The 69010-nt window shown below is 61.8% G+C and overlaps 1 protein-coding gene across 3 annotated transcripts; it reads right to left on the bottom strand.

Moving 5' to 3' along the window:
• Positions 1-8508: 8508 nt before the first annotated feature.
• LPCAT1 (lysophosphatidylcholine acyltransferase 1) lies at positions 8509-49668 on the bottom strand. Of its 3 annotated transcripts, none has more exons than XM_045999615.1 (14): positions 49463-49668; positions 34836-34978; positions 29564-29778; positions 25509-25621; positions 24434-24494; positions 24124-24182; positions 22098-22132; positions 20833-20887; positions 18372-18454; positions 15312-15437; positions 14612-14765; positions 13492-13590; positions 11808-11946; positions 8509-10423 (listed from the first exon to the last, which is right to left on the bottom strand). In XM_045999615.1, exons 1-14 carry the CDS (start codon positions 49607-49609, stop codon positions 10239-10241), a joined length of 1614 nt encoding a protein of 537 aa, XP_045855571.1. In that variant the 5' UTR covers positions 49610-49668; the 3' UTR covers positions 8509-10238. The 3 variants fall into 3 exon arrangements, with proteins under 3 accessions (XP_045855571.1, XP_045855572.1, XP_045855573.1); XM_045999616.1 differs by lacking the exon at positions 8509-10423 and adding an exon at positions 10430-11343; XM_045999617.1 differs by lacking the exons at positions 8509-10423; positions 11808-11946; positions 13492-13590 and adding an exon at positions 13597-13785.
• Positions 49669-69010: the final 19342 nt, after the last annotated feature.

Raw genomic sequence — 69010 nt, 5'->3', positions numbered from 1 at the left:
TGGGGCAGAAGACGAGGGAGAGAGAAACTCTCAAGGAGGCTCCATGTCCAGCACAGAGCCTGAGGCAGGCTCGGTCTCACAACCTTGAGATCATGATCTGAGCTGAAATCAAGAGTCAGATGCTTAGCCAACTGAGCCACCCAGGTGCCCCGATGTGTCCTCTTTTTAAAAACAGCTTTGTTGAGCTAAAAATTACATACAACAGACACATTTCAAGTTACCGTTTGATAAGTTATTTGTGTGGCTGTGGAAGCATGAGCGCACGTGGGATGATGAACGTATTCATCCTTCCCAAACTGCCCCCCTGCCCCTGGCGATCCATCTTTACGCCACCCCATCCCCAGGCAGCCACCGATGTGCTAGCTATAGATGAGTTCATTTTTCTTAGAATCTTACACACATGGGACTATATAGTAGGTGCTGTTTCTTTGTATCCGTTCTCTTCCACTCAGCGTCTTCGAGGTGACCCTGCATCATGGTGTGAATCGGGCATGAGCTCCTTTGATGGCTGAGTAGTATGCCGCCGTACACTTAGAACGCTGTCCATCTGTCCTTCACCTGTTGATGGACACCAGGCTATTCCAAATGCAACTACTATGAACATTTGTGGACAGCTCTTTGTATGGACACAAGCTTCCATTTCTCTCGGGTAAGTACTTATTGTGGAATGGCCGAGTCATCCGGTAGATGGTGTGTAACTGTTTTTAAAAGCTGCCGGGCTGTTTGGCAAAGCAGTTATATCATTTTACACTTCTGTGAACAGCGTATGGAAGTTTCAGTTGCGACACCTAGGATGGTCAGTGTTTTTGATTTTAGCCATTCTGATAGCTGCATATTAGCGTCTCATGTCACTTCTTCAGTGGAGGTGGTGTGTTAGCAATCTCCCCGAGTGTGGCGGCCACCAACGTTCTTGTCCGTGTCTGTTCAGGTATTTTGCACTTTGGATTGTTACGTTATTCCGGAGTTCTGAGAGTTCTGGACGTGTTGTGAGTCCTTGATCAGACGGTGCTTTGCACGTACTTTCCCCATCTTGGATTGTGTTTTCATTCTCTTTGTAGTCTTTCAAAGAAGCAGTCATTAGTTTCGATGAACCCTAAGTCACCATTTTTTTTTCTTTTTGGATCTTGCTCTTTAGTGCTGTAGTTGAGAAATCTTTACCTAACCTAAGATCACAACAATTTTTACCGAGTTTTCCTTTAAAATGTTTGAAATTTCCGGCTGTACATTGATGTACCTGACCCACTTTAAATTAACATGGCCTGAGATAGGGACCAAAGTTCATCGTTTTACAGGTGGCCATCCAGCTGGGAGACATATTTTTTCCACGAATTTGCTTTTGCACCTTTGTTGAAAAACCAGTTGGCTTATATGTGTGGGTTTATTTTTGGGCTGTTTCCTTGATCTATTCCTCTATTTTGATGTTGGTTCCACTTTTGCTATGGATAAATTGTATGCCCCCCCCCAAATGCCCTAACCGTGGGGTGACTTTGTTGGAGGTGGGGTCTCTAGGAGGCAAAGCTAAATGAGCTCATCAGGGCGGGGCCCTCATCCAGCAGGACTGTGGCCTCACAGGAAGGGGATGATCCCTCTCCCTGCCTGCCCTGTGATGACACGGCCAGACAGCAGCCCTCTGCAGGTAGGAGGAAAGCTCTCCCCGGGGCTGAATGGCACAACACCTTGGCCTGGGATGTTCCAGCCTCCAGAGCCGTGAGAAAATAAATTGCTTTGTTTTGACCCACGCAGTCGTGGTGATTCTGTCATGGCAGCCGAGCTGACTGGTACACACTCTCTTCGTCACTAGGGTTTTGTAATGCGTGTTTAAGTCAGGTAATGCACGTCGCCTAACTTTGTTGTTTTGCAAAGTTGTTTTGACTTTTCTAGGTTTATCTGAATTTTAGAACCAACTTTCCAGTGTCTATAAAAAGCCTGCTGGGGCTGCTATGGGTGGCGGCTGTCATCGCTTTGTGACCTTCATTCTTTTCAAATTTGGGCCTTTAGTGCTATAAATTCCCTTCTAAGGTCTACATTAGTTCAATTTCCTAAGGCTTGGTATGTTTCGTTTATATTCAGTTCAAAGTATTTCCTAATTTCCCTTTCGATTTCTTTTTTGAACTATTATGTATATATAATATCAATTAGTTTCCAGATATTTGAGGATTTTCTGTATATTTTACTCTTTTCTGAGTGTATGTCTTGTATTGGTACCTAGCTGGCTTGCTTTCTTCATTGGAGAACACACTCTCGGTGGCCTGTGGGACCTTGTACATTTATTGTGGCTCCTTTTGTACCCCAGCATATGGTGGATCTTGGCAGGTGTTTCCCAGGCATTTGGAAAGAATGGGTATTCTGCTGCCACTGGGTGCTACGTCAACATCAAACCGGTCAAGTCAGTTGTAGTTTGCAGGTCGTCTGCACCCTTACACACTTTGGCGTGTACCTTCGGTGTAACCGTGTGCGGTTGTGGTTGGGAGACAGGTGCTGAGCTCTCCAGCTGTGATTGTGTGGACCAGCCCACGTGCCCTGTGGCAGCGTGTGGCTCTGCTGCATTGATTGTGAAGCTCTGTTAGGGGCGCTCACGCGTAGGGCCGTTCCGTCTTCCCGGGGCGCTGACTCCTAACAACCTCCACTCTGAAACGGACGCTGCTGTTGGAGCCGCCACGCCACTCCTCCTTCAAGTCCAGCTGGCATCCGTCCTTTCCCCCGTGGCCCCTTAGTTCAAGGGTGTTTCTTATGGGCATTGTGTTAGGTCTTGCTTTTATACCCGATCCGGCGTTTTTCTGCTGTTGCTGGGGCAGAGGAGGTGTTTAGAGCATTTACATTTAATGTGAATGTTGCTATGGTGGGGTTTCAATCTACCATCTGCCGTTTGTTTTCTGTCTTCCCAGTGTGTTCTCTGTCCCCATTTCTCCTGCCACCATTTGGATGGAGGCGTGTTGTACGGTTCAGCTTCCCCTCTTCGGCGGGGTCACTCGCTGCATCTCTGTTGTGTTCCTGACGTGCTCACTTCCGTGCTTGTGGCACGCGTCCTGCACTCACCCAGTCCGCGCTCAAGTGACTCGATGCCACCGGCCACATCCTGGGACGTCTTCTGTTTCCCCTCCTCCCGTTGCGATGTATTGTCATTTGCTTCTGCGTGCCATGAACCCTAGAATATGGAATCAAATTTGCTTTAGACCCTCAGTCATCTTTTTAAAAGAATTACATAACAGGAACCTAAATGCAATTCCCATTTCTGGTCCTCATCCTCTGTGCAGGTCAGGTTTCAAGATGGTGCCATGTTCCTTCTGCTTTGAGTATTTATTTTAATAAGTTAGGGTCTGCCAGTCATGAACTCTTTCAGCTTTTGCAAATCTAAAAACATCTTTATTTCTGTTTTGAGGGACATTTTTGCTGACTAAAGAATTGCGGGCTGGCGGTCTTCTGATTCTTTCCTACTTTAAGCGTGTCGCTCCACTGTCTTAACGAAGTGTGTTGTCTCTAACGAGGTATCTTCTCTTTTGCACATCTTTGCTCCTTTGTATGAAACGTGTCTTTCTCTCTGGGCTGCTGACTTCCTCTTTTGCCTTTGTCTTCAGCATTTGATTAGGATGTGTCTGGTAGACTTGCCGCCATGGTGCCTGTGCTTGGAGCTCATGGAGCACATCGGATCCGGGGGTTTATGGTTTATATCAAATTTAGGAAGTTATTTCTTTGAATATTTTTTCTTTGCCCTTTTCCTTTGGGGACCCCATCAGGCAGCTGAGGTCCCACCGGTCACTGATGCAAAGTTCAATGTTTTTCTTTTCTCTATTCCATTTTGAATAGTTGGCACGGCTTCATCTTCAAGATCACCTGCCATGTCTTCTGCCGCGTCAAACCCACCCTTAAGCCCAACCCGTGCTTTTGCAACCCTAACACTGTAGTTTTCATCTCTAGAATTCAGACTTGTGTCTTTTAAAAGATACTTTCCACTTCTCTACTGAGCACCTTGCACACCGGCCCCGCTGGCAGGTGATGGAGTTGAGTTGTAGACTACGCTGTCCGCGCTGGCCTGCGGACGGCCTCGCCCCGGTCCTGGCGGGGCTGGCTCCGCCGAGTAGACAGACAGCTTTCTGCTTTCTTGCATCCTGGCAACGTCTGATTGGATGCCAGATATTGTGCATTTTGCCCTGTGGGGTGCTGAATAATGTGACATTCCTGAGAATATTCTGGAACTTTGTGTGGGGCTACAGGTAAATTACTTGTACACCATCTGGTCATTCTTCCAGGTCTTGCTTTTAAGCTTTGCTTGGTTGGATCGGAGCAGTGTTTTGGCCAGGGTGAGGATTCCTCACTGCTGAGGCAAATCCCATCGGTGTTTTCCACCTCATGGCCTGTTCCGGGAGGGAGGGTCAACCCAGTCTCGGTTTCTCCCGCCTGACTAGAAGCAAAATTGTGGACCCACTAACTTCCACTAAGTTTGAAAGAATTAATCAGAACCTAACCAGCTCTGGCTGGGAGGGAGGAGCTTCCGCGCTGTTCCTGGGTGGACACCGGGTCCTGGTCCGGTCCGGTGGGCCGCGGCACTCAGCCCCACTCCTGCAATGCGGGCAGAATTCACGTTGTGCAGCTTCATTTTGGTGAGGACACAGATTTCAGTATTTTGAAGTTTACAGAAATGTCCTCTCTAGCCGAGGGTGCAGTCTGTTTTGTCAACTGCTTTGTGTGCCCTGGAGAGAGCAATTAAGTCAATTTGGTAAATGGGGTTGTTCAAATTTTCTACATAATTATGTTTCTCCCCCTGCTGCTTCTATCGATTACCGAGAGAGCTGGGTTAGGATCCCCACCTGTATTTGCCGATTTGTTTATCTCTCCTTTTAATTCTGTCCGCGCTGGCTAAATACATTGAGCGGGGTCATTAGGTACACGTACATGTACCTTTGGGACGTGGTGTCTTCTGGCTGAACGGGACCCTGGGTGGTCGTGCAGGGGAATCCCCTCGTCTCCGTGTTCACTTGGTGGCTGTGGACAGCCGTCTCAGCCCGCTGACCTTACGGTCCTGTTGGCCTGGTCTGGGTCGCCCCCATTTACAACACTTTCTGTGTGCCTTTAAATCACACGGAGTGAGTTGTCTAAAGAGAACTGGACTGCCGGCTGGTTGAGGGGTTTTTAGGCTCCATCCGAGGTAATTACTAGTATGGTTGGACTGAAATTTACCACATGCTGCTTGTTTCTGTGTTGTCTGTCCTTTGTTCCTTTTTCTCAGTTTCCTGCCTAGTTTGGATAAATTATTATTTAAAAATATCCTGTTTCCTTTCTCCCACTGGCTTCTTAGTTGTCTGTCTTTCTTTCCTTTGGGGACTTACAGCATCCCTGTACCGTGCTCTGTCTGCACACCCTCATGACCCTCATGCGCGGCCAATTTCCACGTGGGCACCATTCTCGTCTTTGCTCCGGGATAATCTTTCCTTTTCCTCTGGCTGCTTGTAGGGCGGCTCTGTAGAAGCGGCTCTCGGAGTTTGTGTTTTTAAAATAATGCGCGTTGGTGTATTTTTCTTACTGTCATTTTGCTTGTGGCTTGCTGAGTTTCTTGGATGTCTGAGTATAGATCTGGAAACATTCTGGCCATTATTTTGTCAAGTCACTTTTTTTTGCCCTGACTTGAGTTTTCCGGGACTCAGTCACATGTGGGAGAACACTGAAGGTCTCTCTCGGTCGGCTCTCCGGCTGCTTCACCGGGAACACACACACCACGGGGCATTGTCCCCGAGCGTCTGATCTCTGGAACCCGGTCCGGGGCGTGACAAAGGGCTGGAGGGCAGCCGCCCGTTCTCCCAGCCAGCGCAGCTTACAGACGGTGCCCAGAGCGGGGCTGGCAGGGGGCTGGGCTGTAGCGCCCGTCCACGGCCCAGGAACTCGGCAGCCGGAGGCCGTCGTACCCGCTTCTCCCTTGCCAGAGGCAGGTCCGGGATGGAGTCCCCCGCGCGGCGCTGTCCCCAGGGCTGGGGACGCTGCTGCCAGAGCCTCCCTGGCTGAAGGGGGGTGCATCCTCGTTTTAATAGGCTTATCCTGGAGACGGAGCTGCCTTCCCCGCCCCGCATCTCTGCCAGCGCCATCTGCGGACTCAGTGAGGACCTTCTTTCCCCGCCGCCCATCCGCGTGACACCGCCTCGGGCCGTGCTTCGCTGGAGGACGCCAGCACGGGAACCCGCCGCTCTGCCCGCGCTCCCCGCCCGCCCCTGGCAGCTGGCCGCGCCGCGGGAGGAAGGACCCAGGAGGCTGCTGCCCGGGACGGCACCAGGAACGTGGGGCGTGTCCTAAGCGGTGGTGCCCATGACAGGCGGCTGAGCTCTGGGCTGTGGACGGACCCGGGGGCTGTCCACAGCGCAGCACACGCCTGTGACACAGGCAGGGACGGCCCGTCTGACAGCCGGTCGTTACGGGGGGCGGCGGGGGCTGCTTTGTCCTGAGGACCTTCCTCGGCTTCCTGGCAGTCCCTCCTCCGCGGGACGGAGCTCCGGCTGCCGTGTGGGTCAGTCTGGCGGGTGAACCCGCAGCAGGGCCGAGGGGCTTCACTTCCGGGGAGATGCGGCCCCGCACACGGGGCACTGCCCCCTCCCTGTGCTGCCCGCCTGGCGGAGTCGCCGGGGAGGCCCTGCTTTCAGGCCGGCGCGCGGCCGCCCTTCGAGAAGTGAGCAGCGCGTCTCCCTGCTGTCCCCGCGCCTGGCAGCTCGCGGGCCTCACCAGGCGCCCTCTTGGCAATTCTGGGCTGTTTCGCTTTAAGATCGTGGTTCCCAGGGACGGACCCCTGGGCCCTACCCCCTGCTCTGAAGCTCAGATGGTCACAGCTGTTTGGGGCTGCCCCTGCCGCGGACCCTCCAAGACGTGGGGCGTTGACAGGTGCAGGACATGCTCTCTCCGGAGCCCCGAGGGTCCTCTGGGCACTTTCATGGCTAAGATCGTGGCTAATAAAGGCTCCGCATTCTCCGGAGGGAAAGCCCTCCACCAGGTGGAGAAACTTCACCTTCCGAGGAACTGGCTGCCGCCGAGGACGCGTGCTGTGGGGCGGGGAAGGAGGTGGTAAGCAGTGGTCCCAACCCTGTACGCGGGTACAAGGCCAGGCTGGTGCCAACCACGGGGACGACTTCCCGGCCTGCTGTGTGTGTGCGAGCGCGTGTGCGTGTGCACGAGAGCGCACTGGCGGCCGACCGTTCACCCACCTTCCCCGTGGTGGCCTCTGCTGTACTTTGTCAGGAACGTTAGTAGTGTGGCTGGTAAATCCCGTGACTGTCTCCAACCGGGAAGCACCGGAGGGCTGCGGGACGGCAGCACAGCGCTGCCCAAGGGCAGCCGTGAGGACTGTGCGATGGTACATTTTTGGGGAGAAGGTGAAAGCGGCCGCGTGTGCAGTGTGCGTTCCATCGCGTCAGGAGAAGCACCCACTGGACGTCGGTCGCACGCCGTCGGGGGGCGGGGACCCAGGGGAGGACGGGCAGTGCCACCCCGCATTCAAAGCGCGGCTCCGCGAGCCAAGGGCTGGGGTCAGACGCGCTCCTGCCGGTGGCCCCCAGGGCCCAGGCTGGACCAGCGTGGTCGGGTGGGTCCCCCGCTGGGGCCTGGCAGTGGGGAGGCAGCGGTGCCTCCTCTGCTTCTGGTCTCTGAAGGGGTCCCCAGGAGCGCCGTCCTCCCGCGTGCACGCATCCCGCCCAAGCCTGTGCCCACGGGGGGTGTGGCACCCGAGCTGCGCAGAAGTTGCTGGGGGCGCGCACAGGCCACGTCGCTGCTGGGCACTGTGCCTGGAGCCCACGGCGGCCGCTCCCGTCCCCAGTGGGGAGCGGGTCCAGCCCAGAACGTCCCTGCCATCGTGGGGGCGATGCCCCTTTATACGAAACAGGGCAAGTCCGAGCACAGAGAAGTGCAGCCCGCGGAGTCCCAGCAGAACGCGTGCCTGGGCGCCTCCTCGGACTGTCCGGGCAGAGCGTTGCGGTCCCCGGTCCACGTGCTGCTGAGCGGGACCGGCACGTCGCAGTGGAGCCAGCGGCTCCCTGACCCCCGTTCCCTTTAGTTTCGGAGGCCCTAACGCTTCGGCCCTACTTCCTCTAGTTCTCAGCCCTTCACTGCCTGGAGCAGAAAAACAAATGCGAGACCCCGTCTTGTTCTGACGTCACAACGCGTGTTTACGGCCTTCGCTACAGGGATTCCGGAGATCAACCCAGCGCCGCGGCAAACAGCCACGCGCGTCCGTGCCTTCCAGTGCTGGCCACCGGCCCGACGGGGCTGCACTGCTCCGGGCCTGCCTCTGGATCCAGGAAGACTTTCCCACCTTTTCCAAACACGCTGGGTGAGTTGCCAGAAGCCCCACCTTGACTGGTTCTCTGCCACCGCCCAGGTCTACTGTTGTCTTTCCTTTCATTTTGATCTAATCAAATTTTCCCACTCCGCAGGGAGCCCAGCGTGGGCTTGAGCTCATGACCCTGTGATCAAGACTGCCCAGGCGCCCTGCTGTTGTCTCGCGAGTAAAAAGCCACACGCGTAAGAAAAGACGTCAGGCGGGTGCAACTACATTTTATTCATTCCACGGAAAATCCGAGGGACCCCAGTCCTCCCGGGGCCTCTTCCGTCCGCACCTCCCACAAAAGGGACGGACTCCCATGCTGCGCACACGCACGGTCCGGGACGCCGCGGACGCCCAGCGGCGGCAGGGAAGGGGATCGGGAGGAACAAACGCCTGTCCTGGGTCTGCTCTCAGAGACTCTTCCTGAGCGCTCGGCGGCCCCTCATTCAACAAGCCCTTCATGTGCAGACCCGGGGTGCGGGGGCCCCGTGGGGGTCCCTACCCGCAGAGTATCTTCGTTTGTTTGCCTCCTTCATGGGTCCCTCGGACGTTCCTCTTCCAAGAATGAGTTTCTGTGCGTCCTGCAGCTACAAGCTGGCGACCGTGCGCCGGGGAGGCTGCGTGTGCGGGCTGGGAGCGCGCGCCCGCACGCCCGGGAACCCGCGAGCGTTTTTTCTGGTAGCCCTGGTGGTCACATTCTACGGAGACACCCAAGTACAACCTCCAGTTCATTTAGAAATTCGGAAGGACTTTTTCCCCCAAGCAAACCCAGAGGCTTTGCTTCAGACCCTGCTAGAGGCTGTGGTCCCGTGTGCTTGAGGAGTGGGCGTCTGGCGGGAGCCGTAGTCTGGGCTGGGCCGGTTGAGAGACCCCCCCCTCCCCCGCCCCTGTGTGCGGAGACCCTTCTCCTCGCCCTGACTCAGGCCCCAGCGCCTTCTGGATGCCCGGCGGGGGCCGCGGGGTGGGACACGGTTGGGACGCAGGAGGCGCGCCGCGGGTGGGCGGCCAAGCAGGTGTCCGCACCGAGTCCCCTGCCGGGACCCGCCTCCCACCAGGACCTGCCGGTTGCCCCAGAGGGGGCCGGGGGACCGCGACCTCCTGCGACGCCCCCATCCCACTGGCCCTCCGTGCTTCGGCAGGAGCCGGGCCGCAGGGAAGTGGACGACTTTATGTTGAACAAACACGGAGCTGGTGACGTCTATAAAAAAGGGGATTTGAAAGGGATTAAAGAAGCAGAAAAGGCGTCCGGGCTGGGGCGTGCGGCGGAGCCAGACGCTGGAATGTGCCTGGTCGAGAGAGACCACAGAGAGATTTAAGTCAAAGCCCCAGACAGCCTCGGGTTCTATCAAAAAAGGGCCCATAAATAAATATCCTCTGGTCCTCAAAGGAAAAATGAAGTAGAAAACAATTTTTTCTTTTTTTTTTTTAAAAATGCTGAATGCTTCCCGAAGTATGTAAATGAAGTTTAGAAAATACTCGTGAGTTCTCACAAATATAGAAACGCTTAAAAACCCGACAGGGCCCGGCCACGCTGTGGCCACACAGGCAGAGGATTTGTGCTGGAATCAAGGTGCACGTGGCACGTCCCGGTCTCGCGCGTCGCGTGTGCGCGTGGAGGCCCGTCCACCTGCGCGAGCCGCCGGGCGTAGACTCCAACGGGGATGTCAGCAAAGACCATGGTGGCCAGTGACCCAGGACAGTGCAGGGGACTCGGGCACAGCTGGTGCCGCGGGAGGGACAGCGCCCCGGGGCCCACACAGCCCTGTCCCTCCGCGGCCATCCACAGTGACCAGGGTCAGAACGACCCCGGGCGTCGCGGAACTCAGGCCGAGGCCAGCACACACACAGCACACGCGGGAGAGCGCCCGGCCACGTCACGGCGAGCAGGCTCACGGCCGGGCGGTGACGGGACGCACAGGGCCACGTCTCTCCGGAACCTTCTGTCCTAGTCCAGTTTCTCACGGCAAGGTTTCCTTCCAAAGTCCGCGTTTTCGGGGCTGAAGTCCGCACAGAAGCCGTTGGGGCTGGGAGCGAGCGGCGTCTGTGCGCTGCCGTCCGGACGTGCCTGTGTGGGCTGGAGATGCTCCTCCGCGAAGTTGGGGAACGTGTCTGCGAAACGGCAGAAATCCGCTGGGAAAAGACGGGCCCAGGTGAGCTGGGGGCAGACACCCGGAATCAGGGCTCCCGTCCCTGGCCTGCAGCTGCCCCAGTTCACCCTTCCGTCGGGGCCGGAACCCACGCCCTCGGAGGGAGGGGAGGCAGACGAGAGGGGAGTGGACAGGAGAGGAAGGAGGGGAAGAGGGACAGGGAGGGGAGGAGGGTCGTCCTGTTTTCCAGGCTGCTCATCAGAGAGCGGCCTGCTCAGGGCTCTCGGCTATGCTCTTTTGGGGGAAAATCTCCAGAAAGCAGGATGTGGAACCCCGCAGTGTGCTCTGGGGCCTGTGTGCTCGTCAGAGGATCTGGTTGGGGACAGGACAAAGTGTCCATGTGAGGACCTGATCTCGGCACAGCAAGAGCTGTCGAGGGACACGGCCATGCTCCGGAGAGACCCGACACGCACCCGGAAGACGGGGCCACTGTCCGCGCCGGTCACAGGGCTGAGCAAGTCTGAGGCCGTGCCTCTCCCAACAGCCCTGGGACCCAGTCCTGGGGTGGACGGTGCCCTCCAAGAGCACGGGGACACTCACAGGCCAGGGTGTGGGACTACGGACCCCAGGGAAAACCACCCGTCCTCCTCTGGGGGACACAGAAGGACTTACTGGGAACGTCTGCAGCTGGTCAGCACTCACGTGAGCAGCCCCTCCCTGGCCCAGCACCTGAGCGCACCGGGACGCACGGTCCACTCCTCGTGCAGGTGGACACACACACACACACACACACGCTCTAAATCAACACACACCAGTGTCTGACATTTGGTTGCAATTTTAAAAACACGTCCAAACAAGACATGAACCGTGACCTTTCCTGAGCAAATGTCTCCTCTTTTTCGGCGAGAATACATTCATTTCCAAACGTGCGCACTGGCGGGCCCGCCGAGCCTTTCCCTCAGCCTACAAGTGGGTTTCAGGTCTGAGTCCCCGAGGACCTTAGCTGTCCCAATTTGCATGGCTAAAAGTGATGAGCCCCCCCGCCCCCCAGCCCACGAGGACACGCCAGCAACGGTCAGCCCTGAGGGGCAGGGTCTTGCTGGGGGACCGATACCATGGACCCCTGTGGGCTGTCACGGCCCGGCCTCAGCCCACACCGCCTGCAGCCCCCGGGGATGGCCTGGATCTGGGGCTTGAGCGTGGGCTTTGGCTCTGGCTCTATCCATCCTCTGTACAACTCAGATTCCAGACCCCCCAACCTGCCCCTGCCAGGCCTGGGGACGACCCTCCTTCTGGGAGCTCCATGTTGCACAGGACAGCACGGCCCTGGTGAGCGCGCACGGGCGTCGCTCCTGCTGTGTCCCCAGGCCGCACCTCCACACCCCTGCACGATGGGCCCCTCCTCCCTCTGCCGCTGGGCCGCTCACCAAACGTGATCCGGCCCGTCCCCTCCTGGTCCACGGCCCGGAAGAGGTTGGTCACGCTGAGCTCTGCCACCCCCAGGGCCGTCTTGAGGATGCTGGACAGGGCGTGCTCATCGATGTCGCCGTCCCGCGACCCGTACATCTGCCGGCAGAGGCCAGAGTCACCCCATAACGCCCCAACCATGCAGGCACCCGCTTCCGCTCACGGGGTTCCCAGCGCTCGTGTAGGCCCAACCCCACGGGCTGGGAAGAGCCAGGACTCCACTGACACACGGATCCCCACGGGGCACCCCCATGGGGCATGGAGCTCCGAGCGCATGCCCCGCGCTCCCGCTGGAGGGCCCCAGGCAGCGGTGTGTGTTTCCCGGGGTCAGGGACGGAGCCCACACCCTGGGCTCGCTGGCACATGTGGGCACTCGTGGGCTTTTGCTCAATGACACGAATGAGCCACCACTTTCCTTGGCCTTCAGGAGGTGGCTGGCCCACGGACCCAGCGAAGAAAGACCGAGAGCAAGGCCCTGAAGGGCTGGTGTGTGCTGTGAGCCTCAGTGTGGGTCCTGCAGGGTGAGCCTGTCCCCCCCGTCAGGTGGGCCCAGCCACGCAGGCTTGCGGGGGGGTCACCCTCTCCCCGGCACCCCCTCCTTCTGCAGCCCGGTAAGCCTGCCCCTCCAGCGGGAGCTTCGGCAGACGCCGCCCGGAAGATGGTCTGCTCCGAGTTGGGAGAAACGGGTGGAGCCTGGCCACTGTTCCCAGACCAGACTCTACAAGCCGATAGCAGAGAAGCAGCCGGGTGGGGCCCGTCAGAAGGGGCTGCTCTGGAGGCAGGAGCCGCAGGGAGGCCATAAGCCAGGCGCAGGCCCAGGGCCCTCAGAGTCAGCCTGCTCCGGCCGGAGGAGGCAGGTCAGGTCTTCCTAGACAGGAGCCACCGAATATCAGTGTTGCCCAGTGAGTTCTCACGGTGTGAGGCACAGAAGACGCTGCGCACCAAGGGGGTTTCCCAGCGATGCTCTGGGGAGGGTCTGCTGGGGTCTTGGATTCTCCAAGCAGTGAGAGAGATAAGCAGCCGCTTGACTTATACATCAGATTCTCATGAATCTGGCTATTGGGAATCGCACCTGTAAGAGCTACCCATTCGGAGACCCCGACAGAACTGTGTTTCTGGGTGAGTAAAGCCAGCCCGGCACTATCCAGCCGACGGTGTCCTGGTGAACCAGGAGAATCTGTAGGCGAGCGGGAACCCCCATATGAGTGTCTCCTAGACTCCCACACCCCTGCAGCAGGGGTGAATGGCTGGGCTCTGGACAGGCAGCTCCTTCGCACCCGAAGTCAGTGGGCTGATGAAGAGGTCGCGCAGGGGGACCTGAGAGGTGGGGGCCTGTGCCGGAGGGCTCTGTCACGGCACTGGGCGTGGGCACCCGCCAGTCCTGTCCAGGCCTGCTGGAACCCACGAAGACCAGACCCCGTGCCCTTCTTAAGAGTGTGGGGTACAGACCGCAGGTAGAAATGTTTTTGGGGAGGCTTGGGGGGCAATTGTACAAACAACGGCACATACGAGCTTCCGTGAAAACGGCGGTCAGGCCCACGAAGTCCAGCCACGCAGGAAGGGCTGTGAGAATGTCGCACTGGCCTGATGTGACCTGCGCCTCAGTGTCCCTACGAGCTAAACTCCCGTCAACGCCACACTTGCCTTGAATGCCAGCTGGATGGTGTCCAGAGTCCGGGCAGGTCGGCAGACGACAGACAGAGCAACCACGTACTCCCGAGGGTCCATACTGCCTTCTCCGCTCTGGGGACGAGATGTGCCCTCAGGGGAGAGCCGGGCCCCTCCCGCGGGTCGGGGAGCCGGGCTTTAACACTGACGCCGGATCTTATCTGCCTCCACCGAACGAGTAGTTTTGGAAGAACGTTCATCACCCACTGCCTTTCGCGAGGGGGGCACACCACACGCCCTCTTTAGGCCACGGTGGTCAAGTTTCAGAGCCTGCGGGTCCGGCGCGCGAAGCTTAAGAAAGTTCACGCCACACGATGGCCGTCACTTGCTAAGGTGTTCACTCGAGGAAAACACCCCCACACAGGAAGCGGCACACTCGTGCTGAGGACCTAGTGGCCTGTAGCAAGCAGCGAGCCTGCAGGACGACGGCGGGCCCTCAGCCGCGACGTGGGGAACACCCAGCGCCTGGCCCACTGGGCACTCACTGAGAGCCACGCAGCAGGTCCTCAGTGACCTGGGGTCACCATGGGACAGGCTGCTGCTTCCAACAAGCGGGCCGTTGCCCGGAGTGGGACGAGCCAGGGCCGGCATGGGGGCAGAGGGAGGCTCCTGGCGCACTGTCTCCCTCCCACAGGCCCTGAAAGGCCACCCATGTCCAGGGCTGTACTGGCGAACACGGACCCCCGGTCCAGACACGACGGGTGACTGGATGGAGCGCTGCATGGGGACAGTCCTCGTGCACCGTGGGGAAGGCCGAGGGTGACCCTGTGTGCCACTCGTCGGGAGAGAGGCCCCCCATCCAGAAATTCTGGATTTCTGGAGGAGGGGACGTGGTTTGATATTTTTAGGCTTTTTAGAGATCCCACTTAAAACCCCAAACTACAGGTTTATCCGCAAATGTTAATGTAAGTGACAAACTTCTTGTGCGTTTCAAACCACGGGAGAAAACACCCAACCGACAGGGTGCGCTGGTCGGGGCTAGGAGGGGCCGTTCCCCCTCGACTTCCAAATCCCCAGGCAACGCTTCGAACTAAAACGATACGTGTCGGAAAGCCGGAAGTTTTGCCACGAGACCCCTCCCAGGGCTGCGGCCCACCTCATCAAACAGGGAGAACATGTCCTCCAGCGTGTCCGAGACCGGGACGCCCAGGTACTCCGCGAACTCGGGGAGGCCCATCCGTCCTCCACTCTGCGTCCTGGCGCTTTCGGAGTATCTATCCAGATCTTTCTCAAGCGTTTCCGGCTTTAACCTACACACAAAAAAGGAAAAGATTTTTTGCATTAAAATTACAGAACACCGAAAAACAGGACGTTTACTGTAACAAGACTCAACCAAACGTTAAAATTACTTCTACAATGGGCAGCGGGGTCATTTTCAACAGCAGGTGTTCTAATAGTTTGAAGGCACAGCACGGATCCCGCCTCCGCGTCCCCGCGGGAGGGACGGATGCCTCTCGGGCAGGTGGGTGGGACCGTCCACGGGGAGCCCCGTGCTGAGCCCTGAGGGTTCGGAGACACCTCGAGGAGGCCTGAGGCTGGCACTGGGAAAGCGCCCGCACACCCCGAGCACAAGCACTCCTGTCTGCTTGAAGGCCCCGCCGGCCCTCGGCGCCCCCCGGCTTGGTCACCAACAACGGCAGGGGATGGAGGGCCTGCTAGAAGTTTCCGGAAGCCTCCTGTCTTAGAAAAAGCCCCTCAGCAGGGTTCCTCAGCTCTCCCCGCTCCTGAGCGAGCCCTGCATTGCTGCCGGATGAGCCGGCGCGCGCGAGGGCGGAGGAAGAAGAGGCCGCACTCACCCCAGGCGCCTCACCAGCCTGGCGAACTCGAGAAGGCAGGTGTCTGCGGGGAGCCGGAGCCGTCCTTCCGCCAGGGCCAGCTGGCAGTCCTCGAACGTGTAGTCGGTTACGGAGATGCCCAGCGCCCTGCGGAGAGAGGAGGGCGGCCCAGGGTGACCACAGGACAGTGAGCACGTCGACAGACCGGGGCCCCCCACTTCCCTGGCCCCGCCCCTCGGGGCTCCCGACCAGGTCCGTGCCGCAGTGGCGCCCGCCCCACGTGCCCACCAAGACCCCTGCGCCCGAGGCGCACTGCGGCTGGTGCGTGAGGACGTGCAGCTGGGGTCGGCCACCCCTCCCTCTGGGGCCCACGAGGCTTGTCTGCAAGTCACGCTTTTGCTGAGGTGTCTGTGCGCGAATTTGGTGTCTCTGCAAAACTTGTCTTAGTTAAACAAGAAGAAAACACTGTTAGGAACCCAGGTGGTGTCCGGGGCGGACGTGCAGACTGTGGGAAGAGCTTCCCGAGAGCACGCGAGGCCCGGAAAGCTCGGCTCCGGAGAGTGGACGGAGCCAGCTGGCATCAGAATGAAACCGACTTTTGCAACTTTGAAAAACTAGACTAAAGCATGTCTGCCGAGCCGGTGAACCGTTCTCGAGCCTGGGCTGGGGGCTTGCCACGCAGCCGTGCAGAGCACTCTGTCCCCTCGGATCCTGCGGACACAGCAAGGCCGTCTCCAGCCACTCCGGCAGAGCAAGCCCTAGGAGACGGCAGAAGCCGTCGCGACAGCCTGTGTTCCGTGAGGCAAAGCTGGGAAGGCCTAGTGGGAGGGACACCCTGAAAACCTCCCCTGGGGCTGGACGTGTGGAGGAGGACAGACTTCATCTCCCCACGCCATCCACAGACAGGAAAAGCCATCTCCCGGTCCACTCCTGCATGTCCCTCCCCAAGAGGGCACATCTGGGTGGAGCCTGTGCAGGACAGAAGGACTGTAAGGAACCTGCGGCCGGGGGCGGGGTGGGGGCGTGGCAGGGGCCCAGGCAGCGGCTCCAGCCCGGGCACCTGCCCTGGAGCCCTGCGGGACCAGAGTTGTCACGCACGCCCACAGAAGCACCCCGCCCCTCAGACGCCGGCGACGGGAGCACGGGGCAGTGAGTACTCTGAATGCCGACACGCACAGAAAGACAGCGTTTCAAGTTCACATCTGCCACTAAGCAGGAGCGCTCACTAGTGGACCCCAAAGTCCACTTATGTAGCGCCTGGGGTGCCCCAAGAGGTTAGCCATCGCTGCGGTTTCCACCCTGCTAGGAAGCAAGCGTGCAGCGGGGGCTTCGAGGGCACCACGCCACCGGCTATCTCATTCGGAAGCGCGACTCGTCTTGCAGGTGATGGGGTCACCTTCATCAGGGCTGGCGGTGCCCCCAAGTCAGAGCTCAGCCCTTCTAAAGAACGGCATCAGATTTCAGGAAAAACGACCTTCTTCTACGACAGGAAACACAGTGGTAGAACGTTTGCCAAGTATTTAAGACGAAGCGCCATCCCCCGTAACTGAATGGGCTTTTAATCGTCGCCATGCTCCAATGACACAGTGCCACTGTGGCTGGGAGACAGGCTTTGAAGTCCTTCCACGGCTGGTCCAGTCCCACTCGGCAAACCGAGGTATCACCGTGTGGGGACAGAAGCCAGGAGGACCAGGAGCGCCTCGGGTCATCCTGTGAGGGTGGGGGGAGGTGCGCTCGGGGGCTGCCAGCGACGCTCAGCGGGTCCCAGGCTGTTCTCGGTGGGTCTAAGGGTCAGGAAGGCAACAACCCACTTCCATGTTTCTGGGTTCTCCTGTGGCTGTGGGGGCAGGGCACTGCCCCGTGGCCAATGTGCCCTTTTCCATTCGATGTGGGGTGCTTCCCTGCCCCAAGTAGAGTGTCTGTGACGTAATTACTGTTAAACGTTATTAGCTAATTTATCTGAGGAACTAAAGAAGTTTACCCCCAACCCATCAAGCCTTCGACTCTATGGCGCCGATATCCTTGTCGAGGGTTGAACACCGTGGCTTCCCCCGAACTGAGAGTCAAGGGCATCCTGATGGCCGACCACTCCACACATATCCCGGTGTGGGGTTCTGAGAGCGTCCCACAGGCCTGTGTCCCCAGCGCCGGCCTTCCCGAGGGGTGTGCGGACGGAGTCTGCCTACCCCGCGGAGCTCTAACTCCGCACACTGAGCCTGCGACTAGGCCTCGCATGGCAGCCCAGGACATGGGAGCGCGCGGGTTCTAATGCGCACACGGTGGGGGCAGGGGGTTTACCTCCCGCATCGGTCACAACTGCTCAGCCACGGCGCTGCGAAAACCCCTCCAGAGCCCCGTGAACCGGCCACGGAGGGAGCCTGCCGCCGTGGAAAACCCCTCCAGACCATCACGAACCTGCCACGGAGGATGCCCGCGGAGCCGCTGAGACCCCCTCCCAGCACCGTGGTGGCCCAACGCAAAGACAGTCCAGCTAGAGGCCCCTGCCGCCTGGGAGCAGGAGAGAGAGACACGGCGGGCGAGGCTGCGCAGGCGCAGGCTGACGTCCCCTCATCCAAGACAACCGGGGGCAGTGCGGACTCAGGAAGCCAGAGACTTCCCAACGGCTCACTTGTGGAGCGAGCGGGCCTCATCTCAGGAGATGCGGCGTCTAGTTCCCGCGCTGCATGTGGTGAGCTGGAGGGGGGCCCCGCAAACACACCGGCGCACACGAAGCCGGGAAGGAGAGCCCGCGGGCCGCCTGCCTCCCTGGGGCGCACACACCCGTCAGCGTGGCGGCTGGTTCCAACCGACGCAGGTGAAACTGCCCAAGTTTAGCCACGAAGACGCAGACCCGGTGCGCGAGGCAGCACGGACCGGGGAGCCCGGCGGCCGAGCACAGCCTCTGGCCCGCGTGCGGTCAGCACTTACTTGCTTCCGCCGAGACCCACTCTCCGGGGGCTACTGAGTGTGTCTGGGCAGGCTAAGGAGGAACAGGCCAGTGAACAGCTCCCTAACCCTCCCAGGGCTCCCAGGGGACGCCGCGGACGCGGGCTCTGACCCGGCGGGAAGGGGTGCACTCACTCGGCCATGACGCGCCGCACGTTGCTGGCGAACAGTGCGGGGTCCTTCTTCTCCTCCTCCGACGGGCTGTACACAGGCAGGAACTGAGCAGAGAAGGCTGCGTTACTCCGATGCGCATCACGAGCCCGCCGCCGCGCAATTACAGTCCGACGCAAGGAAGGTCTGTCAAAGCAGCTTCCGTGAGAACCACCCTCAAAGCGGTCACAGTGCATGGGCGCACGCACGCGTCCACGTCCACGCACGTCCACGTGCAAACACGACCACGACGCCGTGGGGGCGCCTGGCCCCTGGGACAGAAGCTCGTGTGTGCGCACTCAGTTCTAAAGTCACACGGAAGCTCCCTTCGCACGCTAAAGAACTACGTGTATGCTCCCCTTTCCAGAAGTCTCTGCTTGTGCTGGGGGTAACACAACACACTGCGTCCACGTGGAAGAGAGATGGTGAGACCTGGCGTCCCCTGCCTCTTGAGAGGCTCACAGACGGCCCCAGGAACGTGCGCCTTGCGCGAGTGACCCTTACTCCGCACGGTCAGTTGTCCCGCTCCGCGCCGACTCTGCTGGGCGGAGACGAGACATCCTCGGCGCCTCGTCCTTCCTGCAGACATTCAGTCATCCCCCAACACACGCTCTACAGACATCTAACCCTGCGGGCGCGTCCCAAAGCCTCGTCGGCTCTTGCCACGCGGTTTCAGGCGTTCACCCCCTTCACCCGCTCACAGGCCCCTGTGAGCACAGCACGAGGGGAGACGCTTAGCGCAAGTTCAAAAATTCAGAGCTGCCTTTAAACTCTGAAAACTGTGGAGACGCCTGGGTGGCTCAGTCGTTAAGCGTCTGCCTTTGGCTCAGGTCAAGGTCCCAGGGTCCCGGGATCGAGCCCCGCACCGGGCTCCCTGCTCAGCAGACAGCCTGCTTCTCCCTCTGCTGCTCACCCCGCTTGTGCTCTCTGTCTCACAAATAAGTACATAAAATCTTTAGGAAAAACAAAGAGCTCTGAAAACTGCAAACGAGGCCTGAAATAGAGAAGCACACACGGGAGGCCAGGAAGCAACCACACGTACCATCCTGGCGGATGGCCAGCCCCCCTTGGACTCGGGCCAGGGACCTTTCTGCTCAGTGTGTTGTAATTAAGTAGCTTCTGCTATACTGAAAAACCTGGAAGCTGGCTGAAATCCAGGCTCACTGGTAAATCCAGGGCAACGCTGCAACTTTTATCAGGAGGTAGCAAATCGCCTCATTAAACCCTTTCCGCTGCACTGGGACTCCCCTGCCGGGGGCAGGGTAGCCACTGATTCCCCTTTTAAGAAAAGAAACTCTAGGGGCGCCTGGGTGGCTCAGTGGGTTAAGCCGCTGCCTTCGGCTCAGGTCGTGATCTCAGGGTCCTGGGATCGAGTCCCGCATCGGGCTCTCTGCTCAGCAGGGAGCCTGCTTCCTTCTTTCTCTCTCTCTGCCTGCCTCTCTGCCTACTTGTGATCTCTGTCAAATAAATAAAATAAAATCTTTAAAAAAAGAAAAGAAGAGAAGAAAAGAAACTCTACTCCTCACCCACTTGGATAAAACAGAGAGGCTGCACGAATGTGGTACTGAATGGAGCTGGGAGAAGGGGTGTCGTGACCTGGGGACCTCCTGGGCTGAACGCCGCAGGCAGGCTGTGGGTTTTCCGCGGATCAAACAGAGAACGACAAGATGACAGAGTTGTATGGTCTCTGTGACCCAGCGGTAAGAGTATCAAGTAAAAACGCCACAGACATAAGTCACTGCACGTGTGCCAATGATAAACACCGCCAAGCTCCGTTAACCATGATAAAAGGAGGGTCTAACTTCCTTGGCGATTTTTAAGAAGCCGATTCTTGCAAAATCCTGCAGGAGACATGACCTGGCCGGTGAAAAGGCCCAGGGAGGTGTGTCTGAGGAGCAAAGAGAAGCGGGAAGACCTAGGAGCAGGCCCGACGACGTGCAATACCGGACCTGCGCAGACAGCGGCGTGACGCTGCCGAAGTCGTGTCTGTGCAGACACCGACAGCCTTATCTCTAGAGATGCCAACGTGACGCTAAACCTGCAGACGCTGGCGAAAGCTCACGTCCGCACAGGGAACACACCTCGCATTGTCTTCGAGCAACGCAACACTATCCGCGGGGATAACGCAACACTGTATCCGTGGGGAAGGGCTGAGTAACACTGTATCCGTTCGGACCACATGCCATGTCCCCTGCAGACACCAGCTACCCTGGATCCCCCAGAGCAACGGTGGAGCAGTGTATCACCGGCTTGGTCTCCGACGCGCTCTGCGCAGACCGCACCGGAGGCTGCCTCGCGCTGGCCGTGCGCAGACGGTGACCTCACACCACGTGACAGTCCAGCTACAGATGCCCCAACGCGACACCGCATCGTGCTGCATCTGGACTCTGATGCTGGACCTTCGCGAGCCCGCGCGTAAGGCTGTCGAACGCGTGTCTGTACCGACCTCGATTTCCACGCGATTGTGAAACTGACAGAGGGTGAGCCACAGGGTCTCCAACCTTGAAAATGAACAAACAGATTCACAGCTTCAGTTAAAAGTTCTCAACGTCTTTTAACTAAAGGACTTAATTCTGGGGCGAACTCTGCCGATGCCCGGCCCCTGCACGGCAGCTACCTTGTTCGGGGCAGGCTGTGCCCCCCTCAGGCCAAGGCCAAGCCTCATAAGGCTGTGATGAGGACGGGGCTACTCTTCTCAAATGGGGTTCCTCACTGTCCCCGCCAAATCCACCCACTCCTGCGGCTGTCCTTTGCCCTGCAGGCACCCATTCCCCACGTGTGTCCTCCAGCTCAGGAACCCTCGTCTACGTGACACTCTCCTGGACCTGGCTGTCCCCAGGCCACGCAGACTCAACAGGTCCCAAGTCGTGCCATCTGCCAGGTCGGCCCCGAGCTCCGGACCTCAGAACCGGCATCACCACCCTGTTCTCTAGAAGTTGGAAACGGGGAGCCATCTGGAGCCTCTCGTCCTTGGGCATGGCTCCTCTCCACAGCGGGCAACTGTGCCCTGAACTCTCTCTCTATACACCCCACCTCTGCCCATCACAGCCAGCCCCAAGCCTGGCCACCAGGGCCCAAAAGAGCCCCTTCACGCCTTTCCCCAGATGCCCCCTGCTGCTCACCATCCACGCTCCACACTCTGGCCTCTGCGACACTAACACTCCGGCCGCCCACGCGGCCTCTCAGGGCACCCCCGCCCCCACCCCAGCATCCGTTCCAGACGCCCCACCCTGGGGGCCTCGGGAGGGCTCTGCCTGGCCCCACCACTCACGTTTCTGCTGTGCCAGGCCAAATACTGGTACCACGGAGGCCTGCTGTCCTAGAACCCCGTGCCCCACCGCGCAGCCGTTCAAGAGAAGGGCCGTCCCTGCCGCTCCCCTTCAGTTTTTCCGAGGAGCTGCAGCACGCGGGTGGGATGGTGGCCACTGAGCCAGCAGGCACGCGTGGGAAGGAGAGAGCGCTCACGGTCACCTTCCCCTGGAGTGGGAGGCCATTAACTTAAGTCCTGGAATCCAGGAGTGTGCGAACAGGCCAGGTTCGCACACACAGTTTTCGCAGCAGGCAGAATCTAACTGCCACCATCAAGCACCAGCGGTCCCGTGTTCAGAGGTTCCACAGTTGCAAAGTAACCAGAACGCAGGGCAGCGACCCGAGTGGGCCTGTGCTTTCCCGCAGGACAGGACACACAAGACAGCACGGAATCTGACTTACGCGCCGGGTCCTTGCCACGTCCACGTGATGGTGTCCTAGGGGCAAGGAAGGAGGAAACACATCACAGCGGCAAATCAGGGCCCTGGAGTCCCGATGTGGGCCCTGCCTTCTGTGCTGCGCCCGCCGTCTGTCCTGGCCCTCGACCCGGCCCATCTCTGACCCCGGAGGGGCCGGTACCCTTCTTCTTCCCAAGTCCGCTATGGAACAGGGGAGCAGGTGGGTGCCCACTGCCTCCCGGCCACCCAGACACACTCCTTCCTCCCACAGCTCCAAGGTCAGCAGCGCTGACGTCCGCCTGAGCGGCCGCCCCAGTCCCACTCTCCAGCCTCCCTGTGTCTGAGGTGCAAACATCAGTTTCCAGCCCGGGACCCTGCTCCGGGCGAGCAGTCCCAGTGACCACTGCCCGCCATCACCGTCACCCACTGCATGAGGCTCATTCCAACCCACACGCCCGCGGACCCCAAGGCCCGGCCTCCACTTGGGGCCAGAGACACCCAGCAGAGGAGCCCAGGCCTGGGGGGGAGCAGAAGAAACCACCGCGAGGCACTGAGTGCGCCCAAACGGCCCCCACCTCAGTCTCAGCCGCATCAGACACCCAGCTGGGGACGTCGGAGGACACGCACCCTGTTTCTACCCTGACTCCGGTCCCCCAAGTGAGCTTCTTTCTTCGGAAGTCCTGACCCCCCTGCCGGCTTCCCATGGGCTCCTGAAAAGCCGCCTGCCGCGGGGGATGCCCCGGCCCCCACCCTGCCCGTGGCCGCTGCTCCTCCGCACGGGTCCATGCGCCAAGCTGTGCGCGGAGCCCCTTCCTGAAACTGGGCAGCTGAGGTCCACGACAGACCGACGAGCTGAGGGTGCACAGTGGCCATGCTGCTTCTCTGACGACTAAGCTGAAAGTTTCTGGAAGAACCCAGTAAAGGCAATTTGCTGAAAGTAAGCCCATGAAACAGGCTTAAAAAAAACAGAAAATCTAGAATTCCACCCGCCGGTGGTTCTCTTGTCAGACACTGGAGAACGAGCGCGGCTCTTCTGAGTTCCAGGGACGCGCCGTCCGAAGCCTCCTATCTGTCAGTTCGTGTGGCGACGGGTTCCGACCCCCATTACTGACTGACTGCTCTCCCCTTGGAGAACCTCTTTTGTGCCATCGGCACCTGGAGGCACGGGGTCTGGTGTGCAAATCTGGGCGCTCCGGGTCGGGACCGGCCCCTCATGCCCGCGGGCATCACCCGTGAGCATGCCGCCGTCTAGACTAGCAATTTCAGGCCCTACGGTGCTGCGGCTGCTGAGTCTTTTTGTTGTCCTAGAGACACGCTGTGACGGGGAGAAAGCTCGGTGCACTGAGCAAACCCATCTCGGTGTCCTCGGTCAACAGTCCAGGGCAGCCAGCACCCAGGCAGGGCCCGGGGACACGAGCCTTGGCGGTGAGAGCCCGACGCCCGTGCGGGTGCAAGACACGCACCGGGAGGGGCCGTGGTCAGCTAGACGCACCGGGCACCGAGCAGCACCCTCAGGTGCTCGGGACCTGCGCCTGGAGTGTGGCCGACTGAGCTGGACACGTACACGGCCACAGGGCCCCCGGGGGCGGGGACAGCTGCGGCTGCTTTAACAGGTGTGGAAGCGGGTTCCACAGCGAGGCTCAGGCCACAACCGTGGAGGCTTCATCCGGCCTCCCTGCCTCCCCCGAGCCGGGGCCCCGTCGAGATCACCAGGCGCTCTGGGGCCCAGACGCCCCCTCCTGCGCTTTGCTTGCACAGAACAGGTGAAGCCTCCCCACGGACTCAGACACGGCAGCAGAGGCTCGTTCGGTACAGACTCACTCACTCCCTATCCTCCCGCCGCCTCCAGCCTCAGGGTGTCGACTCGCTTAATGTCACAGTTTCCCAGGTGACCGGGGAGCAAAGACTGCCGAGGACGCGGGGTACGGCTCACGTCAACTCGGCAGGACCCATCGGCAGGGAGGACGGGCCACCGCTTCGTGACCCGTGACAAGAGGCAACTCACTGTAGTTCCAGGAAAACACACTCACCAGTTTGTTTGGGTACCGCAGGACCACGGGCTGCACGGGGACCCCCGGGATGAAGGCGCCTGCAGGGAAAAGGGATGTCGTCTTACTTTGGCGGCCGGGGTCCTCTCCTTGCACGCCTCCCGCCGGCCCGGAGAAAACAAGCTTTTCCGCTACCCCTTCTTGCTGGATGGTCATCGGGTGCCCAGAAGGTTTCCTCGACAGGGGTGTGGGCCGAGTCACGTCAGGGAAAACCACAGGCTCACCGGGACCCAGGAGGGTCTCCCCCACTCGCTCAAGGAGGAAAAACAGGGAATTTAAAAAAATTATATACCGGGCTTGAAGGTAATGAGGCAGGTCCTGTTGGTACATGTTCCTTCTGGAAAAATCATTATCTTGGAATGAAAAGAAAAAAAGTCAGCTTTAAAGGAACATAATCTGGAAATAGTCTGTTTTCTGCACCGCGGACACGTTGAGATATTTTCGTCATTCTCAGCGCGGTTTAGGCACATGACGGAAGCAGGCCTGGCCGTGCTCCCCGGGCAGGAATTCTCTACAACAAACCTGGGGGCCGGCACCCACCTCCCAAGCGCGTGCCCGGGGCTGATCAAGGCCGCCGTGAGGCCCAGCTGCCGCCGCTCGGACACACCACCAGCATGCAGCGGGGTCCCCCCAGGGCAAAGCGGGACAAAGACACATAGAGGGGGGCTCAGCGGACAGCTCTGGGCTGAAGGCATCGGGACCAGGGCCAGAGCCGAGGCACAGCTGGGCCAGCAACCAGAAGTGCCGCAGATCCAGTGGTTAAACACGTCCCCGCTGGGACTCCTGAATTCCTCTGCTTCCTGCTGACCTCCAGCCACACGACAGCAGCTCAACTCTCCCCTCGGCACGGGCACTACAGCCCACGTGGCTGCTTCCGGACGTGGGGCGGCAGCCAAGCATCCTGGACATCACGACCCCCAGGGGGCTGCCCGCAGGCGAGGGTGCCTGGCAGCCAGGCCTTCCATTCTCCAAGCACCCAGGACCGAGACAGCCCCGGGGCGCTCTAGCTGCCGAGGCTCGGCTCGAAGAAATACAGCTGACGTCAGCCGAGGCTGTCCTGATGCTCCCTCGGGAGCTGAGCTCACACGGACATGCCCGGCCTGGGGTTCTCAGGGCCAAACAGCCACGCCTTATGGACTGGCGCGCACCAGAGGCCGTGCCTGCCGTGGGTCCAGGGATCGCCAAGTGGTCATTTTAGGAAAGACGCTGTGGGCATGTAAGACGCACGCGAGACCTGCCTCGTTCGCCCCATTCCACAATTTCAGGACCGACAGCATCTGACTCAGCACGATCGCGAACTCACGCACTCGTCAAACACAAACGAAGCAAAATGAACCCGGCCCCCAGCTCGAGGTTCACCGCGTTACCTGTGGCCACTTGCCATTGGACTGCGCGCGCCTCCTGATCTCCTCCACGGTCTTCCTGCGGGAGTCCTGGTCGGACCGAGACACGAACACCGGCCGGATGTACTTTATCAGAGCTGCCGGGGGGAGAGGCACTGGTGTGGGGACGCACGGCTTCTGCCGCGCTCAGAGGGGTACGGGGGGCTGCCCACGGCACGCGGCAGAGGCGAGCCCCCCGGGACACCCCAAGGGCAGCAGTGTCCCTGAGGGTGGGCGGCAGGTCATGCCCGATCATGGGGGATCAGGGAAATCACCACAGCTCCCTCACGTGACGGCGCGACGTCCACACCTGCAAGGTGGAAAGTAGCGCCACTGTGTCTACTGCGGCCTGGAAAGCAGGAGAAAGCGAGGGCAGCAAGGCTGACCCCCGCTCTGCGTGGACAGAGGAGGGAGCTGGGGGGAGGTCACAGCTCCAGCGTCGGAAGGGCCCAAGGCGCATGGCTCAAATCCCACCAGCCCGTCACGGGCAGAGCTGTCTCCCTCAAAGACATGGGCTGACGCGCTGACCCCGGGCACTGAGGACTGGGACTTCTCTGGAAATCAGGCACCCGCAGATGGAGTTAAGATGCCACGGTGTCAGAGCAGGGTGAGCCCGGACTCACGCCCAGTGTCCTCGCATGGAGGAGGAGACACGGATGTGGACGTGGAAGGCCATGGGGCGGCAGAGCCCAAGGCCGGAGCGGCGTGACCACAGCCACGGGACGCCGAGGATGATGGGGAGCCGCCAGCAGCGACAAAGGCCGGACAAGGCCTCCTCCCAGAAGCCGTCCTGCTCACATCCTGACTTGGGACTTCGGCCCCCAGGACCGTGAGAAAATCAACATCTGCTGTCTCTGGGCGCCGTGTGCAGCCGTCTGTTGGGGGCGCCCCAGGACACCCCCACGGCGGCGGTCCTGACCGACTCAGCACTGCTGGGGTGGACCGGACCTGACGGCAGCGCCGGGTTCTCGGGCCCGAGGCTCTGAAGGGGGGGAGACGCTGCTTAGAAGAGAAACCCCAAACCGACACGACAGCCGTCCTTAGCGTCCTCTCCTGGGAAGGACAAGTGGGCGGCCGCGGTGGCCGGGCACCCCGTGGCAGTGAGACGCGTCCTCGCTGGGCCCAACATCGGCTTCGGACTTCTGAGCGTTCTAACTACTCGCCTGTGTTGGGCCTCTTCTTCCTGGGGGGTCTTCCCAAAGGCAAAGACCTTTTAAAATTCATTTAAAAAAAAAAAAAAAAAAAAAAAGAACATTCTATCTGGTCATGTCCTCGGGACTCAAAATCTAGGCTGCACATGGGTCCCGGAGAGGTTTTCTTCCGGCTTCTGGAATCTTCTGGAAGCTTCTGTCGTTCTCGCTGATTCCTGCGGACGGTGCTGGGAGCGGCACGCGGGCAAGGGGCCGAGGGGACCCCACAGGACGGGACAGCGGGGAGGCTGCCCAGCTTCCTCCTGTCTGCGCCTGCTCCGCGCTGTCTTCCGGGGAGGGGGAGGGGCAGGCAGGCCGGTGTCACTGAAGAGGCTGGGGCGTCACGAGTGCCCCTGCCTGGTGACGTGAAGAGGTTGTCTCTTCATGGTGCGCGGATGCGCCGGAAGCTCAAGGCAGAGGTGGGGAGAGGCGCTCTGCGCTCCGAGGATGACGGGGTTTCATCCTCTGACCAGTATCTCAGGCTCCCCTTCCTTCTGGGGACCCCCAGGTGAATCCCCACACTGGAGACCTCGTAACTGAACCGCTTGCTTCTGAGGACAGACGGGAAACGTGGCTGCCTGTCGGGTGAGCCCCACGCAGTGTTGGCGACAAGGGCCTGGGGCGCTGTCCTGCCTGAAGACCGTGAGACACGGTCACCTCGGACGCCGCCCGGGTCTGTGAACGCCCGAGGGCCCAGAGAAAGACACTGGAAGTAAACCGACAGCATAAAAATGAGAAAAACCCTTGGGCTGATCGCTCTAGCTGGTTTTCACCGATCTGAAGGGGCAACATTTTGAATAGTTTTAACATTCATCCCTTCACCAAAGTTGTGGGCTGTCAAAGGATCCAGAAGCATCGAGCTTTAAAGAACAAGGATGAGAAGAACCAGGAGGACGGGCCACTGGGCTGCATGGGGGTGGGAGGCTGGGGGGTGAGGCAGGGGCTCGTTCCGGGCCCCCCGGTGGGAGGAGCCTCAGCTACAGTCCTGGGGCACGTCCCGGCGTATTTACCTTCAAGACCCGGAAACAGGGAACGCGACTTGGGATGTGTCGCACGTGACTTCTAACGGAAACCGGCAACAAACGGGTCCGGCCCTCCTGCCCTTTTCTATGTCATCCCCGGCGTGACCGGGGATGCACGGTGAGGGACCCCGCACACGGAGGACACGCTGGTGGCCCTCCCGAGGTTCGGTCCACCATGGGGGGTGCAGAGCTCAGCTCTGACCTCGCAGCCCCCGGCACACGCAGCCCGTGCAGTTGGCTTTGGAACCCTGACCTTGCGATGCGGAGGGCAAAGTGCAGCCATGAGTCTCCATGACACTAACTCAGGACGTGAGCCGTCCCCGAAGGCAAGGCTTCAAGAAGGGTTTGTGTGATTTGTACGTGAAGGAGGGGGAGATGACATGCCCCCCAGATCCCAGAACTTCCCCCGGAATGCTGACATTCCACAGCCTGAAGCTTAAGACCGAAAAGAAGGAATCGCAACAAAATTACAGAACTGAAGTGGCTTCCCGCACGCTTGGTCGGGCCACACTGCCTCATACTCAGGAGCCAGGGACGCCCTCTCAGCGCTTCCCAGAAAGAACCTAAAAAGTACACCGTGTTCTCTGGCAACCAGCGCCTGAACACCACCACGAGCAGGGAACTCAGAGAGTCCCGAGGAGGCGGTCAGAGTGTGGACCCTGTGCCCCTGGCGCTGCGGCTCCAAGTAGCACGCGCCTCCCACCGGATCCGAATCCTCGGCGGACGCACCCGTGGTCTGAACGGTGAGAGGCAGGCAGAGGAGAGGGATGGCCGTGTGGCCTCCCCTCCCCCAGGAGCAGCCTAGAGGAACCAGGGCTGGGTGGCAAGTCCAGGAACAGAAGCCAGGGGGCTGGGAACCAGGAGCAGGTGAGCCAGCCCTGCCGGCACCTGGACAGCTCCGGCGTGAGCCTGGCCGGGAGGAGGCAGGTGCTCTCATCTGTAAAGTGATTCCCCGCATTCCCTCAAGTTCCCAGGAATGGTGCAGCGCACCCCAAAACGATGTGCCCACATCCTAAGCCCTAGGACCGGTGCCTGAAACCTTATTCGGGAAAGCAGTCTTTGCAGATGTAATTAGTTATGTACCTGAGGTTACCCAAAGACAAGTGTCCTTGCGAGGGACGCACAGGGACATGTGCAGGGGAGGCCTGGGAGGAGGGAGGCAGGGGCAGGGGGTCTCTGCCACAGCCCCAGGGCTACCTGGGGGCCAGGAGCGGGACGAGGCAGGAAGGACCGTCCCTGAAAGCCTCTGGAGGAGTGAGGCTTTGGACACCTTGACCTTGACTTCTGGCTCTAGGACTGTGAGTGTAAGTTTCTCCTCTGATGTCAGGGACGGGGTGCTCTCTCACGTGGCTGAGGGACACCTGCACACCTGGGCTTTCGGTCCCTATAACCAGCGCCTGGGGACGGACACTTGTAGGACCATGGGATACGGGCCCTGCACTTGCCACGGGCCAAACCTGAGCAGGCACTTGGACACGTGACGTTCAGGACATGTGTGTGTGCGCGCGTGAGTGTGAACCAACCGAAACCCACAAGAACTGACGTTACAGGGAAGCCGCAGCAGAGGGACAGGAAGAGACGCACCGGCAAGGACCTGTCTCACGTGGTGCGACTGCTGACTGGCAGGGTGGGGTCCGCCCACTCCCGGGAGGGGGGGATGGGGACACGGCACTGGCTTCCAGCAGGATCGGGGGGTCTCACTCACTCCCGGGGGGGTCCGCAATCATTCCCAGCAGGAAGGGGGGGTCTCACGCACTCCCAGCAGGATGGGGGTCTCGTCTCTTCCAGCAGTTGGGGGTCTCATGCACTCCCGGGGGGGCTCACTCACTTCCCCATAGCGGGATGTCTCTGCTCTCTGCCTTCATCACGATGGACGACATCGTCAGGGTGACGGCGATGGCATCGAAGTAGGAGGAGTGTGGCGCCAGCGTGAGGATGGCGGCCTCCGACGGAGAGGCCTGCCGACCCTTCGTGACCACCCAGTGGAAGCCTCCGGAAAACCACATGGTGCGCATGATGGCCTTGAGCAGGAAGTCCACAGCCCTGCAAGAGACGGCGCTGCGGTCACGCCAGGCCAGAGCTGGGGGCCGGGGCACCGCGCTCAGCTCGCCAGCGCAAGGCTGACCGTGGGGACGCGGACGCTGGGAGCTCGGTGCCGACCTCTGGCGGGTCAGCCAGGGCGCTCCAGGCCCCTCCAAACCCCCAAGAGCGGCTACTGCGGTGTCCAGAGGAGAGAAGACAAGAGACGCAGGGCTTCCCTCCCCTCTACTAGACGGGCCGCGGGATGACGTTTCATCAATTTGTCCAAGAAAACGGAAGTGCCGCCTGCGGCACAACACAGCACGCGAGGACGACGCTGAGTCCCGAACTGGGCAGCGGACCAAGGACACGGCGCGCGGGAGCCACTGGGCCGTAAGCGCTGGAAGGTGGTTCATCACGAAACAAACCCACTCAACTACCGAGAACGCAGTTAAAATCGGGAGTGACGCAGGGGCTGAGACCCAGCCACTCCTGTGCCCGCCCCGGAGGGTCCTGAGTTCTAGGAACCGATGACCCGATGCCCCGTTGCTAAAGCAGGCCTCTCCCGGGTGAAACTCGATGGACGGTAAATGTGGAAAATTAAATAACCACCCGCCCGGATGAAGCCAACAGCTTCCTACTTGTTTCCACGCAGACGAGGGTGCAGACCCGTCCTGTGGTGCTGCCCAGGGATGGGGCCCACAGCGCCCACAGGCGCCCGCCAGCGGCCCCGGCAGTCCAGGGAGAAGGGGGGGCTGCCGTGTCACGCAAGCAACTGGACTGCCTGACAGAAACATGAGCCCGAAACCTCACTGGATCGACCCCCAAGGGGCTCAGCACCGTCTCAAGAGAATTCCGGAAGAGGAGGCCCAACGGCGCTGAGCGGGGCCGAGCCCAGAGGAGCCCTGAGCCCCTCGTGGAGCCCCGCGGAAGGCCCCCGCGTGCATGGCGAGCGGCTGCCGTGTGGCATTCGCCGAGATGCCGGGCCGGGCTCCGATGTCGTCTCCGGACCCGGGTGTGACCACAGCTGCACACTTCTTACACGCTCACACACGCTCGTCTGCACACACGCTACCTCGCACAGCACACGTTCCGGTAAAAGCCACGAGGTGGTCACCGGTGCACAGGAGAAACGAGGCCGGGGGAGGCTGCCGTGGGACCGAGAGCCGCCCGGGGGAGTCAGAGTCAGGGGCACATGGAAGGGGCCACTCGGAAGTGTGGAGCAAGTCCTGATGTGCCCGTGAGAGGTGCCCTCCCCAGGTCAAAGGCCAAACCGCGCGACACAGAAATGGGAGCAGAGGGTGGGCACAGGACACCTCCGGACTCTCTCAGGGTCTCGAGGAGTCCCAGCCCCGGTGAGGCCGCGCAGCCTGCAGAGACGTGGACACGGGCCTCGGAGCCACGCCGCGTGGATTGCAGCCCGCCTGACGCCTCCCACCTGCGGCCAAGGTGGCCAGGGACAAGCCCGAGGGGCTCACGGAGCGATTCCCGGGAGCGGTGATGCAGGAGACAATCCACACGCACCGGCAGGGACTGCCAGCCCTTGCTGCCTCCCCTGCTCGTCGCCCGGGGGGCACCCTGGGACCCGAGATGCCAGCACGACCAGCCACGCGGCAGAGAAGAGACTCTGGTGTGAGGACATGAGGTGGCAGGCACCAGAAGGGAGGCTGCGCGTCCACGCTCTCCTCAGGCTGTTCTGGAACCTGGGCCCGGGCGCCGTGAGAAGCGGCAGAGAACGAGAATGCGCTCTGGGCAACCCAGTATCTCAGTGCGCCCAAGAGCCTGTTCCCTGGGAGGCCGGAAGTCTCCGGAACATGCCGGAGAAAAAGGACAGCAGCGCAGCCAGGAAGAGAACCGTTTCTTACGGTTGAAGACAGACACACCTCCAACACCATGTCAGGGAGCAGAACGAACTCAAGACGACAGACTCCTACAATTTCCTTTGAAAACTTTTCAAATTCCTGGGGGCAGAGAGAAGAGTCCCAAACTCACAGCGAGTAACAAGCTCTGTGGGCATCACAGCCGACGCTGCTGGCAGCTTTGGGACTGCGGCCGTAAGATCTGGAACCCGCGGTTCTCTGCCCGGACGCGCTCCCCATCAGCATTGAGGGGAGAACGAAGACACATTCAGAGATGCACCTGAGTTTCTCCTGCTTGTCCTCTTTCTGGGACAAAATCTACACTCCAGGTAATCTTGGGAGGGAAAAACGAGAAAAAAAGAAAGAATAACCCCAAACCAGGCCCAGGAGATAGATCATGCCCAAATGGCGTGCCAGAAAGCACGGCACCCGGCAGAGGTGTCACCGGGGAGCCGGGGGCTCCGGGACGCTCTGGGAGGGCAGCGTGACCCCAGCAAGCTGGCAAGACCACGAGGGGTCAGAGTGGGAGGTGAGGCTCAGGGCTCACTATTCTGTACTAATACATTTGCAAAACACGAGTCTGACTGTAGCTGGAAATAAGGTTAAATGAGGTCACGATGGGAAGGGGCTGGTTTCCTGGCAGGAGGGAGACCGGAGCCAGGGGAGGCCCGTGGGGGGGCACCGTCTGCCGGCACACGGATTCCCGACCGCCAGCCTCTGGAACCTTCTGTCGTTTAGGCCCCCAGCCTGTGGCACGTGGTTCCAGTGGCCGGAGCTACGACACCCTCTAAGCACGTGAGCTGGCCAAGGGGCAGCACCAGGGGACGCTGCCGGCCGCCGGTCAGGTTTGCAAGACGCTCTGGTGTTTACACGGCTTTGTTGTTTGAGAGTAACTTTGAGTAAATGTGTTTGTGGAATCGTGTCGTTCTTCCTTTCACCGAGAACCCGAGGCTTTTATTTTAAGACGTCTGAATGGTGCGGACACCGTCAGCACAAATCCGCCCCCACGGGACACCGACCCCGTCGGCCCGGCCCCGCCCTGCACGGAACCGCGCCTCCCGGCGACTACACGAGGGCTCTTCCGTCCCAGCCTGCCGATGCCGAGACCTGGCGCTCCGAGGCCCCCTTCCTCCCACCTCACTGGTGCCCAGATCAGGCACACCCTGCTCTCCTTGAAGGGCCTCTGTGCTGACCGTCCTTTGTTGACCCAGTGCAGGGCAGCGCGTGCAGTTCCTAAGGGCGTATGGCTCGCGCCCCACGAGCAGCATGTGGTCTACGATCCGTGTGCACACACGCGTGTCCCTCACAGACACAGATGCGCGCACACAACGCACGATTGTGTGCATGTATGCAGACACACCTACGCCCACACGCACATGCTCAACACGTGCAGACACTCGTGTGCACACACGTTCACGCACGCACACACGCCCGCACACACACGAGCAGAGCACTGTGCAGTCCCCTCACACGCAGACACCCAGAGCTCTCACGAACCCTCAGACGTGTCTATGTCTTGCCGCTCAGGCACACGCTACAGGCACATGCGGCGCCTGGGGAGCCGGGCCGTGGGCGCCAGTTGGCGGCCGCGTATCATCCATCGAGCCCAGCGGAGCTGCGTGGAGCCGGCCCAGGGGCAACGGAGTCCAGCCCGGAGTCCGCACTTGGGAAGGAGAATCCGCCGGGGGCGCCCGAACAGGCCAGAAGGAGCCCTGGAAGCCGGTGACGTTCCCAGCGCCCAGGAGGGCCACAGCAGACAGGCCCCCCCCAACTCACTGTCTCCTCCCTGGACCCACACTCACTCCTGCCCCCCTCACCCCTACACTCACTCCCGCGCTCCCTTCCCCCCTCACTCAGGACCCACGTCCTAGCACCCCCGGGCCAGGTGCCACGCTGGGGCCAGCATGGGACGCACCACGGCCCACCTTCCACTCTCCCAGGGAGGAAGACCATGTTCACGGGACTCTGACGATGGTCCAGCGCGTGAACACAGGGAGGGGTGCACGCGAAGACGCCACGCGCGGGCTCCCCGGTCACGGCCATGCACAGTCCTCATAGGCTCGTGCTCACGGGCAAACCCATGACTCGAAATCCCATCCTTGCTGCGCCTCTGATGGTCACATGCGCCCACGGCAGGTGCATGTCCGCAGAACCGACCTCGAGGGCAAGTGCGGGTCCCACCTGCCTCTCTGGGGCACCGTGTTCCTGCCGGCCAGACGCTTCCCACGGCGAGGAGGACTGAGCCCCTGTGCTGAGCCCGTGAAGGGCCAGGAGCGAGCGTTTTGGGCTCTGTGGGCCACACAGAGTCTGCACCCGGGAGGGGCTGCGGGTGAGGCTCAGCGGAAGCAAAACTCTGTGTGGAAACCGGGCAGCGGCCAGGGGTAGCCTGGGGAGAGGGGACCCCTGTGCTAGGCTGCCGTTTCTGCTTCTGCGTCAACTGTCTGAGGACCCCGAGGGGTGACGAGAGGTGCGGACAGCGGGCGGCACTCTGGGTTTTCAATAGGAACGACTTCTGAGATGCCGCAGATACTCAGCAGGGGCCTTGCCTCCTGGTGCTTTCTTTGCCGACGGGAGACGCTGCTTTCACTCTGAGGTAAGCTTCTGAGGTCCAGCTGCGTCTCCAGCTACGGTGTTCAGAACGTGGGCGCCCGGTGACCTGGTCAGCTGAGCGTCACACGCAGGGTTCTGGCTCAGGTCACGGTCTCAGGATCCGGGACGGAGCCCCGTACCCAGCTCTGCGCTCAGCGGGGAGCCTGCCTGGGGTTCCTCTTCTCGCTCTGTCCCTCCCTGTTTGTGCGCACAGTCTCCTCGAATAAGCCGTAAAAAAGATGCACTCGGAACACGTCCACCTACGGATGGCCTTCTGCTACTCAACATGTAGCCACAAGGGAACTTCTAGGTCTATGGGGGGGACAAGGGGGCCACCCGATGCCGCAGAGACCGGACTAGCACACGGGACACAGGTTGGCTGACACGCAGCTTTGGGGGCTGGGGACGTGGGAACACGGTGGGGAGCTTCGGTGCTGAGGGCTCGCCAGCAGTGGCCACGTAGCCTGCGGGACCCTGGAGGACCCCTCAGAGCGGGATGGGGCAGCAGGTGCCGGCGAACGGGACCGGCCACCCCCAGGGAGGACGGAGGCCCGCGGCTGGCGGCGTCCCGGACGGGAGAAGCTGTGGGAGGAGGGAGGGGCACGTCCCAGTGCCTGTACATGAGTGACTCACTTGCGCCAGGCGGCCGGGGGCTGCTCGGGGTCCCCGTCCGCGGACCAGAGCGACGCGAAGAACGTGAAGGGCCACGCAAGCAGCATCATGGCCACGACGAGCAGCAGCCGGACGGGGAAGAGCGTCAGCGTCATGAGCACGACCTGCAAAGACAGGGGCGAGGTCACTCCAGAGTCTCTCGCCACGGAGCGAGTCCTCCGCATCCGCGAGGGAAGCCAGGCCCAGATCCACGCGGAAGGGCTGCGCCTGCCCCGGCCCAGGGCGCTGCCCTCGCTCAACGGTGGGGCACGTGGGCAGGGCGTCCTGCCGAGGGTCTCTGGCTGCGGCGCCGCGCCCCTCCCCACGTCAGCCTCAGGGCCCTAGGGTGGGAGCGGCAAATGGACAGCAGGGCTCCCCGGGTCCTGGACCTGCGGCCGTGCCCCTGAGCCCCTCTCCAGCCAGCCCAGCACACGCGCCCTGCTCTGCTGAGCCTTCCCAAGTCCCTCCCAGCATGGGGCTGCCATGCGGGAGCAGCAGGTGCGGAGCTGGTCGGACCACAAGACGACGGGGCCCCGCGGGACCCTCCAGCCCCGGGACGTCGCGGGCAGAAGCCCGGAAGAGTACAGGACGCAGCCGGCCCGCCTCAAACGAGCAGCACCGGGCGGCATCACACACCCCCTCGGTCTGCTTGGGGAGACGCCACGGGAGGGGCTCCGTGGGCCGGGCAGGCCCTGCAGTGAGGGGGACAGCGGCCAACACGGGGTGGGGGTGGGGACGGACGTGGGGGCTCGCCCGAGGGGCCCAGTCGGGAAGAGTCACGGTGGAGGGACACGCCCACGCCCACGCCCACGGTCCGGTTCTCAGCGGGGTCTGTGCTTGGGAATGCTGCCTTCTGGGAAGAAGACTCTCAGGCAGTCCGTCAGAAAACAGGGCCAGGGGAGGGATGACGAGACTTAAAACGTGGAAAGGATTGACGATCAACAGACACAATTTATAATTATTTGCAATAATACACACTTCAGCTATGTGGGTTTTGGTGCAGGGAGGACGGAAGCGGCCAAGAGAAGGTGCACGGAGACGTCTCCGGCTGCCTGGCTGACCCAGGCCCAGGAGCCCCACGGCCCTCGCCAGCCGGGCTGCCGTCACCGCACCTGAGTCGCCGACCGGCCCAAGGAACTCCCCGCGGACTCTGCTGGGTCCTTCGTCGAGACCGGCACACGGTGCACGCGGGTGTGATGGTGCCACGTGTGGAAAAGGGGAAGAAATCCACGCAGTGCACCGACGTACCGACGTACCCTGGTCTCAGCTCAGGCTCAGCACAAGGATCACAAGTGAGGTACTTCGCGCCTTTTCATACCGTCCTGAAAACCCAGTGTTCACCGGACGCCCCAGGTCATCTGGGGTCCCGGCCGCCCCATGTGGCACCGCGGGGACCAGCACCTCCCCGTGATCGGCAAGCTGGGTGGCCTCCCCTGTCCCGGTCACCACCCGGGGCCACAGCCTCCGGGCCGGGCAGCCGCCGCCACAGCGGATCCATCTCGTGGGTGACGCTGGGGACGTTTCCAGTCATGTGAGCGCTTCCTCTGGGCTGTAGCACACGTTCTGGGCGGACGAGAACGCCTCAGCCCCGGGCCTCGGGAGCGGCGTGTGCTGTAGCCGTGAGCGTGCTGAGTTTCAGCCGCCATCCGTCCCTCCCGCGCCCACTCGGCCCGCGACACGCCGCAGCCACAGGGCTCCTCCTTCAGGCCTCGCTCACAGGGCCGGCAGGCCACCCGCTGGGGAGCCTTTCCCCTCCGGAGCTGCGGAGCTCGCCTGCGAGCGTGCGTCCGGGGGCAAGTGAGGGGCAGGCCTGGCCACTGGCCTCCTGGCACTCTCGCCGTCCAGCACACACCGGCCCCGCGCCTCAGCCGGTCCGAGCAGACTCGGAGCTTCCAGCCGCGGGACGACGGCCAGGGCTGCCGCGTCAGCCACGTGGACATTCTCAGGTGTGCTGGGCTGCAGAAAGACCACAGTCACCGCAAAGACGTTGGTAGAAAGTCCCGCTGGGCTGGAAAACAGAGGGCACGGAGCAGAGCACGGGGAGCGGCCCGGCTGCCTCTAGGCCATCCTGCTGGGCACTCGCGGGCACCGTGATCAGCAGCCAGGCAGACACGGTGCCTCCATCTCCGAGGCAGCCGCGGGTACTCCTGCTTCTCGGCCAGCCCGGAGGGCAAGCCCACAGAATCACAGAGCCCAGTGTCCCGGTCCCCGGGAGGGATCCTGTAGGGAGGCAGGGGGTCCCCTCAGGAGAGGGCAGGGCTCCGTTTCCCCCAACCCAAAGAAGACCCAGCTCTTCTGGGTCTGGGGGTTGACTCAGACACCCCCCCGGCTTGTGGGGGGACCAGGGACAGCCCCCAACATCACTCCCATAGAAGCCCCGCGCGGAGCCGGGAGGCGGTCAGCAGCCGCAGGCGATCCATAGGAGGCGCCGGCACCGGCGGGATAGCAGGGGCTTCGGGGAGGAAGAACGCGGGCCTCGCTCCCGGGTGACGGCACTGGGTGGGGCCGGGGGAGGGTCCGGCCGCAGCACAGAGGAGGGGGCAGGCTGCAGGCCAAGCAGGAGAGGCTGGGGTGTGGGACTCGCGCCCTCCACAGAGCTCTGAAGGCTGTGGCCTCACTGCCCCTCAGCAGCCCGGCCACCCTCAAGGGCGCCAGGTCAAATAAACCTGGGTTCGCCCCTCCCGCGACCTGAGGGTTTACCCCTTCTAGGAGGACCTCCATTCAGGCTCCCCGGCTGAGTGAGGTCATGCTCCGTGGAAGTTGGCTGTGACGCGCGGTCCATCAGGAAGGGTTTTAGCCAGACACGGACACGCAAGCTGGCGGTTCCCGTGTCCCGGGGCAGCATCCTCCCGTGGCACGCTTCACCACGGGTCCCCGGTGGGGGCCCAGCTGCCGGGGGCATGTCATGGCAGCCTGTGAGCTCTCAACAGCTTTTCCTGCCCAAAGGAGCCAGGACTCCTGGGAGAAGCCAATTCTGGGCGGGGGCAGAAAACGTGGAGGGTGATCGGGGACAGCAGGGAAGGAGGCAAAGGCCCCGGACTCCGGAGCCCCCGCGGCAGACACGTCTGAGCACCGGTGAGATCGTCACACTGATGGGCCCCTCACGTGTGCCCACACCCTGCGTCCAATGCCCCGGGTGCACACACACGTCTGCACACACCCCGCCTCACTGGCTGCCTCCGGAGGGACATGGGCTCCTGAGCGTGACACCAGCCCATGTGGTCATGAGACCGTCCCTTGGGGCAGCCGAGGGGGATCCAGGAGGGTCCCGCACGCCCGCGCCCTGCGGAGGACACGGTGCACGCCGACAGAAACGGGTGCGTCTGAAAGCCAGGGCCTTTAAAAGGGGACTAAGTAAAATGAGGTCACTAGAGTGGACCTGATTCCACACGGCAGGTGTCCTTCTGGGAAGACATTAGGTCAGACACACGCAGACGGCTCCTAGAAGGGACGGCATCTATACGGCCAGGAGCGAGGCCTCAGGAGGGGCTGGAGGTGGGGCTTGCAGTCTCTAGGACCGGGGGACAGAAACGGCTGCTGCTGAAGCGGCCGGCCTGTGTGTGTCTCCCATCTCCCGTGACAAGACACGTGCAAGACAATTCCCGTTCCAACGTAACACCTTCGCCAAGTGCAGTGAGTTCACTAACGGGCCGTCTGGAACTCTCTCCCGAGGGCCCCTCTGGTCACAGTGCCCAGCTCAGACGCACCTGGTGGTCACGCCCTCCTCTCTGCCGAGGCCACTAACCTCGTCTCTGTGCCGTCCCAACGCCTCGGGCTTCACAACGCGCAGCTGCCGACGCACTGTGTAGGAGACGGAGGATGCCGGAGCGCACGGGGGTCCCTGCGTCTCACCCGCGCCGTCCCCGTGCTGGGCTGGGTCACTGTGGCAACACGGGTCCTTGCCGGGCGCGGACGGACCAGCCACACCCCTCAGATGCTGTGCAGCCCCGGAGCGCACGCGGGCCCGGTGCCATCGAGGGCCCCCAAGCTGTGCTGACTCAGCACCTGCCGGTCGGAGGTACTTGCGGGAGCGCGGCGGGGGGTTCACTGTGACGGCCCTGCCTGACGGGGTCAGCAGCCTGAAGGCCCGGGGGCCGAGTCACAGCACACGGCAAGCACCGGGCCATGTGGCAGGGGCTGCCCTCGTGGCACTCGGCACGGCGGTGGGCAGGCCACGGGGAGGGGGTGTTCTGGGGCGGGAGTGCTTTCCCGTGGACGAGAATAATGATCGCCGTTCCAGAGGCTGCAGAGACACAGACAAGTATGCCGTGGAGAAGCGCGTTCCCGTGGGGTCGGGGACAACGGGAGTGCCCGCGGGCCGCGGAGGGACGGAGCTGTGCCATCGGAGCCTGGGCAGCGTCTGCAAACTGTGCTCACGCGCGGCAGCGCCCCGACCGCCCTGTCACCGCAGACCCTGCCGGGGCGCGGGTGACGGAGAAGCCGTGTTCCCTCCACCAGCGACTGCACGGGCACCAGCCCCACGGGTTTCACAGCCAGAGCTCGGCGGTGTCACCAGGAGGAGGCTGATGCCAAGCCCTGGGCCCCCTGGTTCTGGCAAAGGTCAGGGAACAACGGTCGCTCGGGGCCAGTCCTGTCCCACAAAGCCGCGGGCCGTGGTGCTGGTGCCTATACCCTGCAGGGGACGGCTCGGGAATGGCCCACGTGCGCGCGCCCGGCTGGCTGGCAGCCCCAGTCCAGCTCCCCGCGGAGCGGCTTGCGTGGGCGTTGCTGGGAGCAGCGGAGCAGGATGCCACCTGGGACGCCAGCAGGGGACAGGGAGCCAAAGGTCGCCTGTGTGGCAGGTGCCGGCCGCACCAGAGGGAAGGCTTCCAGCTCCTCAGGGTACAAGGGCAGGTCCTGCGGTGACTCAGAGACAGAAAGACAGAACAGAACTCCTACCTTCCCGTCACCTGGATTACAGCATTTGAGAGGCATGAGTGTCCAGGACGGCCACGGGCCATGCACTGAGTGTGTGCAAGCTAGACGTCACTAACAGGTGTGGGGCCTGGGCCGGGGGGTGCACGGGGCCTGATCAGCGGGGGTGCCACCCACCGGAGAGACCAGCATGGAGGGTGCTCAGGCCCAAAGTGCATAGGACCCACGGTCTTCGGACCTGCGGGTCCGCCCGCAGCCACGACGACGGGCTCCAGAGGCCAAGGACGGGACGTGCAAGCCTTCTGGGCACTCGGTGGTATTCCCAGCCCAGATGCCCGCGCCAGGATGGAGGGACCCATGGCCCCACGGCTGGAGGGACGTCACTGCAGAGCTGTGGCTCTGGGGACAACACGACAGAGACTCCACTACCCCCAATCAGTCCTCCCGCCCCGTCCTGTGTGTGCCCAAGGCAGAGTGAGGTGCAGATGGGTGGCCCGCAGCTCCGGGGGGTCTGGGTCTGTGGGGCAAGAACAAGCCCGCACTGGGGTGGGAGGGGCACCCTGCTTGCTGGGCTGGGTCTTGTGACGGCCTCAAGCGGCTCCCTGGGAGGCTGGGCTGGGTCTCCCGCTTCCCCCCACGAGGAGACAGACGAGCCTCATGGGTTCTGCAAAAAGGCTCCCAGGTGAGAGAAACAGGGAAACCGTACCTGCAGAATCCGTCTTTCTCTCTGGCTGTTACATAGTATAAAAATTTAAAGCAAGTTGTTTTAAAACTCCTGGTTTAGAACAGAGAATCTTCTGGAACCAGGAAGCCACAGCCTGACGGCCCTCAGCCCAGCGCAGGCGGGGAGCGGCTCTGTAGACGTGGCCCTGGCTCCTGCCTCCTGGGGTCCCTCCCTCCCGACACAGCGACAAGACAGAGGTGTCGACACGTCTTGCCTCTCAAGAACGTGGGGGATGACAGCAGCTGTCCCCGGAGGGCCGCCGGCGGGGCCGTTCTAGCACTAACTGCTTGGGACGTCCGCGGGCGTCGGGTCTGGACTTCGCAGTGGGGTCGGGTCTTCGCAGGTGCAAGCCCGGCAAACCAGCCTCAGAGAACCGACCCCCACGGCTCCCCTCCAGCAGCAAAACACCTTTTCTGAACACGCTGGGATGCAAACCGCCTCCGAGCTCGAAGGAAAGACAGAGAGCCGCGCTCCCAATGGCGGCCGTGAGCGTCACCCGCTCGTCACACGGGGCTGCTGGCGAGAAAGGCTCCTTTCTGCGGAGAGACGGCGCGCAGGGCGAGGCTGAGCTCCGCGGTGCGGGCAGCTCGGGGAGGTGGGGACGGGGCCAGGAGCGAGGCCCCGTCTGCGGGCGGGTCCGTCTTCACGGGGCCTCCTGTTTCCGGAGCAGCCGGCCTCCGTCCGTGTGATCCGCCACTATTTCATGCTGTGCCCGGCCCACGGCGGGACGCCCTCGCCTTCTGCTCGCGAGCACGTGAGTGTTCGTCTCCACGCGCTGACGTCGTGTGTGCACCGGTGTGGCCGAGGACCGTCCCCTGCCAGGACCACACTCGCGGCGCCGTACAAGCTCTCTTCCCCGCTCCCCACTGAGATCTAAAGGTCCCCAGGGCGGTGCTAAAACAGCTCTTTTCTCCTCCGACCTGTAAGTAGCGCCGCCGTCCCCAGCACGCGGGCCTCTCCGCACCGGAGCCTTCGGACCCGTCCGGGCGCACGCGGCCAGCCCGGAGCCGCGCACAGAAGGAGAGGGCCTCTCGGGAAGTCGCCGTGCACGTGCGAACCTGTGGCCGGCCCCAGCACGGCCACGCTCCTGGACAGGCGCGTCTCCTGTCCCTATCGGGGCTGATGGCATGGCTGACGCAAAGCCACAGGCGCCCCTGCAGCTTGGCACAGGAGCGGAACCGCCCTGGTCTCGGGAGACCCTCCACACACACCCTACAACCAAGGGTGCCGCACCAGGAGCCCTCCCGACACCGCACAGTCCTTCCGCTCCTGCCTCCTCGCCAGTGTCCAAGGGCCCAGTGCGGTGGAGGTCAGAGCCTTCTGCGGTGTCGGGCCCAAGGCCAGCTCTGTCCCCCAGCGCCGAGGGTCTCACGGGCCCTGGCACGGGAGCAGCGGGACCCACAGCCACCGGGTCACAGCCACACGGTCAGCGGTCAGCACGGAGGGCAGCTCATGGCCCCCAGGCGAACGCAGCAGAGATCTCCGGGCTCGGGGGCTGAGCAGGCGGCACAGGGCACTCGGTCCATGCAGAAGGGTGTCAGCAGACAAGCTCAAGAGCTGTGGCATGCGGGCCATGGTGGTGCAGCCTTGGGGACATCGGGAGACACCTGCCATGTAGTCAGCCTCAGGGTCTCCAGGAAGAACCACCGCAAGACGCTGGCCAGCAGAGGCACGGAAGGCCCTGGAAGTGTGTGCCCTGCTGAGCGCCGCGTCACTGCTGGGCAGACAAGGGAGCGCTGGAGTGGACCAGCTTGGGGGCCGAGGGGAGGACTCCGGGTGCTCGATGCCCTCCTCACTGTCCCCACGGCTACCACCACAGCCGCCCAGGGCTCCCCGGTAGGAGCTCAGCCCTTGGAGCCTAGGGCTGGCGCGGGGGAGGGGTGGGGCACGACGCACCCTCCCCCGACAACCCTGCTCCCTCAGAGCACTGGAGAGCCCTGGTGCTCTGAACACACACCCCGCCCTCGCTGTAGGAGGCTTCCGGGCTATCTGCCCTGTGCCGGAGGGTGGATGGCTCGGGCGCACACGCAGCTGTCTGTAAGCCACGGGAGAAAACGCGTAGGAGAGGAAACAAGTTCACTAGGTCAACGAACGTGTGCCAAGTGCCGGTCACCAGCCAGTGCTGCTCCCAGTGACCCGCGGAGGCCTGCAGCTCTGCCTGGCCTGGAGCCCCATGGGCAGGACAGCCGGCCCAGCAGCCAGCTGGCCTGAGGGCAGAGCTGGGGGGGGAGCTCCTTTCCTGCAGGAACTGAGAAAGGTCCCTGACCCTGCAGGGACTGAGCAGAGGCAGGGGAGCCCGGGGGGACGTGGCCTCCTCCGCCTCCGGCTCCGCTCGCCCCTCCCCACTCATCTCCTACAAAATCCCCTCTCCTCCGGGTTTTCAGGACCTTCAGCCGGGGGCCCTGTGGTCTCTGCCGTTCTAAGCGGCCACTCCAGCAGGCTCCAGATGTGAAATCCCACAGGAAACCCCAGTGCAGGCCCGAGGCCCCTCTGAGGCTGTCCTCACCCCCGAGAGCTCCGCACGCAGCGGGTCCGCCTCTCTGGGCAGGTGCCGAGGAGAAGAGCGGACGGGACAGAAGCAGAAACGCTGCCAAGAGCCCAAGTTCGGGGCCGGCTGTTCCACGCCAGAGATGAGGCTCAGGTCCAACCCAGGAGCGGGCTCCAAATCTTCACTCGGAGACCGCAGGGACGCGGTGGCACCTGACGCGTTCCCATAGGCCTCTCACCTGGGGGGGCCCGGACACCCGGCGAGAACAGCTGCTTGGGGGCTTTCAGGGCACAGACCTCCCCCTGCAGAGTCCCACAGACGAGCCGAGCAGCTCGGGCCCCGAGCGGCACTCTGGGGCGGCAGGTGCTGGTGGAAGGCGGGGGCAGGAGGGCCAGCCCAGGGGCACTGGCTTTTTTCCCGAGAACACCCGTCCCCAAAGGGAACGAGAAACGAGGGAGTGGGAGCCAGGAGGGACAGATGCACAGACCACGCACAGAGAAGGACCTGTTCTGGTCCCCGAGCAGATGATGCCCAGAAGCCACACACAGGGTCAGAATAGGCCGGTGGTACATGGCACCTGGAGGGACCCCCCACGTTCCTGCGCCCAGGCAAGCTCCAGGGGGCCGTGAGCTCATCGGTTTACTAACAGTCTGTGCATCTCTCCCGCTGCTAGGAGCCCCTGGCTGTGGTCCAGGAGAGAGCAGTCCCTGCCCTGGCTGTGGGCTCACAGTCCCGAGAAAGGAGCCCCCACCCCCACCAGCTCGGGGAGTTCCCCGCCCGGAGCAGGCTGCAGGGGGCTGGGCAGCGGCTCACCTTCCCTGGCCTCGCATGCAGTCCGCGAGGACAGTCGGCAGGGGCAGGAAGGGGGGTGCCAGGCAGGTTGGGGCCGGGACGGAGGAGCCGAGAGGACCCTACCAAGGACTCGGTCCCCTCCACCTTGGGCTGGCAGACACAGCCAGGCTGTGGGGCCTGAGGAAATCCCTTATCTCCAGCGCCTTTGGCATGGCCTGAAGGAATGAATCTTGAATTCCTGGCTGTGGCCTGTCTGGCTGCTGGCCTTCGCTCAGCAGGTCCCAGCAGACCTGCAGGCCCAGGAAACAGCGAACCTTGAGGCCCTTGCCAAGGGGGCCCCTCCAGCAGCGGACCTGGGCTGTCCCCACGGGCTGCAGATGCTCCCAGCTGGGCGCTTCCTGCCCGCTCCGCTCTCCGACAAAGCACCCGGGGACATGCTGGCTCGGCCTCACCCCCGACCACAGGCTCGACCCAAATGCTGGCTCCGGGCCCCCATCTGTGGGAAGCTCTTAGGGAACACCCTGCCCCCCAACTGTAGAGAGCCTCTAGCTCCCAGCTGTAAGGAGACCCAAGGGCACATTTTGTGCTTCCCCAGCTGCGGGGAGCTCCCCGGAGCGTCCTGGCCGTCCCCCAGCTGCGGGAACTCTCGGCCCGTCAGTACCATTTGTTGGGCCAGAACGGGCCTGACAGCCGGCCTGTGGTAGGAGCCTGGGCAGTCTGCCCCGGCCGGAGTGCTCACTCTTCCGAACACACGGGCAAACGTGGGAGCAGACTGGTCCACGTGCTCGTCGGTGCAACGCGGGAGAGCACTCGTGGGATGGGAGGGCGCGGGTGGCGGCCGCTGGCCAGCGCACCCGGTTAGGGGAGACGGCCTGGATGGCCCTGAGCGCTCAGGGGTAAGTTGGGCTCCAGCTTGGGGCGTGCTGTGCTCCAGCGGCCCGGGGGCCCCCACGAGGATATAGAGCTAACGAGCCACCGGACCGAAGTGACTGATGACTCTTTCCCACCAGTGAAGAGACCTGCTGCTACAGGGAGGGGGTTCTGCTTGGCTGTTGGGCCTGGTCCAAACCAGCCCCTCGGGCTAGGATTCCTGGCTGTCTGGGGCCCCGGGCTCACTGCTGGGGGTGCCGTGCACAGAGCAGAGGGCCGCGCTGGGTGGCCGCACCGGCCCCCACCCTCCGGCCCTCAGCGACCCTGTGAGACCAACTCTGCACCCCAGCCTAGGGGTTTGGAATATCAAAATTGTGAAAGATTTTTTTTTTTTTAAAATTTCAGCGAGCAAGTAGCTTTTTAGAGAAAATAAGTCTGTCCTCTGGCTCTCAGATGGACACGTGACTTCTGGGAGTAAAGAGGCCGCAGTCCCTGGGCTCCTGTGGCAGGTCCCGCCCGCGGGCTGGGAGGGTGTCAACGGCTCGGGCAGGGCAGTCTGCGGAGCTTCTGCGCCCCGTGAATGCACGAGAACGGAGTTGGCGTCATGCCTGAGACACTGGGAGCCGCGGGCATGTGCGTGCTTAGGGACAGCGTTTAACAAGCTTGGAGACACCTCCGCTTGTGAGGCTGGAATGTGGGCAAAACCAGGAACGTGACAATTAGTGATAACACCACAAAGTGTGGCTCGAAGGGCTGCTTGGCGGCTGGGCTTGAGGTCAGCACTGCGACCCCATCTAGACACACGCTTTCCTCTGGGCGCATTTTCACAATCATTCACCACCTCACTCTGGGTTTACGGAACACTAGAAACGGGAGAAGCACAAGCTCAGGAAAGGTTAAGGTCACCTGGACGCATCACAGCAGACACAGGAGGGCCGGGCGAGGGGCAAGCTCAGCCTTGCAGCTCCGGGGACCGTGGCATCAGGTCCTGGCTGTGCGGGGTGAAGACCCCAGGGGCAAAGTGGTCGGCGAGGCACAGTCTCTGGCCGGGCGGCACAAGGGGGTGAAGCTTTGCGAAACATGATTCGTGGGAGCCTCGCTCAGATTCCCAGGAGCCGAGGAGCCCAGAGCCCCTCCTTGGAACTCCTCCAGCATCTGGCGTGCCCTCTGGTGCTCAGATGCCTGTGGGGACAGGAGCAGAGGAAGCGCCCTCCTCCCGCACTAGGATGCCTCTGTGGCCACTTTCAGGGGCAAAATCCCGATTTTCTAAAACGGGAGAGAAGACTGACAGTGCTTTGCTCAGTGCTGGTAAGTCTTTAAACGTGCAACACAAGCGTGTCAACACTTGCATGCGTCTACGCATACGGTGTCCAGACACACACGCCAAACCCCCACGTTCCAGGACCAAAGAGCAGGGTTACGAAAAGCCAAGTCTCCTCAACCCCCGCCCCATCCGCCAACTCGGCCACGGTTAAAGCTTCTGCGCGACCCTCCGAGAACAGCAGGCCTGGATGACAGGAGGCTCCTGGTGTGTTAGGAGGAAAAGCCAGTCCCCTAAGGGCTCACCTGCCCTGAACCTGCCTGGGGTCGAGGCCCGCAGAGTCCCTGGGTCTAAATCTCCTCACCCGGGACCCAGGGACGCGACACGCCACCCCGCACCCACCTGTCTCCAGGGCTTCACTGAGTGACCAGAGGTAAGGACACGGGAGAAATGCCCCTACACGTCAGGGGGCTACAGACACACAACAGAGGGGCACGTCAGGCCCCAGGTTGTCAGAGGTGACGGGGCCTAAGGCCTGGTGCCAGGCCTGCTGCAGCCAGTCCTCTCTGTCTTCCCCTGGGACACCCGTGCTCCCGGAAGCCCTCCGTCTCCGTGCCCCCCCCCCAGTTTCTGTGGCCCCTTCAGAGCACCAGCTCCGAGTCACGTCCTGTCCCCACACGCCCCTCCCTCCACGCCCCTTGGCAGACCGCTGGGGTCGATGCATGGACTCGAGGGGCAGCAGGAGGGCTGGGGTGGGTGCCCAGGAGCCCGGCAGGTCACGGAAGCAGGTGGAAAGCACCGGGCCTGGACGTCTGCGGGGCACGGGACTCCCTGCCCCAGAAGGCCCACACCTGACTCAGGCTCCCGGGTAAGACCAAGGGCATCTGCTGTTGCTTTCTTCCTTTTAACCGAAACTCAAACATTTGGACAGGAACTCAGAGAAAACAATCATCCACTTCTGTGTACCTACACTGCACACAGGTCACCCCACAGGGCCGGAGTCTGTCCCTGCGTCCGACCTTCACGGTAATCCTCTCTGTGGGTTTAACGCGGAAAGGGGCGCACGCGGCAGCGCCCTCCCACAGACGACTCACTTCCAGGGTGAACAGGAAGCTAGACTGCCTTGCGGGAAGTGAGTCGTCCTCGGCAGTCGTCCCTGGGAGCTCAGAGACGGGGAAGCATCGGGGCTGGAGGCAGAGCACACTCATGCCCGGGGGTTCCAACAGAGGTGCCCCCCAAGCCCTGGCAATAGAAACCACTCTATGACCCCCCACAGCGAATCACCAGGTGACCCCGTACGACACCATTTAGCTTTTCCTTTCTTGACAAGTTATTTTCCGTCCGAAGAGGTGGTTAAGCTCCTCGCTAAGCCGGTGGTTAAACAGGCGACTGGTCGTTCATCGCAGACAGTGGCGGCCCAGCCCCGGCAGCAGCCTAACAGGTGCACGCAGGCGTCCTCCTGGCTTATCCTGACTAGGAACGCCAGTGGGTTCCTGGGCGCCCCTGGGTGTCTGCCATGGCTGGGCTCGTTTACTGACTGATTTAAGGAGTCCGACTTTCTTTGCTGGGACAGGCAGACCCCCCCGTGGAAACCTCAGCCTCCTGTATTATTTAAAGGAGAAAAGCTCGCAGGACACTGCTTGCAAAAACCAAAACGTCTCTGTAGGACGGAACCTGGAGCTCAGGAGTCACAAACTCTGTGCCCCCGACCGTGGGCCGCCGACCGGAGCAGTAACCGCAGCTCCGTGACGCACACAGGACACACACCGGTGATCCGGAAGAGTCCGGACGCCGGCCCTGCAGCACCGCAACGAGGCACAAAGTGTCCTCCCCTTCCCGGGGGGCTGGAGCGTTCCACCCACCCGTTCCTTTTCTGAACACCTTCCAGAAGCTGCCTGCCAACATCTAAAACCACAACCCCCCGTCAGGAGCTGCTCCAAATCCCCAGTTTACAGCCCCGTGTCCCCCGCCTCAGGGGCCGGGGAGTTCAGGCTCCGCTGGGACGTCCGTCCATCCGTCCTTTCTGCGCGTTCACTCAGCGACTGGCGAGCCTCTACAGCGCACCCCACTCGGACAAAGAGTGCCAGGTCGTGGCAGGACGGACCCGGCCCCTGTCCCTCCACACTACGGAGTGAGGGGGCTGCAAGTGTGACAGGGACGCAGAGGCAGCCCCCCAGGGACCTCCAGGGAGGAGGGGCGTCCTCCCGCAGGTGCTGTCACCCAAGGCCTGCCGGAGCAGAGAGGCCAGGAGAGAGCAGGCAAAGTCAGGAAGACACAGGTGCGGCAGGACCTTGAAAGCCACCTGGAGTCAGGGCTCAGTCCCAGGGTCACCCTCCGTGGGTGGAAGAAGGCCTGTGGACCACAGGAGTGATGGGGCAGGGTCTGGTGGGGGCAGCATTCAGGAGCCCCGAGGAAGTGGCTGTGCTCCTAACCCCGTCACAGCTGGGTCAGGCAGCTGGCAGGCGATGAGTTCAAGTCTGCAAGCAAAGGAACAGCACGGGAGGTGCCGGCAGAGCCCAGGGGCGGGCGGACGACGGTGTCTGTCTGCAGACACACACAGACACAGGGGACAAGGCCCGGGAGCTGACTGGCACAACCCTGCTTCTTCGTGTCCCCAGAAGGGAATGCCACCCTCCCCTCTCCCCTGTCCTCAGTCTTGCGCCTTCCCTTCCCTCTCCCGCGATGACACTCAAGCCCACCTAGAGGAGGCTTGAGCAACCCAGGACAAATATCAAACTTCAAGAACTTTCCACTTCAATATTTTTTCCAAAGACAAACTTTATGCGTTGAAGAAGAAACTCAGTGTCACCGCAAAATGTCCGGTCACAGCTGGAAATACGCTGTCCACCAACAGCGCAACTGCTGAAACCACACACTTGTGCCTGCTTCCATTTCGGTGTTGGACTTAAAAGAAATGCCAGATTATGAGCAATCTTACAGAAATCAGGGGCACAACCGGAGAGCAGGAGTGTACGCACGGCGGCCCAGCCCTGCGGGAATGACCCCAGCTGGTCAGGGAATGGACGCTACCAAGTCAGGAGTGACCCCAGCAGGTCGCGGAACGGGTCCCCCCTGGAAGCCGGCGAGGACAGGGGCGCGAGGGGCCCCGCCGCTTCCAGCAGGCGTCCATGTCAGCGGGACCAGCGCGCTCCGCGCATCGCACGCGCTGGAAGCGGACCCCGCCGCTCGCTCGCGGGACCCGGGACGCCCAGAACCGTCGCGGCCGAGCCCCAGGGCAGCGCCCCCGGCACTCGCCGCACAGCGCAACTTGCAGGCGCAGAGGCGGAAATCCTGCCGCTCCCGCCGGCCGCTCCGGCCCGCGCTCAAAGGACCGCCGGGTCCGCACACGAAGCTCATCAAGGGACCAAGTCACATCCAGGGCGGCCGCGCGGGTCCCTCCAGGGGCCTGCGCGCGGCCGGAGCGGACGCGGGGCCCGGGGACCGCGGGTGCGGCGAGCCGGGGATCCGGGAAGGGGGGTGTGGGGCCGGGCGCCAGGCGCGGGCCCCGGGATGGGGGTGAGGCCGCCGGCCGCGGGGCTGTGGGGGTCGCGGGCCGCGCGGGGCGGCGGGGCCGGGCCCGGCCCGGGGCGCGCACCCACCTGGGCCTTCCGCAGGGCGCTGAGGCGCAGCTCGTGCACGAAGGGGTTCCGCCCCGGGGGCGCCAGCCGCCGCACGTCGCCGGGCCCCACGCTGGACGCGGCGCCGGAGCCGGGGGCGGCCCGGGGACCGCGCGCCCGCAGCCTCATGGCCGCCGCCAGCCGCAGGGAGCCGGGCGCGGGGCGCGGAGCCGGCGCGGGGCGGGCGCGGGGCGCGGGCCGAGGATGCGCGGCGGCCGGGGCGGGCGCGCAGGCGCGGGCGGGCGGGCGGCGTGACGCGAGGGGCGGGGGGCGCCGGCGGGGCGAGGCCTGGGCGGGCGGGGGCGGCGCGTCCCGAGAGCCCCGCCCCCGGGCCCGCGAGGCCGCCCCGCCCCGCCCCGCCCCGCCCCGCGCCGGCCGTCCGCGGCTTGGGGGCTCGCAGGGGAGGCGGGGGTCCCGGGATCCCGCGTCCCGAGCGGCGCGCGGGCCCGTGGCGGCGCCTCCCGTAGCGGCCGGACCGCGGGGACCCTCAGTCCGGGCCTGTCCCCTGCGCGAGAGGCCCGGCCAGTGGCTCTCCAGCGGCGAGGACGTCTCCGCACCAGGCGCCCCCCTGCCCGAACGCGGGGCTCCCGGCGAGCCAGGCTGCACCGGCGCGAGGCCCGCGCGCTCCGTGGAGCTCCGCTAGGGATGGACCCAGACCAGCCCCGGCTGCCTTTCCTCCTGGCCTGACCTCGAAGGCCGCCTTGGGGAAGCAGGTTCTCTCTGTGCGCCTCCCAGGTCCGGTCTGGGCCCCGCTGGCTGCGGGCTGTCCCGGGAGGCCTGAGCGCAGCCCCTTCCCCACGGTCCGCCCGGAAGCGGGGGGTGCTCAGACGCGTTTGCTGCCTGGGGCCCAGGGTTTTCGGTGGGTGTGAACCCAACGATTCTTTCCGGGGGCCTCATTACTCCAGTTCCCGGAATCACTCCCTTGCTGAAGGGGAGACGTGTGCCGGTCTCTAATTTGTGGCACAGTGTTACCAACTAGGGCCAAAGTGAAATAGTTCCTTCATCAAAATTTATCAGTTTCAAACATTTACCACAAACTGCAGTGTAGTGAGAGCAGCTGAATTCTGTGCCCCTGACGGGAAGGGGGTGGAGCCCCAGACAGGCCGGGGGCCTGGGGGACATGGGTGAGGAAGGACAACTTGGACACCGCCGAGCAGCTGAAACCATGAGGAAGTCGTCGGAAGACTTCTTGCATTGCTCTGGGGCCCCTGCTGCAGGACTGCCTGGTCCTGGGGTCCTAGGACCTCCATGCCTTGTGAGGGTCCCCAGCCGTGTCCCTGCCTGAGCCTCTGATAAGCCGACCCGGTGAAGTGTCACCTTTGCTGAGGGCCCTTCTGCGTTTTGATGGACAGAGAAAAGCTGGGGAACCAGAAGAGAGTCCCGCGGGTTAGCAGGGGTCCAGGTCCTCTGACACAGCCTTGTCCGTACAGTCTGGGAAAGAGCAAGGCTACATCCCGGCGCCCTTTCTAACTAAGCCTCACGCCGGACCGGGGCAGGTGACCTCTCCTCCGAGGCTCAGTTGTCAAATCCGTAAAAGGCAACTAGCTCAGTACCTACCTTCTCTGCCGTGTGTGATGACAAGATGGCCCTTGGGGACAATGGTGGGTCTTACTTGCTGGTGGCCTGTGGAGGGGACTGTCTCCATTGCCTGGTGGCTACCAACGCACGGCTGATCTCTGAGCACTCAGCTGACCGTTGCTCTGATCACAGGCACAAGAACCCAGCTGGGAGCTGCTGGGACAGGGTAAAGAGCTATTCAGAGCGAGAGTCGAGAAGGACGGACAGCAAGGAGGGTTTCTCAAACCCTTCTCAACAAGCAGAGCCCTGGAGAAACCCGAAAGGTTGACAAAGGCAGAAAGCAGCCAGGAGAGCCGGAGTGAGGAGTGCCGGGCCTGGAAGGGCGAGTCCGGGAAAGTTGCTGGCTTGCCCTGCTTTATACTTTCTTTGCTTCAATTTCGATCCTGTGATGGAATTTTCTAGAAGTCAATAGAGTGTTCTGGAAATTGACTAGGAGAAGTTGGTATGGGGCAAGGGGTTTTGAGAAACTGTCATTCTTGTTTTAGAGAAACTACCAGCGGGGACCTTGAACGTCTAAGGCAAATCCCCGCGGTTCTCTGGGAATCTTCTGGAATACAGACCCTAGCGCATGGAGCAGGTGTCCGGGCTCCGGGAAGCCCTAGTCCTGTTCCTGTGGCTCCTTCTTCTTGCTTTGCTTCTGTCTTAGGAGGATGGAGCGTCCCGTTCTCCGGGGGAATGACGGCACAGGAGGGGTGCTGCTTGCCGGCGTGGGGCTGTGCGTTTTGGTCTGTTTGTTGAGTTTTACAGTTCCGTACAGGTTCTCCAAGAAGAGTTCTCCATTTTCTTCTGATACTTTTCATTCCGCCTTTCGTGGTGTTTTTCATCCATTGATGCGTTTTTCTCCTCTGCACTGGGACCCTGTGTTGTCGGCGCCACCCAGCAGCCTCTGCCTCCCCACGGTGGCTCCCTCAGGCATGAGCACAAGGACTGATGAAGCTTTTCTGGGTGCTCTGTTTCCTTCCACTGGTCTGTCCCCGCGGCCCCACACTGCGCTAACTGCTGTACCTCTGGAATCACGTGCCTTAGTCACCAGCAGGGCGGATTCCATTGCTGCCTCTTTTCAAGAATTGTCCGAGCGGGGGTCGTAGAAGTTCATGTGTCCGTCCGCATTATAGCGCGAGTTTGTCCCGTTGCGAGGACATTCCCGGGCGTTTGTTCTGGAGCACGCGGTGTGTACACTGTCACAGGAACGTGCCAGAAGGGCACCTGGAATTTGTTTTAGCGGCCTGTGCTGAGATGGACAGATGTGCACAAGGCACGAAGGATGAAATTTTGCTCACAGTTTCCTGGGACCAGGGAGCACGTGTGCCCGGGGGTTGGAAGCACCGGGTCTGTCGGGAAGTCACAGGAGCGGGTAGAAAACGTGGCAAGACCCTTTACTGCGGTTTCCACAGGGGGAGCAGAGGAATCAGGGGAACCAGGCTGAGAGATGGCTGGTGTGAGTACTTTAGTGGCTGATGGGCTGTGGGGCTGTCCCCAGTTCTCTGGCACCTGCCCAGGGGTGGCCACGGAGGGGGGGGTGGGAGTGGTCTCTGGCTTGGCTGGTTTGTGCGGGGGGGATGAGGGGGTGAGTCAGCCAGCTCTGGGAACAGCCACGCCGCCAGGGTCAGCAGGTCCCAGGAGTCAAAGCTCAGAATAAGAAGACTTCCTCAGGGCAGACCTGCAGAGCACCGCCACCAGAGCGACCCTCCCACAGGCCGGCAGGCTCCTGGCTCGCGGGCAGCACCATCCCCGTGGGCAAGAAAGCTGGAGGCCTCCGTTCTCACCCCTCTAGCTTGTCCCTTCCAGCACCCCCCCGCCAAGGTGGCGTCCCAACTCCGTGGGCAGGGGGCCTCAGGTCTCTGCCACTTGCTGTTCCTTCTGCCTGGACACTTGCATTCCTGCCTCCTCACTGTCTTCAGGTATGAGCCCAAAGCCAGGCTGGTAAGACCCGGGGGTCCTGTTACCCTCTCTCCCGGGGTGCGTATGGCTCTCAGGGCACCAGTGTGTTCCGTGTGCATTCGACGTGACGTTTAACTTGTTTGGAACAGAACAGTTTCCAAGACACCTTCTGTGAAAGAATTGGGGCCATTTTATAGACAGGGAAATTGAGGCACAAGAAACCAACAGACCCACCAAGATTGCCACCAGGGCCACTGATGGCTTTGGCCTCATGTCCAGGGGTCTTTCCTTCTGCTTGCGGGTTCGGACTTCCGGATGGATGCTGCCCCGTGGTCACCCATTTCTGCAGGCTGCCCTCCCCAGAGAGGTGTTTGTGCTGCTCCGGGTAAAACCACTTCCCTCCCATGTGCAGACGCTTGACATCAGATAAGGCTCGAAACACTGGGCGGCGTTTTATACCTCGTGGGTAATTTCAGCTATCGGGGAGTCCGGTCTCGGGGTCTGCAGGAGGGAAAGCCCGTCCGCCCGGTGCCTCCCGTAGCTGTGTTTTCTGCTCCGCTTCCCTCGCCGTGCAAGACGCGGTCCTCAGTATAAACCGTGATCTGGACGACGACCTGTCCGTGGCCGTCAGCGAGTTTTGCAATTTGGAGGCATAGGAGCAGTTTTTTGCGCTGGAACACGTCTCTCTTCACACCTTCAGTTTGCAGAACAAACGTTTCCACGTGCTCGTGCTTCCTGAAACGTCAAAAATCCCACAAGTAGGAGAACAGTCATTCTCAAAGGAGGAGCCTTCGACGAAGGACAGTTGCTTACAGTGACTCTCTGGCTTTGCGAAGTGCTGTGCTGAGTTACTTCCGCCGTGTGCGAGGACAGAGCTCTTGGTTAGCGAGGTGGAGGCCAAGTCCCTAAAGGGGAGAGTCACCGTGAGGAGGGCACCCCGGCCGGGCTTGTGAGCCCGCTGGCTCTCCCCGCCTGCACTGTCAGTCCTTATCCGTGGAGAAGCGCGTGGCCCCGCGGGGTCAAGACGGCCTTCCCTGGCCTGGCTGGCAGCTAGCTGCAGCCCTGGGGCCGCGTCGGTCCGGAGAGTGCAGGGCAAGTCAAGCGGGTCCTGTGGGAGGACTGGGAGGGTCCCAGGGCAGGAGGACGTGTGGTCTGGAAAGAGGCCCAGGAGGAAAATTAATTTCCTCGAGATGAAAACGTCCTCCCCTGCAGCGGGGGCGTGTCCCGCCGAACCCAGGGCCGCAGCCAGTTGGGTTAGCGGGACGTGGCAGCTGGTGTGGAGGTGAGCCGGACGCTCGCTGCCCCCTCCCTCTCTCTCCCCTCCCCAGCCCCTCGCTGTCTGGCTGGCTGCAGGCTCCAGGGCAGAGCCTCGCACACGGCCGGGTGGGTTCCCGAGTCTCATTCGGCCTCCGAGGTGAGGGGCACAGCGGGTGTGGATGGTGTGGGCAGACCTGCGCCTGCCCACGGACCTGTCCCCCCGTTGCACCCGGACCCACGCACGCCGACTCGGGGCTACGGGCGCACCTGTGCCTGTCGTGACACCGGCCCCTCTTCCCGCCACGCCCCGCCTGCGCTGACGCCCCAGCGGCGGGGCCAGCACCCATGGTTCTTGCTTTAGCAAACAGGGAAGCTGTTTGGGGCGAGAGCTCGTGGTCTCTCGTAACAGACGCTGGAAATCACCCGATCTGGCTTCCTCACTTCAGCGTATCCGGCGTAAGAGGACACTTGTACATATTTTCAACCTTGAGTTGACGAGCCGGGAACTCGTACAGCGTCAGGGGCCTTTTAGAAGCTTCTTGACTTTAAAGCTTCCATAGCGACGGTGTGTCCCCTGGAACAAGGAGTGGGAGGCTGGGATTTGTGTCCGGGAAGGACATGCAGGGTGTGCGGTCCTTGACCCTGGGCATGTTTGTGTAGTTAAAACTGAAATGGTGTATATTTCGCTCACTGAGTCTTTTTAGGGTGCTCCCCACTGATCACCCAGAACGAGTCCAATTCCTCGTGCAGGAGCATTCTTCGAGCCAGAAATCCAGGGTTTACTGACGTGCTGTTCCGTTGGGCCCGTCCCCTCTGACCCGGCAAACGTGTCCCACTTCAGCTGCTTGTAGCCTGCACCGTCCTTGCGGCTGGGGCTGCGATGGGCCGGCGCAGGCCACGGTTTCCCCAGCACGTAGGTTACATCGCATGACACGAGAAGGCAGTGGACCGGAGCCACGGGCACGGGTTCTGCCGTGACCCTGGGAGGGCCTCTGCTCCCCTCTGCCTCCCGTTCCCCCCTTGGCTGTTTACAGGGAAACAGCCTGTGGGGGAAAGCTTGACCCTTATGCAAGGTTTTCCTTAGGGTTGGGAGAGTGAGCACGGTGGAGTGCTCCGCACGGGTCCGGCACCGGGTGAGGGCTCGCTGAGCGCTGGCTGTCTTCGCAAGGGCCCGGGGCGTTCGGCTCCGGAACCTGCAGCCTTCCGCTGCAGGGGGCCTGGCCATGGGCAGGTGCGCCTCCCCCCATGCCCAGTCGCTCAACGTCTGACGGGTACACAGAGAGTGTGGATTGTTTCAGGAAGGTTGGGGAATCGGTCTCACTGCTCTGAGAACCAGATCGTGGATCGCAGATGGGCTTTTGTGGAAAGCCGGCGGTGGGTCCAGGGGCTGACTCGGTTCTGGGGGGGAAGGCGCTGCTGACCCGTGTGTCCCACTACAAGACCGCAGCTCCACAAGTCCAGATGTGGACACGAGAAAGAGGAAGAGAGCAAGAACCCTGCGTTGGGCAGCTCGCCCCTGTCTGAGCGCGCAGGTGGTGGGATGGCGCGTCCTCCGTGCCCGCCGAGGCTCTGGAGCGTGGTGCTGCGACTCACACGCATCTCTCTGGGCACACGGCCTGGCATGTGCACGCCGTGCCGAGCCGTAGCCGTGTAGGTGTGCCGACGGTGGGGGCAGGGGCTGCCCGTGTGTTGGGTGGGGGTCAGGCGTCCTCATTTGCTGACAAGAACTTGAGACAAGTTCTTTCCCCTTCTCGGCCTGGGCTTTGTCGTCTATAGGAAGGGGTTAACGAGACAAGCCCTCTCCAGGGTCCCTGGGAACGGCACCCGATGACGGGTCCTCGCTGACCCGGGCCCCCGGAGGCTCTCGGGGCACGGCTGTCGGCGTGCGCACGGGAAGCCGGGCCCGTCCCCTCCGCCGAGCGCAGGCCTCTGGCGTTTCCCGTTCGCTGTAGCGACAAAGCCGCCTCCTGCTTCTTCCCTTCGGTGGATCCCGGGGCCTCTGTTGGGTTTGGAGACTTCTCAGGGCCCGTGGCCGAGGCTTCCCGTGGTGCTCGCCTGCCCCGCTCGGACTGGACCGGCCTCTCCATCCCGCTGTCGCTCGGGTGCAGAGAAGGTCTCCACGCCGGTCTCACGTGCCCAGAACGCGGCTTCGTCTCATCAGGAAGCGCGAACTGCTGCGTCCCTCGGCGGCCGGAGGCTTCGCCGAGCGGACCTGGACGGCAGCTCGCTTCTCAGCTCGAATTCCTCCCCTCGCCGGCGTCTGTGGGAGCGGGTCCCTTCTTCGTCTCCTTTCGCTGTCATCAGAAGAGACTCGTGAAGAAAGTGACCGAGTGAGTGGTGCTGGGCTGCGGCCCGAGGACGGAAGCCGGCCTGGGCGGGGGCGTGAGGCTCTGGTGCGGACCGCACGGCCCCGGCCGCCCTCCGCAGACACGCCTCCAACTTCAAGCCGTGCTCGTGAAGAGTCGTGCCTGGTTCCCACAGGTGGGACGGTGACGAGGGGTCCAAGTCCCCACACATACGCAGCAGTGCACGGGAGAACAGCCGGTGGCTTCCGCAGACCCTCTGTGCTTGCCTGGCGTGAGGCGTGGAAGCGGCGTCCCAGGTAGAAACCCTTGCTGGGACCGGGACAAGGATGTGGAGTAAATTCAGATGTCACAGATGGGGGGCAGGTGTGTGCTTGTCGTGGACCCCGTTTTCAGGGACAGGTCACAGAGGGGCCAGCTGCCTGGGGGCCGGGAGGGCTTCCTCCGGTCGGCCGGGGACCCCGAGGAGCACCGTCCACGAAACCGGCTATGGTGCGCTTCGTCCGCGGTCAAAGGTGGGGATGCGGCCCGACCCGGTACGGCATCCTGACCCGAAAGGCGTGTCCAGGAGTCACTCCTCTTAGAATCGTCTTCCACCTTAAGATGTGAAACTCTCGGTGAGGCCTGCGGACAAACAGGCTGGCCCAGCTGTCCGCTTTTCACGGCTGCCCTCCTCGCCAGCCCCCCGAGCCGTGTGCACCGGCTTCCTCCTGCTTGTGAAGCCTGATTCTCCGAACCCTCGTATTTACTTCTGTTCCAGCTCAGCAGTGAAGACGGTTTCTGGTAGTAGGAGACATTATCGTTCGGTCGATGCTGCGGTTTCTTACTTGATTGTCCCCCACACGGTTTCTCCCCACGGGCAGCTGCGCAAGGCACCCCGGGGGACCGGCCTACCTCCACCACAGGCTGTGGGGACATCGCCCTGATGGCTTTTCCACCGAGGACTGAGGGGGCTTGCCGCTGGAAGAGGCGTGGGGGGTGATGACGACAGCACCTTGGGAAACCTGGGTCAGGACACTCTGGGCATGGTCGAGGGCCAGCCTGCGAGGAGCACATGGGGGTGCGGGGGGCCCCGTCCTGTCTTGGCTCAGCAGGGGCTGGACCGGGGCTGGCCCTGCCAGTGGCCTTTTCTCTGGTTCCAGGAGTTAGTCTGAGACCTCCCACTGGGGGCTGTGCAGGGCGGCCATTAGCCCTGGCCTGTCCCACGTGTCCCTCAGTGTGCGACCTGAACCCCCAGCCCTGGCCCGTCCCACGTGTCCCTCAGTGTGCGACCTGAACCCCCAGCCCTGGCCCGTCCCACGTGTCCCTCAGTGTGCGACCTGAACCCCCAGCCCTGGCCCGTCCCACGTGTTCCTCAGTGTGCGACCTGAACCGGGCTCTCCCACTGCCAACTGTGGGGGTGCCCGCCTGTACCTGGCCATGCCTGGGCAGAGTCCGCCGGGAAGCCTGCCCACTGCGGCCCCAACGGGACCAAGGCCGGGGCCGTCCTCAGAGCCACTGTCCTGCCCCCATCCACACCTCCAGAAGCGTGTCCCTGCCAACCTGTCTCCCCTCCACGCGCACAGACACCCCATCTACGACCCGGGAGTTTACTTTGTGACCAGGTGCCTTTCCTTTCGAGTCACAGCAGCGTCCACTCGGAATCAGGGCTGACGTGTGGCAGGTGTGGAGACCTCGCGCTTCCTGCCGCACCACAGGCTGCTGGAGGGCTGTGGCCGGAAGGGATGGCTCCTGGCTCCGGTCTCCAGATACGCTCCTGGCCCGGGGGATGCTGTCCAGCTGCCAGCCTCCTCAGCGGGGTCAGTCCCCGGGCACAGGGCTTCATTTACTCCATTTACCCGCACGTTCCTGCGCCTCACAGCAGCATCTTGGAGATGCTCAGTGAGCATTTGGGGAATAAAGGAATTAAAAAATGAATGAGTCAGTCTGGGGAGAGGAGAGAGCTTTGGTGCTGGTCGCACCGTCTCACGAATATTTTACCCCAGTAAGAGAACCCCACGAATGCAGGAGGGGCTAAATGTAGAAAGTGTCATCTTCAAGCTAAAAAAATAGAGTTTATCATAATGACTTTGGGATCGAGAAAGATTTCCCACGAAGCCCGCTAAAAGACAGGTTGTACAGGAAAACATTGACACGCGTCAACAAGACAACGCTGTGAACGTCTTACATAAACCCCGGGTGATGCAAGCTACAAGAGGGCACAGGATAGTTACAAAGAACGTCGCGACGTGCACGATGTAGAGCTTCGCAGAGCTTGCGGGAAAGCGAACAGCAAAATAATGGGCAGAGGACGGGAGCAGGCGGCGGCCAGAGGACGCACCCCGCGTGGCGAACACACAGAGAGAAGATGCTCGTGTGGGCTGGAGCTCGGGACAGGCGGAGGCGTCCCCCCAGGGGGCAATTTCGTTTTGGAATCGAGAACATCGGAAACTGCCCAACCGGGGGGGAAGGCCTAACCTGTTTGCTCGGTCACCCGTGGCCTTCCCGATGTCACACTCATAACCGGAGCGAAAGGCCCCATTGCCGGTGGCACCAACACACAGCCCCGGAGCCCGTTGAATGCGGGTTTGCTTTAGAAGCACGGATGCTCCCAGCGGGAGACCCGGGGGCGGGATGGACCGGCCTTGCTGAGCGGAGACGGTGGCAAGCGAGACCTCGCTCACGACCTGAAGGTTCAGGCGTTTAGTTTTATTTTGTTTATAAGGAAACTGGTTTTTACACGTTGAATTTCAGCTTTCCAGTTTTATCTTACGTTCGCGGCTGGAACGGTTACTCTAAATGGAAGTTGTTTTACCGCTCGCAGGGTGGCCACGATCTGGGCCCAGACGCAGCCCCGCGGGCGAGCCCCCGGGTTCGGGCAGAGCTGAAGAGAACGGGCCCCGCGCCCGCCCCGCCGCGCTCTGGCCGCGTCGGCGTCTCTGTGGGACACGCTCTGTCCCGGGTGACGGTGTCAGCAGGGGGAGCGTTCCAGGCCCACACTTGGCCCAGACCGTCCTCAGCCAAATGCGGTTTTGAAAGGTCGGAGTTGATCTGTCATTGCTCCGCTTCAGTTTATCTCGCTTCTGATTCTGTGATAATTTCACTCTCAATCTACATGCGGTGACCCTGGCAGGTCACGGGCTTCCGGCACGAGCGACGTCTCGGCGGCTTTGGAAAAAGAAACCCCATTCACACGAGTCAGAGTTTTATGAGCGGCTGTCCCCCTCTCCCGCCGTGGCTGGGCTGTGATGTTGACCCAACACGACACACAGATCCCTCTGTCCCCTGCTGGACGGTGGCCCGGCGTCTTCAGTCTGTGGAGCGAGATCAGTCAGCGCTGGAGAGCTCAGGGCAACAAGAAGCCTCTGTTCCAGCGACGACGGGCTCTGAGCAGAAAGGTCCCTGCGCCGGGCCGGGGTGATGAATCACAGACGGGCGCCCGGACAGACAAGGGTCTTTAGTAAGGCCATCCCGGCGGGCGGGGCAGAGCCGAGGGCCGATTCTGGTGCGTGGGTGAACCTGGAGGGAATCCTGTCCCACGACCGCCTCTGGCTCCCAGAGCCCAGCCGTCCCTCGCAGCCACCTCTTCCCGGCTTCCTGGACCCCGGCGCCCGGCTCTGGGTTCGGGGCGTGGGGGCCGGTCGGCGCTCTTCCCCTGCTCTTGGAGGACGCCCCTCCCCCCACACTCAGAACCGAGTGTGGTTCCAGCAAGGAGACGTCCTCTGATGCCCTCTGTGACTCTGCTGGGTTTAGTTCTCAGTCCTGGCTTTTTCTGGCTTTGAACCCCGAGCTGCTTGGATGCTCCCCGGAAGGAGGGGTAAGGATCCCTGATGTCCAGCACCCCAGGGGGAAGTGTGTCCAGGGACACGCTCTGCTTGGCCGGGACCCTGGCGCTGCTCTGCTCACCTGCACTTCACCCCCACTGGGGAGGGTGGGGGTCCCCCCTAAGTAGTGTGACCTCTGACACCAGCCCCCCACCCAGGACAGGCGAGATGGGCAGCAGGTACCAAGTCACAGCTACGGCCTGGGGAGGAGGACCCTGCCTGCCTCGCAGGGGCGCATAGGCTGCCCCGGGGCCCACGTGACATGGTGGGGCCGCGGGACAAGGATTGGTAGTGACAAGGATTGGTAGTGATGGGGCGTAGGTCGCCCCAGGCAGATGGGGGAGGCAGCCAGGGGGCTAGTTTGAACATTCCAGGTCCCGGGAGCCATTAGCCTCCACCTCGGGGAGCCAGCCCCGGGCAGCCTTTCCCACCGGGGGCAGGGGGCTCTCAGTCAGGCCCTGGGGACTGGCGTTTTGGTGCACCTTTAGACGTTTGCTTTGCCGGCCATGGTGAGATCTTCTGAAGGTGGCCTGTTGTTCAGTCAACGCACTGCAGTCTCCGTCTCGGAGAGTCAGTGGAGCAGAGAGGGGCCCCTTCCTCCTTCTCAGGCACATTCCGCAAAGTGACGCTTGGCCCAGACCCCCAGTCCAGGGCTGGAATCACGCTGTTGGTGGTCCCAGGGTTCTCCCCTCGGGGCTCCTCTCTCCAGCCGCTCCCCAGTGGCCTCCCACCGCAGCCCGGCCCGCTTCCACACTCCGGCCAGCGTCTCTGGGCCTGTCTTCGGAGTTCCATGCCTCTGGCTCGGGACATGCGGGCGTCCGGAGGCTCGTGCAGTGAGTCCCCCCATGTGCGGGTCCCCACTCCCACATCTGTGTCCTGACGAGCCCCCCCCACCGCTGTGTAAAACGGGATGCAGTGTGGGCAGGTCTGGGCGGTGGCCGTGTGGCGGGGAACAGGGGTCCCTGTCCAGAGGGCGGCCGGCCTGGGCTTTCGTGAGGACACGAGCTCTCCCACGGCCGGAGGGCCCCACGGTGCCGAAGCTCGCCAGGGCGGCCGAGCGCTGCGCGGCCTGGTTCTGCCGTGTGCGTCTGTGAGCAGGCGGTGGTAGGCTGAGCCCCGCGGCACGGGGTAAGGAAGGGGCGGGAGGGGTCGGAAGTGGGTGATGAGGCGGGGTCCGCGTGCAGGCCCAGCCGTAGACATGGGGCCTGCTGGTGGGGCCCGGGGTCCGGGTCACTTTGTGTCCTTGACGGGGTGGGGGCCGTGGCTTGTCAGCCTCCCCGTCTGTGGGGTGGCGGCCGCGGCTCCGACTTCCGCTCCTCTGACTCTGCCAGCGCGGGAGGCTCGTGTGCTTCGGAACAAGTCAGCGTGGTGGGACACAGGGCGCCTGGACTTTTCCTTCTGGGTGTTTGCTGGACGGGGAACGTGTTTTGGAAGCAGTTTTCTAAGGCGTCTTCATGAACCCGTCGAGGGGATGGGCCCGGGTCACTCGGGTTCACGCACACCAGCCGTGCCGTGCGGAGCTCTCTGACTCTCAGCTCACGACAATGGGAGAGTCTTGGGACGTGCACGTGGGCACCGCGCAGGGGGACAGCGGAGCTCTCTGGGGTCATGACTGCCCGAGCCTCGGGCGGCCGTCCGCACATGCGGGCGGCCAGCGTCCGAGACTGGGGACTCGTGCTGCGTGGGGGGCACCTCCTGTGGGGACCCTGACTTTGGCCACAGGCACCGGCCCCAGGTCGGAGGTGACCCGCGGATGGGACAGCTCAGAACTACAGACATTTGTTCTGTCAGAGGTCACAGGTCAGCAGGTGGGAAGTCAAAGGTCAGAGTGTCGGCGTGCCGGCTCCTTCTGGGTTCTCTGGGAAGGGATGTGGTCCAGGCCTGCCTCCAGCTGCTGCGGCTGCCGGTGTCCTCTGTGTGTGTGGCTTGTGGGTGCCACCTGCGTGTGTCTGTGTCGGGAGGACACGGGGCCTCGTGGCCAGGCCCCACGCCCGTGACCGTGTAACTGGGTCGGCTCCGTGGAGACCCGTCTCCGTCAAAGCCAGGCTCTGGCCCTGGGGGCTAGACTCTAGCACATCTCTTAGGGGGACGCGGCTCCGCTGCCGACATCCAGGAGGGGACGCCCCCAGCCCTCCCAACCCCCCACTCTTCGGGCCGCGGCCCCGGGGCGCCGTGTGGGCTCCTGCGCTGTGGCTTCCCAGCCCCCGGGGCCGGGTTGGCTTAGGGAGTGTCTGACCTGAAGCTCGCATACGCTCAAGGCCGCTCCCACGAGCCCGAGCCCGAAGCAGGAGGCACTTGGAGTCCTGGCTCGGCACTTGCGATTGGCACCAACCTGAGCCTGCCGGCCCGGCCAGCTTTCGCACCTGGCGGGCGCCGGGTATGGCCGTGATTGTCTCCGTTGCACGAGGGGCGGGGGCCCGGCTGGCAACTGTTGGCTGACCCCAGCGGAAACCCTAGGAGCGAAGGCACGACGGCCCTTGGAATGGGGTCCGCCTGCAGGGGAAAGCAGGTCCGGGCTGGGAGAGCTCTTCCTGGCATCCCGAGCGGGCGGGCGGGGGCGGCTAGCGGCACCCCAGCACCAGAAAGGCTCCCCAGCCAGCCGCGTGCGTGGGAGGCCGCTTCCAGGGCAGGGTCTCTTGCTCCCCGCCGCCTGCTCCCCGCCCCCAAGGCCAGGCTGCAAGCACAGGGGCTCCCATCCTGATGCTCTTTGGGCGCGCGCTGCGTCCCCTCTAGCATGACAGGCTCCTGTGGGCTGGGAGGGGACACGCGGCCCTCTTGTCCATGCGGCACCCGAGTGGGCGAGGTCTGGGTTCAAGTCTGACCCTTTCCCTCCGTGGCTGAGGGGCCTGGGCTGTGGCCTGTCCATCCGCCTCAGGCGGGAGCGTCCGGAAGCACGAGCAGGAGGGGCTGGCGTGGGCGATCACTGGTCAGCGCACGGCAGGCAGAGAGACTCACGTCCCCGCGTTTCTTCCTCTGCCGCAGGTCGGGGGAGCCGCTCACTGGCCTTCGCTTGTGACACCCCAGAATGTCAGGCACCCACAGAGTCCCACCTGCTGTCCAAGCCCGCGCGAGACCACGTGCAGCCACACACTCGGGAGAAAGGAACGTCCTCATCTTGGGGGCGCCTGCCGGGGGGCCTGCTCCTCTCACAGCTGGGGGCAGGTGTCACGCTCTGTGGGGGAGGGGCCACTTCTGGACGAAGCCCCAGGGGTCAGCGCCTCCAAAGACGGCTCCTTTCCTGGTGGGGCACCTCGTAAGTGCTGCCTCCCCTTAGGGGCACCCCAGCCAGCCACGGAGGCGTACGCCGGCCCAGCTTGTGCACGTCTGCGGGCAGAGGGAGGACGGTGCCGCAGGGGCCCGTGGGTCTGCGGGCAGAGGGAGGACGGTGCTGCACGGGTCCACGGGCGTCTGGGGGCAGTGAGCGCTGGTGGTTGCTGCAAACAGGAGTTGCTCTCTGACGAGTTGGCCGACACTGCAGAATCAGCAGGCCAGGGGCGTGGTGCCAGGTACCAGAGCCCAGGCCAGGCGGCTTCGGCTCCCAGAACCAGGACGTGGGTGCGTCCACACAGGGCGTGCTGGGGCATGGAGGCAGGAGGCTGTCTCATGGTTGTGCCCCTCCCTGGGCTCTCCCGTCCTGCCTGCGGGGTGGGGACATCGCCCCTTTGTTCCGCTTGAGCACAGGCTCCGGGACTCCTGGCCCTGAGGGGTGTGCGAGGGCGCCCGAGCGCGCACAGCTGTCCCTGTCTGCTCTGAGCCTTGTAGCTGAGTCTCTGGGCTTCCCGATGCGGTTTCACTTCGGGGGTGTTTGGAGGAACTGGAGGATCCCTGAGCAGAGAAAAGCGCGGGGCTGAGTCTGGGGGTCCTGCTGGGGGTTGAGGAGGTTGGGGTGTGGCCCGTGCAGGGAGGAGGTGTGCAGAGATTTGCCCGAAACTCCCGCTCCTGACCCAGCAGGAGCTGGGAAGTGTTATTACCTCACTGCGGAAGTGAGCCTGAGAGAAAAGTCTGGAACACCGATCTTTCTGTCTGTTGGGTCCAGGAGCTTCTAGATCTCCAGCACGGCCACGGGCATGGTGCTGGCCGTCAGTCACGATGAAAAGCTGGTTTCTTTTTTCCACTGTATATTTTTTCCTGTTTTGTCGAAGATTATTTGACCATAGAGTTGAGGGTCCATATCTGGGCTCTCCACTCTGTTCCACTGGTCTATGTGTCTGTTTTCAAGCCAGTACCACGCTGTCTTGGTGATCACAGCTTTGTAGTAAAGCTTGAAATCGGGTAATGTGATGCCGCCAGTTTTGTTTTTGTTTTTCAACATTTCCTTAGCAATTCGGGGTCTCTTCTGATTCCATACAAATTTTAGGATTATTTGCTCCAGCTTTTTGAAAAATACCGGTGGAATTTTGATCGGAATGGCATTAAAAGTATAGATTGCTCTAGGCAGTATAGACATTTTAACAATGTTTATTCTTCCAATCCAAGAGCATGGAACAGTCTTCCATCTTTTTGTGTCTTCTTCAATTTCTTTCATGAGTGTTCTGTAGTTCCTCGAGTACAGGTTCTTTACCTCTTTGGTTAGGTTTATTCCCAGGTATCTTATGGTTCTTGGTGTTATAGTAAATGGAATCGATTCTCCAATTTGCCTTTCTGTATTTTCATTGTTAGTGTATAAGAAAGCCACTGATTTCTGTACATTGACTTTGTATCCTGCCACGTTACTGAATTGCTGTATGAGTTCTTCAATCAATGGTGCTGGGAAAACTGGATAGCGATATGTAGAAGAATGAAACTTGACCATTCTCTTACACCGTACACAAAGATAAACTCGAAATGGATAAAAGACCTCAACGTGAGACAGGAATCCATCAGAATCCTAGAGGAGAACATAGGCAGTAACCTCTTCAATATCAGCCACAGCAACTTCTTTCAAGATATGTCTCCAAAGGCCAAGGAAACAAAAGCGAAAATGAACTTTTGGGACTTCATCAAGATCAAAAGTTTCTGCACAGCGAAGGAAACAGTCAACAAAACAAAGAGGCAACCCATGGAATGGGAGAAGATATTTGCAAATGACAGTACAGACAAAAGGTTGATATCCAGGATCTATAAAGAACTCCTCAGACTCAACACACACAAAACAGATAATCATATCAAAAAATGGGCAGAAGATATGAACAGACACTTCTCCAATGAAGACGTACAAATGGCTATCAGACACATGAAAAAATGCTCATCATCACTAGCCATCAGGGAGATTCAAATTAAAACCTCATTGAGATATCACCTAACACCAGTTAGAATGGCCAAAATTAGCAAGACAGGAAACAACGTGTGTTGGAGAGGATGTGGAGAAAGGGGAACCGTCTTACACTGTTGGTGGGAATGCAAGTTGGTGCAGCCACTTTGGAGAACAGTGTGGAGATTCCTGAAGAAATTAAGAATAGAGCTTCCCTATGACCCTGCAATTGCACTGCTGGGTATTTACCCCAAAGATACAGATGTAGTGAAAAGAAGGGCCATCTGTATCCCAATGTTTATTGCAGCAATGGCCACGGTCGCCAAACTGTGGAAAGAACCGAGATGCCCTTCAACGGACGAATGGATAAGGAAGATGTGGTCCATATACACGATGGAGTATTATGCCTCCATCAGAAAGGATGAACACCCAACTTTTGTAGCAACACGGACGGGACTGGAAGAGATTATGCTGAGCGAAATAAGTCAAGCAGAGAGAGACAAGTATCATATGGTCTCACTTATTTGTGGAGCATAACAAAGAACACGGAGGACATGGGGAGATGGAGAGAGAGGGAGTTGAGGGAAACTGGAAGGGGAGATGAACCATGAGAGACTGTGGACTCTGAAAAACAACCAGAGGGTTTTGAAGGGGCGGGGGGGTGGGAGGTTGAGGAACCAGGTTGTGGGTAATAGGGAGGGCACGTACTGCATGGAGCACTGGGTGTGGTGCAAAAACAATGAACACTGTTATGCTGAAAATAAACAAATAAACGAATTAAAAAAAAAAAAAAAAAGAAAAGCCGGTTTCTTCCTTCGCTGGCGATTAATGCAGCCCTGGCACTTGGCCAGACGCCTTCCTTGTCTGGGGTCCTCCCGTCCTCTTCAGGAGCCAGGCTCGGTGTGAAGGTCAGGGCTCAGCGTCCTTGAGGACGCACGGGACCCCATGCTGCAGCGCACGCTGCCCGCTGTCCCCCGTGGGCCTGGGTCGAACGGCACCCACGTCAGCGCATCGGGGTGTTGGCCCCCTGTGGAGACCACCGCCCTTGCCATCCCAGGGCCCCCTCTGACTTCTCCCATCCCGTGGAGCCTCTGGGGACGAGGGGAGCTCAGAGACCGAGTTCACACCGGACCCGGAGCCGCCAGCCCCCTCCCTTCTTGTGCACGAAGACGGCCGGGAGTGAGTGCCCACGTTTCATTCCTTCTCCAGAGCCACCGTCAGTCTTGAGCTGTGTCATGGGGGTGACTCACTGCCCACCAAATTTCTGGGGTTGGGACTTCCCTCTGGCCACTTCTACTCAAATGAATGGGAAGGACAGGGGCCGGCCCCAAGCAGACTCAGTGCCTCCGTCCCACATGTCTGCCGCAGCCTCACCTCGGGGCCGCGGGCCAAGCAGGGGGCGTGGGCACTGGGGTGATCCTCCCTCGCAGCCCAGTGCTCGGGCCGCCCCCAAACTCATGCCTGCAGCTGGGGCAGGGACAGCTTTGCCCCCAGCTGAGCCTGAACGTCTCAGAAGTGATTTCTGAGATGAAGCTGATTTTCGAAAGACTGTAATTTAGGAAACTCTGGTCCATCTGTTAGGCGACCCAAACGAGAGCTTGGCATGTTGCTTCCGCACGTAAGACGCCCACGGGCTCGGCACTTTGTTTTGTTTTCAACTAGGAACTTTATCATCACGTGGTTCGATGACCAGCCCAGTGTTGGTGTTTGCAAAGGGTTTTACAGAATTACCTTGTGGGGACCCTGACAGTGCAGGGGGAGGGGCTATCCTGCACCTTCCTGGCCAGGGGGTGAAGGAAGATGGAGATTCTGCAGCAAACAGCCCTGCCTGGGGCGCCCCTTGAAGGTCGGCTAGCTGCCATCCTCCAGAAGGCACGGCAGATCCCCACTGCGACCCTCCCGCAGGAGCCCTGCTGGTCCTCTGCATTTTCCCTTCTGGTTCTTTGGGGGTGAGGGTGCGGCTCCAAGGCGGGCGGTGGGCACGGCATTCCCCAGCACCTGCAAGCCAGCCAGGGCCACACTTGCATTGCTGTGGGATGTTGGTCCCAACCTGTGAGCCAAGAGTGATTTCTCATTGCTTATTTATTCCAATTTCCTCAGTTTTTACGCAGGTCTGCCCTCCGCCCGAGCAGCCCGCCCAAGCTCCCACGTGACATTCAGCCTCCTCCGGGCTATGGCACTTTCTCAGACTTGCCTTGTTCTTGGTGACCTGGACCGTTTTAAGGAGGACTGGACAGGTGTTTTGGAGAATGTCCCTCAACTGGGACGAGCCTAATGGGTAGTGGGTTTTGGGAGGAAAACTGTGGAGGACAAGCCATGGTTGATGTCGAGCTTGACCTCTGGCTGAGGTGTGTTCGGGGCTTCTCCGTTCTCGGTCCCCGTGCGCAGCCCACATGTGGGCGAGGGAACTGGGTGGCCCCGAGCGCGGAGTGGCCTCTCGGCTCACCGGGAGTCCTCGGTCCTGGAAGCAGCTTTCGCCTCCCGGGTGTCGATCGACCCGACTGCTGACATCTGTGTGGACATGAGGAGAGCCCCTGTGGGCTTTGGGTTCGGACCTGGGGCCCCGTGGGCATCGCTGCCCGTGCTGTTCCCGTGGCAGGCACGGTGCATGGAGGTGTGGCTGCCGGGCTGCCGCGGAGGCGCTTGGACCCGCGTGTCGCGGCCGCGATCTGGCTCTGTCTCTGGTCTGTCCTTGGTCTGCAGCGTCTCTGTCTTCTCTCTCTTCTGATCGGGGTTATGTCGTGTTGTATGAGCCCCTCCACAGCACACATGTTCTCTGCAGGAGCAGGCCTCTGGCCCCGCCTGACCTGCCCTCCCGCGCAGCGAGCCTACCACAGCCGTGTCTGCGGGGAGCCAGGAGCCCACGGCTGGGACTGTGCTTGTCGGACACGGGCCTGCAGAACCCCGCCGGGTGAAGGAGGGTCCCCACCGGCTCCTCGTCTGTGGTCTGTCACTTTGCAGTGTGGGGTGAGGGTCGGGGAGTGGTTAGCGCCCCCGGGCCCCGGCGCTGGGCTGAGGTCTGCCTGCCCTCTCGTTTGCTGGCTCTGGAGAGACGTGTTCCTGGCTGTCTCAGGGCAGCCCTGGAGAGCGGTGTCCGTTCCGGCCCGCACTGTGGGCCCCGCTGAGCCCTGGCCCCCCTTGTACTTTAGGCTAGCTGACATGTACACCCCAGCTGGACGCATCTCCCAGGAGAAGCTGTCCTGTCACGGGGGGAGCCTGCCAGGTCAGGGTAGGGCCCGGGTGCGGAGGAATGGGGACAGTTAGAGTCGGCGCCCCTCTGCACCCTGTCCTGCTGGCAAGCCCTCCCACTCGCCAGAACCTCGTGACCTGCAAACCAACGCTCTGTAGCTCTTTCATGGGCATTTCTGGGTGGCCAGAGCGGTGGGAATTGGGGTCTGGCCTTCCTGTCTTAGCCCCTTCTATAGACACGAGGCCATTTCAGCCAACCGACAGCCCTGGTTTCTGCATTTTTGTGTTT

This window comes from Meles meles, chromosome 3, assembly GCF_922984935.1.
Source record: "Meles meles chromosome 3, mMelMel3.1 paternal haplotype, whole genome shotgun sequence".
NCBI lineage: Eukaryota > Metazoa > Chordata > Mammalia > Carnivora > Mustelidae > Meles > Meles meles.
Note: the sequence above shows the minus strand (reverse complement) of the source record. Positions and strands in the feature narration are given on the sequence as shown.

Coding starts and splice junctions, on each gene's coding strand:
- LPCAT1 (XM_045999615.1), bottom strand. CDS start 49,609: ATGAGGCTGCGGGCGCGCGGTCCCCGGGCCGCCCCCGGCTCCGGCGCC. Junction 20,888..22,097: donor ACGTGGCAAGGACCCGGCGC/GTAAGTCAGATT, acceptor TTCATTTTCAAG/GTTGGAGACCCTGTGGCTCA. Junction 11,947..13,491: donor CCATCCAGCTGGCATTCAAG/GCAAGTGTGGCG, acceptor CTCTGCCGGCAG/ATGTACGGGTCGCGGGACGG.